Here is a 72,089-nt window from a genome sequence, read left to right on the forward strand (position 1 = left end):
AATAATATTGGAAAACCGAAGAAATGTTTCATGATTCGTCATTTTTAGGGTTCCGTAGCCAAATGGCAAAAAACGGAACCCTTATAGATTCGTCATGTCTGTCTGTCTGTCCGTCTGTCTGTCCGTCCGTATGGCACAGCCACTTTTCTCCGAAACTATAAGAACTATACTGTTGAAACTTGGTAAGTAGATGTATTCTGTGAACCGCATTAAGATTTTCACACAAAAATAGAAAAAAATAATAAATTTTTGGGGTTCCCCATACTTCGAACTGAAACTCAAAAAAATTTTTTTTTCATCAAACCCATACGTGTGGGATATCTATGGATAGGTCTTCAAAAATGATATTGAGGTTTCTAATATCATTTTTTCTAAACTGAATAGTTTGCGCGAGAGACACTTCCAAAGTGGTAAAATGTGTGTCCCCCCCTGTAACTTCTAAAATAAGAGAATGATAAAACTAAAAAAAATATATGATGTACATTACCATGTAAACTTCCACCGAAAATTGGTGTGAACGAGATCTAGTAAGTAGTTTTTTTTTATACGTCATAAATCGCCTAAATACGAAACCCTTCATGGGCGAGTCCGACTCGCACTTGGCCGCTTTTTTAAAAGTGACAAAAACATGTTTATGTCATGTTCAGCGTAAAATCCACCCATTAAGAGGAATCCAACCACTCGTGTATGCTAAACACTAATTTATCAAGTGAATTTAATGTAATAAGAGGAATCCAGTGAAAGTAGATTTTAATTTACCTAAAATATTGCACACTGATTGATTTTGACGGAGTAATTGTTAGGAACATGTTTATTTGTTCCGCACTTACCCTTGTAATTTTGGAATACCTACAATATTTACTCTTAAGTGTACTTGTTTGTCGCTGCTTAATTTATTGTACTATTGTAAATTAAATTTGATGAATGCTGTTTTAAAACCTTCTGTAGTAAAATTATTATTTTAATGTTAACATCTTAAATTAAATCTCAATTTCGTTGAAATACAATTAAAAGGAACATTTTAATGTTATTGCATTGGGCCTACCAAATATAGAAGCGTCATTCGACACCAGAACCAAAAATCCGTTCTTTCAAAGTGAATCATGTAATTGTTCCCCCTTCAAGCAATTAAGTCACGAAAACGGCCAATATGAGTATCAACCCTAATCGAAAACTCGCAAACAATACAGCTTTTAACACAGTTATTATTCAAGCTCCCTCGCGATTTGTTAGAAAATTTATTTTATAGCTTTTTGGAATGTGATTTTTGTAACACGGATACCCCAATAAAGTGACTGGGATCAACAATGGTAAGCAGCGGCAAAAAAATATGTAGTGTATGTATGTTACGGGTTGGTATGCGGGGTGACGTAGGCGCCGCGCGCGTGTGTTGGTGCTTCTGCAGAGATGAGTTGATGTTGCAAATGTATAAAAAGAGAAGCGTCGATTTCGAAATCAACACAACGATTTGAAATTCTCTAAGGAGTGAACATACGGAGCGTGCTGTGAACAAGTTTCCGCATCGTGCACAGTTGCACACGAGAGTACGGCAGTGAATAAGTGATCTTTGAAAGAACTGTAACGTGTCGTGTTATATTTACAAGGACTCTTGGAGTTTCAAGGATGCTCCGTTTAGTGGTAAATTAGATGTTTTAGTATAAATTAAGATATTTAATTAAATACAGTCAATAATATATATAAGCTTAGTTTAAATTACTATAATTACGAATTTAGTTTACTATTATAAATTATTATTATTATTTTTTTAATCAGATAATAGTAAAATATCTGGGTGAGGGAGCTTCGCTCGGAAAACATAAAAAAAACTCGAAAATGCGCGTTTTCCCAGAGATAAGACCTAGCTAGATCGATTTTTCGCCCCCAAAATCCCCCATATAGCAAATTTCATCGAAATCGTTAGAGCCGTTTCCGAGATCCCCGATATATATATATATATATATATATATATAAACAAGAATTGCTCGTATAGAGGTATTAGATATATAGATATATACAAGGATCAATACAAGGGTTTTCATGTTATCTTTTTCTTTACAGTGTGTGGTTATAGTCAGCACAGTGGCCGTGGCTTCGCCAGTTAGCAGTAGCAATGGCAAATGGATTCCTGAGAAGTACGGAGAAGCCGGCAGGTAAATACCAATGTTTCTACCCTGTTTGAATATTCATCTATCATTTAACTAAGAAGGCTAGATGCTTAATAAGATGTTAAATTAGTGCTTACATATTTGGTAGTCATTAAATATCACGTTATTAATTTTGCAGTGCCTTAGGTCAGCATTGTCGTTTTAACGTAAATTTCTGTTGAGAACTTGTAGTTTGACAATATCTATAAAGTATTTTTAGTGGTATTGAGAATATTAATAATTAATAAGTATTTTTTATAAAAGTAAACTTCACCGAATATAACTCTGTTTATTAAAGTGTGAGAAATTTCGTACTCCAAGTCTAGTAAAATAAAAGAGTATTAACACTTACGTTTGTATATAGATTTAAGAAGTAAATAACTACCAAAATTACTCACGAAAGTTCTCTTTATAGCATGTTATTTAAACCATAAATCTACTATAATTGAATTCAAGCATAGCATTATTGTATCACAGGTACAACAGACCGAGAGACGAGGGTAAATACGTGCACATACCCTACCCTTACATACACATCGACAACCCGTACGACGGCGGCTACGGGCCGTATGCGCACCAATACGAGCCTTACGAAGGCGCAGAATCCGTCGACCAGTACAGACTAGTACTCCAGCCTGGCGATGACAATCCCTTCTATAAGGAAGGCTACTATAGGAACAACGGAATTAAGATCATTAGCCAGAATCACAACTACCATGAAGACAAATACGATTTTGAGTAAGTAAACGTGAATTCATCATCTTCCTCGCGTTTGTCCCGGCATTTTGCCACGGCTCATGGGAGCCTGGGGTCCGCTTGGCAACTTATCCCAGGAATTGGCGTAGGCACTAGTTTTTACGAAAGCGACTGCCATCTGACCTTCCAACCCAGAGGGTAACCCAGGCTTTATTGAGATTAGTCCGGTTTCCTCACGATGTTTTCCTTCACCGAAAAGCGACTGGTAAATATCAAATGATACTTCGTACACAATTTCCGAAAAACTCATTGGTACGAGGCTGGGTTTGAATCCGCGACCTCCGGATTCCAAGTCGCACGCTCTTACCGCCAGGCCACTAGCGCTTCGTAAGTCGTAAGTAAACGTGAATTGTTATAAATAATATGAATTAAATCCTCATTTTTCGTTTAAAAAGAATGTACTTGTACGTACCTACTTTTGTATGTATCTACCTATTGTCAATCATCAATATCAAGGCTCATTAAAAAAGGATAAATAAATCACTAATACAAAGACTTTTTTAAAACAAACACCAAACACCAACAAATCAATAAACATAAAATAAAAACGTCAATTTCGTCAATTCTACCGTTTTTTTCTTCATATTAAACATAAGAAATGTAAAATATAAAAATAACTATGGGCCTTCTTTGGTGTACTTAATTACAGATCAACGATACAGACATACTCGTACATGATTAATTAGTTTAACCGAAATGCTATAATTTGTAAAAAAAGTACATATCATAAATACATATTATAACAATGGATAAAGAAAGTTTTATTGCCGTTTCCATTCAAAATTAATTTCTAATTTTACTTTCAAATTGGGCATGTAACATGCAAGATTTATTTTACCGACAGAACGAACTTGGCCTTACTTACTGAATGTCAAGCTTATCATTGTCATTAGCATAGAAAAATAGCTCCGTGATATATTGTTACGATAAAGGTATTAATCAATTCGTTTAACAAAATTAGCTCGTTGAATATTTTACTGTTTAGCAGGACATGAATGACTGATTACTTGTTTTAATTTAGTCCGATTGAAGTTGCGAATCGGAAATGATATTTATCAATTATCATTATGTCATATAGACAATCTTGACATTTGTAAATCATAACTGCATTGAGTACGAGTACCTACAGATACTAAAATCATATATTCAAAGAATAGCCCTGACAGAGTATTCAAATTATTTTTTATACAATATATCTATTGTGCAAAATTATACAACGATAATAACCTATTTGGACTTTTGGAATTAAATTATGATGTAGTATTTGTTTACAAAAGTAATATTTAAAAAAAAATTACTCTATAAGACATAGACTTTATGTTAAAATCGCTTATTTAAGTATATTAAAAACATGAAAATGGATTTTTAAGTATAAAATTACGAATTAAACAGCAGATTATTGTATAATATCATGTGATAAAGTGTCCTCGTTGACTGTGACTGGCTTGTTATGCACATATACTTAGCGAAGGTGAAGTCGTCGCTTAACATTGTAAATTTGAGTCAAATGATGGTACGCATCATAATCCGACGGACGAAAGAATGATTAATACGTTTTGTATCGTTAAGTTACAATAAATTCACATTTAACAACCATTTAAAAAAGCTTATAAAAGTGGCCTTGACTTTAATTTTCATGAAATGATGATTTATAGCTTCCGATGTGTGTTTGGGATCGATAGCGTCATCAGTACTCGTATAACTGACTTTATACTTTTGTCTGCAGCTTTGAGACCGAGAACAAGATTCGCGCTGAAGAAAAAGCCATTCTGAAGAACCCGAACTCGATCGACGAAGGCATAGCCTCGGAAGGTTTCTACGAGTACATAGGCCCCGACGGTTTCATGTACCGCGTCGACTACACCGCCGACGAGAACGGCTTCAGGCCCAAAGTGAAGAGGTTAGAGACCCCTTACTCCGGCAAGTGGATACGAGAAAAAATTAACAACTACTAGACAAATCAATTCATACATGTATATACCAAAAACCAAATAAACGAATCACTCATAAATCAGTATTGTAAATAAGTAGGCAACAATTATTTCTTTAGTGCACGCCTGCGATTTATTTAACTATCTGCCATTTCATAGATCACGATCTGTTTCATGAACTTGACATTTAGATTTTCGTTTTGACCGACATTATTGAATCTTTTGAGATCCACCGCAGCGATATTTCCATATCAATCAAGTACTTTCGTAGGGAGTTAAGTACCAGATTCAAGTTAAAGTAAGTACAAAGGCTTCTTTAGTTCGGCGTTCCCTTTTATCAAGTTAGACTATTTTATTTATATTTAGATATAGATGACTAAAAATGTAAAAATATTATAATAATTGTGATAATAAATTATAATACTTAATTAAAGATGTTTTTTTATGTATGTTGTCCAAAAAAGCGACATAAAAAGTCAAAATCCCTTTTTTGAGATTTATCTTCTCTATAATCTCCTAATTATTCTAAATATGTGATTTGCAATATTATATTAACCTAACCCTACTAAAGTTAGAACAAAATTCGTGATAGAAGTTATTTCATGACTTTGGCAATAGTACATTATTGTCGAGGCGTGGAATGTATGCTAAATATGAATATTGTATGTAGGTTTAGTATTAATATTAAACAAACGACCTTGGATGTTCGTTTAATATGAAACCTGCAATTGACAGTCGTACTTTTCTCAAATATGGTGAATAAATAAAATGAAACTATGGTTGGCTATATAATAGAACTTAAGCCCACTTTTATATATGACCGTTTATACTTTTGAAAAAACGTCGTTTTAACAAAAGTGTGAAAATTTACAAGGTCTTAAGGATTTTAAGATACGCTACACAATCAATCTGCCAAACCGAGAATAAAACCGTAATCTGATTTTAATAAACTATTTAGGCCGGTAGTCCTGCTTCAGTTTGTCAAATTGGGGACATTCCTCGAAGCGCCGGCGTGGCACCTTCAGCAATAACCCGGCGCTTAAGGGCAATATTTGATCTGATAACGCGATAAAAAAAACACAAGCAGCCTCGAATATCAATAAAAATATTTCGAGCGAGCGTCGCCAAAAATAAACGAGAGTTCGCGGGTCTAGAGCGGAAGGATCGTAAAGTCATGCGTGTTAAGGCACTGCCGAAGGAATTTGTCGAAATTGTTTTGGCTCAAGCCTATGGAGGCTTTTATGGAGGCGCGGGGACGTTGACCGAGAGCGGTGCCAAGTGGCCGGCGCCGCTCTGCCCGCCTCAGACGCAGTGCGATCACAGCTGCACTGCGCACTCTTATCTCTCCTTCTCTAACGAAATTATTTATTATATCAACGATACATTCCCGTTTGGACGGCGGCCGGAACCCGTTGCGCTCCAGAATTTGTCTTCACAATTTTAAAACAACGCTTAACTCTAATTGATTTATCCGTCCAACTTGCGCAAATCTTACAATTAAATGCGAAACAAAATAAGCATTTTAAACATAAGAATGTAGCGACGTCATTGGTTTTTAATTCTATCGTTTTGCGGTTACTTATTTGCAGATTTAGTTTTGGTTTTGTCACAATAGTTTTGTTTGCAATAATTCAACAGTATATTATGAGCTCGACTGTATTTCTTGACCAGTGTCCCCAAATAAGGTCGATCGAACAGGCTTCTACGTAACCTAGAGTTCATGACTCTACCACCTTGACCGCGAGAATAGAGAAGTAAGGTGGTGGGCACAAAAGAAAACACATTAAAGAATACCTAACGGTTAACTTATAGTCGCATTCGCGCATTAAAGAATACCTAACGGTTAACTTATAGTCGCATTCGCGCCCCGTATATAACCCAATTATTTACTTATTTTTTCCTAAAGTACTACTCACGCTTGGCCAGTTCTAATTATTTTCTTGTTATGCAGAATATTTTTTTTTATTATCATAGGTACCAAAGTTAGAGGTTTGAAACTGTAACCGTTATAGAAACAAAAAAGCAATAAAATACGTTTTTTGTTTGGGGCAATACCGTAATTTATAATTTTATTTTTATTATTGTAATGTAAATGAACCGATATAATAAACAATTCAAGTTTATCAATGAATTTAAAAAAAACAATTATAATTAATTACCTACAATGAAAGTTATTTCTTTGTCTTTTTTTGTTAAGGAGAACAAACACAGAATATACCTACTTACCTACACATAAAGCCTATTACAGGAACGCAGGTTACTGTAAATAAATCGTCTTTTTATTTTACTTTAGGAATGCCTCACCTACTGAAAGTTTTGGGATTCAACTACTACTACTACACACATACACTAGTACTGCTAGTACCCAATAAACTGGCATATTATAAGAACTAAAATCGCATCGCCGTTAAATTTAAATACCCCGTACTATAGTTTGTTTTTTTTAGTATTAGAAAGAACTTGAAAGAAGATAAGCGATTTTGACATGTCTTTTAATTGAACAACACTTTTAAAAAATCAATAACTATTTATACTATTTATACTTATGAAAGCAGAAGACTATTATTAGGTGTTAAAGCACCTATTCAATTAACCTTTATTATGGGAGATAAATCGATTTGAACTTACGCAATTTTTTACGCGGATATTATGTTCTAGCTTGTTCAAATTACATACAACTTTACACGTATGGGTGAACAATTAAAAAATAGAACCGTATTTTTTTAATATAATTCCTGAAAACTACAGTGATACTATTTTTTGCACAATATTTGGCCATACTTCTGACTGGAATTCGTCTGCGTAGATTGATAAAAACTATATGGGCATTTCTATTTAAAGTTGTACCATGACTCAATTGACGAGTTGAAAATATATTTTGCATTATTTGGTACTTTTTCATGTAATTCTATGAGTAAATATATTCTAGTTTACCAAACACCAAAGAGAATCGTCATATTTTTAGGATAAACCAGTTAAAATTAATATTTAATAGGATGAGGGAGGTTTTTTGTGGTCCGTTTGGTTACAAATGGTTTTTGATGTAGTAAATAAACGACATACTTGAAGCAAATGTTTTTATGTTCAAAGCTTAGAACTTTTAATAAACAAACTAAAAACAATCATCATTGACCGATTAAGAACCAACATTTTTCATAAAAGGGAACTTTAGGTGGTTTGGTTACGAGGTGACCCCAAATCGTATCTTATTTTTAGGTTTATTAAATAGTTATTGGTATTACTGCCATGTGACGAATAACAATCATTAGAATTAACAAAACATGTAATTACTAATTATTGTCAAAAAAATTAAATATTTTAGCTTTTAAACATTAAATAAACAATAAAAATACTTTTGAAAACAAGGGGACATTTCCAAATGGACACCCATGTAACTTAATGGATAAAGTAAAGACGAGATCACAATAATCAAAAATTTACACAAATACTCAGTGAATAAAAAAAGGACTACAATATATGTACTAAAATCAGTAGATAGAGTTTTAAACATAAAAAAACTCAATATTACTTCATAAAATATTACTTATTACTTGCACATGAATTAAATAAGTACAGACAAAGTCACGGTAATAACTACATATACTCAATGTGCGTGCGACTTTACCGTGTCCGTTTGGTTACATTTTTCTAGTCCGGCTATATGTTACGCTTCAAATTGTTACCAAACGGACGTAACGATTTGTCTGGGCCAGAATTAAATATATTCAAAATAATACAAAACTAACCACAATATTCAACTTATTTATTTGACAAATAACTGTATGAGACATAGTTTTATTTAATATAAACAGTATTTCAGTTACTTAAGGTTTAAGCTGCATAAACTGTTGAACAAAACGGACAAAACATTGAGTAAAATTACATGTCAACTCCAGCCGGCCACGATGGTCGCGATTTTGACCGTTTCAAATCAAATTTAACGTTTAAATAAGCTTTATCTATGGTCACAGGTTTGCCAGGATAAAATAAAACCTAAAATGTTGGTAAAAAATATTTCGCTACTTGTCGAAAATTGCGTAACCAACCCGGACTATGTCCGATTCGCTAATTCGGGGGGACAACGGTTTTATTGAATTTAAACCCTATTATTGATGTTTTTAAAGCTGTTTTTCATCAATTACGCATTTTTCAACATTTAAACTATGCCAGGAATGCATTACTTGGTATTGCCTTCATAGAAAAAATATGTGTAAAAGTCCATCAAAAGTTGAAGTCGGTGAAGGGGACAGTACTACGGGGTGATTTTATCATATCTAAAAACCTGATTTTAAGTAAGAAAAAAGTGATTTATTGAGCATTAAACTTAATAAATGATGTGTCCATATAATATATTTCAATAAAAAACATCATTAGTCCAGTTAAAAAATTCGTCTTAAGAGTAAATCGCAAAAAATGCAAGGCGACATGCGAAAAACTCAAGGGTACAACTTTAAATAGAAATGCCCATATATGTCCTTCCCCGGGCCTAAAACTATCTCGAAACAATTTTAATCAAAATGGGTTCAGCATTTCAACGAGAACAGACAGACAGAGTTACTTTTGACAGTGTAGGGATTAGTGGGGATATCAGTAGGACTAGTTACTAATTATTTCTTTAGTTATTTAGACTAATTTGCTACTTTAAAAATATGCATTGATGACTACCTATTTCTACCTATTACTAGATACTTAAACATGTTTACAACAGACAATTTAACACAGCATGATCTTAGAAAGAACAAATGTATTATTTAGGATTTCTTTTTCGAACGATCATGAAGGAGGTGTGTCGCAACAGAATTTCTAAAACTTTCTTTATTTTTTTTTATATGAGCAGCTTCAGACAACCCTAGGTGTCCAATGTCGATATTACACAATTATAATTGGCCTGATGACAAATTTTGAACTCCCTTTTATTATTAACGGTACACTTGTCCTGGTTCCGAAAAACACAATATTTCAGCTATACTCATAACTTCATAAGATTTAACATAAATAATTGCATTTTTTATAGCTAGTTTATACCTCGCGCGAAAACGCCTCGCAAGCCATTTGTGACGTCATTAATTAGTTGGTGGTTACAGTTACGAATTTTCCCTTGAATCCGAATGATATTGTTCATTCAGCACCATACACCGCGGGATTTAATAACCCGAAAGATTTAAACCAACGATTTTAGAGCCTAATTAGAGTATATAAAGTTACATAACATATAGTCCAAAAACCCATAATTTAAGAGATATTAATTATTTAAAACAAATCACAAGTTAAAAAATCTCAATTCTAACACACCCTTATGCGTGACGTAGCCACCAACTAATTTTACACGCAGACGCACTAACTACATGGTTATTAGCCAGGTTCACTTAATTAAGTTTGGTATCTATCCTACAAAAAGGTTTCACTACCGAAATTTTGTTCTGTTCTCAATCTCGCGATTTGCAAACTATTTACCTTCACGATAACTGGCTGATACTCGGCTGATAGTTTGAAATTGATGTCAATAAAATGACATATTATTTCATATTATTATTGATTGTCACGCAAGATAAAATTTTAAAAATTTGACTGTAATTAAATAAAATTCGCCATGCCGCATTATCCTCCGGCTCATTTAGCGGATATTCACATTGTGTACGGATTTGGAAACCCGAAGAACTATGTGGTTCCGGCACGACGGACCCACTTCAGCCTAGAAGTTCGTAAATTGGCTAGACAAACAATACCCTGAGAGGTGGATTGGCCGTGGAAGCAACGTCCTATCCTCGCCCGCCCGGTCACCCGACTTAATGCCATTGGTTTTTTTTCTATGGGGAACTCTGAAAGATAAGGAATACTCAACACCAGTGAACTCTGGAGAAGAATTATTAATAAGAATTCGAACGGCTTCCGAAGAAATAAAGAACACTTTTGTAAACCTAAATAATGAAATCCGTTTAAAATTAAATCTTTTTGCTGAAAACGGTGGTACAAACTTCGAAAACCTAATTCATTAAATTAATAAAAAAGCGTAATTGTTTAACATAGTTGTTAGTATAAATCAACACATCGAGAATTTAAAATAGGTACTGATAAGCATGATCGATATTTTAACAAAAGTTCATTGATTTTAACAAAGTAATCATCCCTTTCCAGCTGTAGTATGAGTTAAAACAATAAGAGGCATGATTTCTTTCGGATATAATCATGGTTAATGGTTTTGGTTACGCCAGTCAAAGGAAAAGATTTTATCTCAAAGTTTCAACAATAATAACTGCATTGTACTGTTGTAGTAACTAATAAAGTTTTGATACAATTTGTGGTATTTTGAGGTGCCAATAAATTGAAATAATTTCAACGTAAACATCATTCTAGACATAGGTAACTTAACTTGACACTTCTTGTCATGGAACACAAGTCACTGCATTCGCCGTGCATCGGATGATATCGGAGTGATTCGTGAAATGTCATGCTCGCTCTCTGTTTCTCTACTTGAGATTAATTAAACTCGCTCACTCCCTTAAGTAAAGGTTTGTTCACAAAGAAGCGGTAAATTAATATGATTTAATTTGTACTGAAATAGTAGTTTAATTAAAACACATAATTGGACCCATGTTGACATAACATTATTTACTCGTAATGTCGTCAAAAATACGTGGTTTAAATCTTTCGGGTTATTAAATCCCGCGGTGTATATTATAATTAGGGATGATAAATACATCACAAACATTAATCACAATAACTCATTTTATACAAAAACTCACATACGGTTGCAATTTAAGATGAATTATTTAGATACATGCAGTAAAATCACTTCTGAGTGAAAATCACCGAGCGCCGGTTTTACTTCTTAATTTTTCATTTTTTCTGGTTACGACAGCCAACATGGCAATGATAGTTCCATTCAGCCAAATAATTAAAAAAGTTTTTTGGTGAAATATCGTATTATTTAGCATTTTATTTATTTAATTACAAATAAATATTTACTTTACATCGTGTAATTCATCAACTCGTTCTATTTCTCTGCCGCAACAGCAACTGTCGCCGACACCATCACCGACACCAGCGGCTACATCGGCTCCAGCGGCTAGCCAATCTCAACGTCAACAGAATATCAGGGCGATTCTCAGAGATGACGTTCGGTGCCTGACTTCGGTGCCGAATTTTATTTTTTACTTATTTGATACACGACTTCATTTCCTAAAATCTAGCCTTAATATAAAAAATATTGGTAGTGGAGGCCTCCATTAGAACCTTATAGTTTTTTTGATATTTGAGATTTAAAAAACACCGAAATCATGTGCAGGCACTGAAATCAATTTGCCTCACCGAATTCAAAAACGCTTACACAGAAATCACACTTCAATATTATATCTAAATTATATTATAATCTATTCATATTTTTCATTATTATTTGATGATAAGTGATGTATGGGGTTCTTCAAAAAAGGAGTGTACAGGTTTTTAAAAAAAGGTCGGCAACGCGCATGTAACACCTCTGGAGTTGCAGGCGTCCATAGGCTACGGTGACTGCTTACCATCAGGCGGCCCGTATGCTTGTTTGCCACCTATGTGGTATAAAAAAAATGTAGCGAGGCTAATGATATCGCATAACTTACATAAATTTAATAGATAGTACCTTTGTTTACTCGAGATTTTAAAATAACCAAGTTGCGGCTTATGAAACAACATCTCTAGAAGATATCCCACACTAATTGACTATCCTCATACAATAGGGCGAAGTACGTATGGTCCCGAAACGAGTTTTAGACATGTCGACCACAAATTCGCACATACTTAAGTGCCATGAAAAAGAAAATGTTTGTTTCACACAATCCAACGGCACACTCATCAAAAAGAAACTTATGTTACCTACACCCGATAAACAAGATACTTTTGAGTGGTGTTCAATGCTCAAAATTTTTTAATGCACTTATAAAACAATGTAAACAATACGGAAAACAAGTATTTTGCTAGACTTAAAAATATGTAGTATTTTTGAATGACAGAGTTTTAAAGCGTGTATTCCCTCAATTTAAAACTATTTAAAGTTGTTGACTAATGCTTAAAGATCTAATCACCTATTCATTATGATCTCCTGCACCGTCAAACACTTGAGCTAAATTATAACTCCGATATTTAGACATAAATACATCAGACATTGAGGATTGTTAAAACATTGGCTATGTTGAATTTGTGTTCATGGCGATGCTTTAGAAATATTGATCAGTACCTACCTACGTTCAGTGCCTTTGAAGCGATCTCGACATTCGAAGGCGACTTTATTTTTAATCCCTTGTTTTGTGGGTGCACCTTGCATAGTATGTAACTACACAAGTTATTTTAAACGAAGTGGGATCTAATTAACTACATTTATTTAAATTGGCTCAAGTTCAAGGTATCGTGGTGTAGGAGGGCCACAAGTGATACAGAGGACAAATTCACATAATATACTCCATTGGTTTGAAGAGAAATTAAGACAACAGCGGATAGAGAGAAAAAGAGATTGGGTCTACGATTTTCAACATACGTCTTGTGAAAAAAAAACTACTCATTGTAAACTAGTGATTTTGTTTACCTATACTATGATTTAATTTAAGTACATAGTTTTACGTTTATAAAACATATCTTGTACTTTTTAGGTGTGATAAGTTGGAAAATAAAGTACAACAAACTAGTTTACAAAGCAGGATTTGAATTCGGTGATCACTTTCTTGATATCGGTGGTCAAAAAATCCACTGAAACCAAGGAAATCAACACCAGTGATGTCAAAATTAATCGCTTTTTAGCAATTACAGAAATAGTATGAATGATACAGAGGAGATGTAATAATGATGGGTTTACGTACTTTCGAGGATTTCTTAATCACTTGCGTAACGATAAAGACACTAAAACTGTGGGAGAAAATTGCACCACCGATCTCAAAAAAACATAGAACCAAACCCACCGAATGACAGAGAAACATTTAAAAAACTACCTTAGTATACTGTGACTGCACCTCTACTTTATTCAACGGTTAAGGCACAACTAAAGCATACTTTGTTTGAGCCACTGAGTTCCTGGTCTACAACTTTGTAAGTGTACCGACATGGTTTGTAAATTACACCGAAATCAGTCAGTAGCCCGGGACACATCGTAAATTTGGTTTTATTCAATGTGTTGAGCTAACACATTATTTTGATTTATAGAATATGATCAGTTAACTAATACCTTATGCGTGAATACCGATAATAACTTCGATATAATTCCCCATCTTGAGTAATAATTTTTTGTTTCAAAAAATCTGGGCGCGGGACACGCCCAACGAACATCATTTTTCGCATTTGGATATTTTTTTCATGTATTATATAACTAACAAATAATTAGTTTGATAGTGTTCCAGACAGAATATATGCTGAAGATCATGCCTGAATTAATTCAGATTTATTAAACAGTAAATTCAATAACTTTTTGCCCCGGACACGTAAAAATGGCCCTCCTGAGAAATGCCCATCAAAGACTGTTTTGTTGTACAATGGCCAAGAGAAGATCCCAGAGCGCGAGAAATTAGCGTTTCTATTGGGGAGATGATTGCGCTTGTCCATCGTTGAAAACATCGGATTTATTGAATTAATGAAAAAAAATGAAACGAAAATACAATATGCCAAGCCGGAAATACTTTTCAGAGAATATAATACCTTATCTTTATGAAGAAACAAAATCTCAGATTCAAAAAGGAGTGCTCGCTGCCGACGCGATTTCGGTAACTACTGACTTGTGGACAAACACAAATAATCAGCAACGTTTTTTGAGTTTTACTGCCCACTGGGCAGATGATAACTTCAATTACTATCACGCGGTGCTACAAATGAAATATTTCCCCGAGTCTCATACTGTTCATAATATGAAAGAGTGTTTAGAAGAGATTCCGACAATGTGGGATATTAATCTCGAAAAAATTCACGCTATTGTGCGAGATAATGGAAGGAATGTAGTCAAGGCAATTGATGACTCTGTATTTACAGGAGTTCCGTGTTTTATACACACGTTGCAATTGGCGATAACAGCTACAATTAAAATGAACAGTGTAGCGGAAATCCTTAAAAAATGTAGGAGAATTGTCAGCTACTGGGCCTGCTCAAACAAAACTTCATGTCCTGTAAACAGAACTAGGGTTGCCACAGCATCAGCTCGTCCAAGATGTTCCTACGAGATGGAATTCTACGTACTACATGTTATCGCGCCTTGTCGAGCAAAAACGAGTAGTTACATCTTTATATCTGACTGAATCAAATGTCAATTTTGAAAATCTAACAAGTGTCGAATGGAACATACTTAAGAAATACATTACTCTGCTGAAACCATTTGAAGATGTTACGAAAATCGTTAGCTTTAACTTCTCTTCGATATCCGAAGTAATACCTCACACAAAGACACTGCAAAAGTATTTGTCAAATTACATGGACGAAAACGATCAGATAATGCAAGTGAAAGTGATGTTAGAAAATGAGATAAAGGCCAGGTTTGATAAACTGAGCTTCGAAAAAAATAAATTATTCGCACTCGCGACTTTGGTTGATCCCAGATATAAGATGCAATTTTTCGACGAAGAAAATATAGGCACTGTAATATATATTCCTCGAACGTTATTCCCATCTACTTGGGGTCGGCCCTCCTTGTCCTTCTTCTCCACTGTACACGATTCTGTGTGGTGTCTTTGTCGACGTTCATTTCTTTAAGGTCTTTTTTCGACCGTCGTCAACCAAGTGGAAGGTCGTCTTCCGCGTCCTTTCCACGTCATCGGCAACTGAAGGGCAAGCTTGACTATGTAGTCCTCAGGGCGTCTCTGTACGTGCCCGTATCATCGAAGGCGTTTTTCTTTTATTTTCTCAGCTATAGGTGCCACCATGAAGCTTCCTCTTATGTAACTATTTCTGATTTTATCCATCATTGCGACGCCACCTGACCAGCGCAACATACGCATCTCCGTGGTATGCAGTTTCTGAAGATGGTTCTTATTGGTTGCCCAACATGCAGATCCGTACAAAATCGTAGGTCTTATAGCAGTTTTGTACATTTTGCCCTTGATTTTGATTGGCATCTTTCTGTCGCACATTACGCCTGTCAGCTGCCGCCACTTTAGCCATCCCGATGTTGTTCTATGGGTGATATCGCCGTCTATCTTCCCGTCACTGGTTATCACAGAACCCAAGTATTTAAATTGGTCGACAGTTGGTAATTGCGTATCTCCGATGAGTAACTTCAAGTCATCCTTCTTCGTGTCAGCATCAAAAACGCAGGACATGTGCTCTGTTTTTGTTCGACTTATTCTTAGACCGTTTTCTTCAAAGGATTTTATATAGGCACTGTAAAACCGCAGTATTTGTATGAAGCTACGAAACATCAGAATAAAGATGAAAGTGAAGCCAACGAACGAAATCTAGATAGTTCTCAAACTAATAACAGTAACGGTGATGACTTAGAGTCAACGATCCACCCCAATTTTTGGCAATGTTGTCAAGAATTGGTGTCAAGAAAAATTCAAGACGCAGATGAAAATGATGGTAGACCTAGTGCGGCACACGAACTCCATTCCTACTGCGCCATCCCAGTCATTAAGCGTGATGAAGATCCGTTTGAGTGGTGGCGCCAAAACTGCTCAAGGCTCCCAGAAATGGCTCGTATTGCTAAAAAGTACGTGTATTGCCCAAGTAGCTCGGTCTATAGTGAGCGTCTTTTTTCGGAAGCTAGAAATATATACGAATCAAAAAGAAACCGTCTGCTTCCCGATCGAGCGGAGACGTTAACATTTCTTCACCATTATTTGCCTTTGGTACGAAATAAAGTACCTAACAACTATCTAGCCTAAACTATTTCTCTTTACCCAGTGTGGTATAATATGATTATTCAATATTGATATAAGATTGTTACCTACGAAAAAATATATAATGATTATTTGTTAAATTTGACTAACGTACTTAAAAGAGTTGAAATAAAAATCATTAAAATAAATATTAGGTTTTTTTTTCTTTCCTGTAGATGAGTGCCGACTATTCGGTTAATTTTGCCGACTAGTCGCCGACTACAAATGTGGCCGGATAGTCGGCTTTCCCGACTAGTCGGCGACTTGTAGGTACATCCCTACTAGGTATGTAATGTACTATTATATTTAATATGCTTCACCTACTTTTCCGCTCGAGTCTACTAAAATACACCGTAGGCGTTAATAACTCGAAAGATTTAAACCAACGATTTTAGAGCCTAATTAGAGTATATAAAGTTATATACCATATAGTCCAAAAACCCATAATTTAAGAGATATTAATTATTTAAAACAAATCACAAGTTAAAAAATCTCAATTCTAACAAAGGCGTGACGGAGCCACCTACCTATCTATCCTATAAATGGTTTCACTACCGGAATTTTGTTCTGTTCTCAATCGCGAGAGTGCAAACTATTTACCTTCACGATAACTGGCTGATAGCTTGAAATTGATGTCACTAAAAAGATTTGAACGATTTCATGTGATCTTTTTATTTGTTTTTAATTTAAAAATCTCTTATTTCTATTAAATGACATATTTCATAGAATTACTGATTATCACGCAAGATAAAATCTTAAATACCTATTTGATTGACTGTAATAAATAATATTCGCCATGCCGCATTATCCTCCGGCTCATTTAGCGGATATTCACTTTGTGTACGGATTTGGAAACTCGAAGAACTATGTGGTTCCAGCACGACGGACCCACTTCAGCCTAGCAGTTCGTAAATTGGCTAGACGAACAATCCCTGAGAGGTGGATTGGCCGTAGAAGCAACTTCCTAACCTGGCCCGCCCGGTCACCCGACTTAACGTCATTGGTTTTTTTTCTATGGGGAACTCTGAAAGATATCAACACCAGTGAACTCTGGTGGAGAAGAATTATTAATAAGAATTCGAACGGCTTGCGAAGAAATAAAGAACACTTTTGTAAACCTAAATAATGAAATCCGTTTAAGATTAAATCTTTGTGCTGAAAACGGTGGTACACACATCGAAAACCTAATTCATTAAATCAATAAAAATGCGTAATTGTTTAACAAAGTTGTTTATTTTACTTTACTCAGTATAAATCAACACATCGAGAATTTAAAATATGTACTGATTAGCATGGTCGATATTTTAACAAAGTAATCATCCCTTTCCAGCTGTAGTATGAGTTAAAACAATAAGGGGCATGATTTCTTTCGGATATACCTAATCATGGTTAATTGTTTTGGTTACGTCAGTCAAAGGAAAAGATATTATCGCAAAGATTCAATTTCAACAGTAATAACTGCACTGTAATGTTGTAGTAACTAATCAAGTTTTGATACAATATGTGGTATTTTGTGGTGCCAATAAATTGAAATAATTTCAACGTAAACATCATCCTAGACTAGACATAACTTGACACTTCTTGTCATGGAACACAAGTCACTGCATTCGCCGTGCATCGTATGATATCGGAGTGATCGTGAAATGTCATACTCGTTCTCTCTGTTTCTCTAATTGAGATTAATTAAACTCGCTCACTCTCTGAAGTAAAGGTTTGTTCACAAAGAAGCGGTAAATTAATATGATTTAGTTTGTACTGAAATAGTAGTTTAATTAAAACACATACCTAATTGGATCCATGTTGATATAACATTATTGACTCGTACTGTCGTCAAAAATAAGTGGTTTAAATTTTTCGGGTTATTAACGCCCGCGGTGTATAATTGAAAATACAAAATTCACAAAACAACATATACTTTAATATTGAGAAATTGTATCCAATCAAAAGTTGGAAGTAAAAGATAAAAACTAAAAAAAAAACATTTATACCGTCTACTTACTTCTCACGCAAGACTAATATAACTAAACCGGCCGTTAATAGTAAGGAACATAAAATATGTTTAATGTTTAAGATATTTACAGTAAAATAACTTCAGCACATATATTATCGCATATAAATGTTTAAAAACGTTCGATGCCAGTCGTTACAGAACTTTTATAAGCGTCGGTGATGAAAATTTACGGCGCCCCAAATACCATCAGGGAATAATCGTAAACGTTTATTTTATTTATTTAAATAAGTTCAGGTTCGATCACCGTATCGCCTGTAGCGAGACGTGAAATTGCTACTTCGTTACGCGACATGAAATACTACTTCTGAGATGTGATAAAAATGCAGGGCCTACAAGAGACGGATTAAAGTTGTGTGGTTCCGTGTTATTGTTTAATTAATTAATTCAAGTAATTTTATAGTGATTAATATACACCGACAATTCATGGAAATTTATACCTAAATTGCTGACAGCATTAATTTAGTACTAATACAATAACTTCCATTTATTTTTCAAACAACTTGTGTACGATGTCATCTCAATAGCCACAAATCGAGGAAAACTTTTCCCATACAATTTGTATGAAAATGAAAACCCCAAGGAAACTATTGATACTGGATAGGAATGGAATCGATTGGCATACCAAAATAGCATGTGAAAAATATTTTTTTTCATTTTCATACAATTTGTATGGGAAAAGATTTCCTCGATTTGTGGCTTTTCTAGCCGGAATTTTTTTTTGGTTCCATACAAGCTTTAGATCCTCAATAGGAATGGGATCTTTTGGCATCAAAAAAAAAGTTTGTCAAAAATGACCTTTTCTCGCACCCTGTATGTTTTTTTTTCAAAATCTGTAAAAGCCAATCTTCATTAATTTTAAATCGAGGGAAGGTCTTCTAAGACCGTTTTGTCGTAGCAGCACGGGATCTGGCCCACTGACCCAAAAAGAAAATCCACCCTGTAAATGAAAGTTTGTTTGTATGTATTTTTATTCGTGAACGGTAGTGTCCCATATTTTGGTCGCTTGTAATTAAATGTATAGGTACAATGAATTACCTCCTTTACTCTGTCCTTATTTATTGATTATAACTTAATTTCTTCGTTTTAGTAAGATTTTCCCTGTTTCTAGAAAATAAACATAGATTATCTAATGCAAGATATGGGCTCGTACCTGATTATTATGTAATAAGAAAATGTAGATCATCGGATTCATTAGTACTTTTGGTTCTTTTATATACAATTATTTACGTATTTTTATTTAGGAAAACCATTAGTGCAAGCATTGTAAATTCTGTGAATAAAATCATCATAATTATGTTCTCATATGAAAATTAAGACAAATTAAAAATTCTTAATACGTTTCACTAACGTTATATTAAATAGTTGGTTATCGGTTATGTTTCGATCCGTTTTGACCATCGTTGACATATGCCTCTATTACCCCGACCCATGATGAGTGACTCATTTTTGAGATACAATACATACACATAATATTACAATTAGCGCTACTTATTACGCAAACAAACATAGTTAATAAGTTAAGCATGTTTATTGACCTGCTATCGGCGCTGGCGCATGGCGCCATGAGACCGTATTAGCCTCTGCGTCACTCGACTCTTAACGGAAACATTCGTATTCAATTATTTCAACTAATTTTGATGACAAATAAATGTTATAAGTACATATTTCTTGAAAAAACATCAATATTTGTGTGAACTTTGATCAGAGACGTAAATACGAAAGAATTTATGAATTGATCCGAATAATAAACCCATTTTACTTTGGTGACTACTGCGCTTGAACTTTGATGACGTAATGTTGTCGTCAGAAATAGGATTTAAATAAACAAATAAAAGGAAACATGACTTAACTATGATGGAAAATAAAAATGGCAAGGAAAGGAGGAGAAATTTCCATCTTCGTTATCAATTTTAATTCTAATTTCGTTAGATTTTTTGTATCCTCGAAAAATAGTCATATTCATGAAACAATTTTAGAATTACAAACTATCATTAGTCAAGTTATTTTTAATTACGATTCCGATACCTTAAATTTATGTAAGTACCAAGTTCTAGTACGTACATGAAGTAATACAAAATAATTAGGAAAGCGGATAGCCCAAGAAAATTTTAATTCTAGATAGAAAACGACGTAGAAATGAAGTATAATCAATTGTCAATAAGCAGCTTTAAGATATCAAACATAGTACCTACCTACTCGTATTCACATATTGTTAGCGAAATTTTTGGATATATGGAAATGTTCCTTGATTCGTCATTCTTTAAAAAGTGACAAAAACATGTTTATGTCATGTTCAGCGTAAAATACACCCATTAAGAGGAATCCAACCACTCGTGTATGCTGAATCCAGTGAAAGTAGATTTTAAGAGGCCGGTGTCGATTTTAGTCGCAAAAATGTAAAATTGATAGATTTAGTCGATGAAATTGTACACCTTTTGTTACGTAATAGAAATAACAAGTACTGGTATCTATTAGCACGTCTTCTTATCTTGCATTTGTACAGATCATTTTTTTGAAAACTGACTCACTAAATTAGTAATAATTTTTTTTCTGATGGACGTTTAGGTAAACGCGCGTAAAGCACTGATTTAGTCGATCTTATTTGTAAATTTCGTAAAGTTTGGACTGCTAAAAATGGTAATTTTGTATTACACATATCCTTTACTCCAACTTACATAGACTATATTTTTGTTATATGATATTGAACAAGAGTAAATGAAAGTTAGACGAAATCAATTTTCACCAAAAATTACTTCAAAACAAGTGAACATTTTTCGTGAAAATAGACTTACGTCAACGTAATTATGATACTTAAACAATCTAAAACATTTCCTGAAACTGTTCTTATACATCATTTTTTATAATTTATAACTATAATTTTTTGATGAATTTTTAAAAACTGCCCCTTCTCGTCATATATTGCCGGTGACGCACGCTCGGGACCTTATTATTAAAAGGCAAGATGAGAAGACGTGTTAATAGAAACCAATACTTATTATTTAGATATTACGTAACAAACGGAGTACAATTTCAACGACTAAATCTATCAATTTTACATTTTGTCTCTAAAATCGTTAACGGAGCCTTAATTTACCTAAAATATTGCACACTGATTGATTTTGACGGAGTGATTGTTAGGAACATGTTTATTTGTTCCGCACTTACCCTTGTAATTTTGGAATACACTATTTACTCGTAAGTGTACTTGTTTGTCGCTGCTTACTTTATTGTACTATTGTAAATTAAATTTGACAAATGCTGTTTTAAAACCTTCTGTAGTAAAATATATTATTTCAATGTTAACATCTAAAGGAACATTTCAATGTTATTGCATTGGGCCTACCAAATATAGAAGCGTCATTCGACACGAGGACCAAAAATTCCGTTCTTTCAAAGAGAATCATGTAATTGTTGCCCCTTCAAGCAATTAAGTCACGAAAACGGCCAATACGAGTATCAACCCTAATTGAAAACTCGCAAACAATACAGCTTTTAACACAGTTATTATTCACGCCCTCTCGCGATTTGTTAGAAAATTTATTTTATAGCTTTTTGGAATGTGATTTTTGTAACACGGATACCCCAATAAAGTCGCTGGGATCAACAATGGTATGCAGCGGCAAAAAAATATGTAGTGTTAGTTACGGGTTGGTATGCGGGGTGACGTAGGCGCCGCGCGCGTGTGTTGGTGCTTCTGCAGAGATGAGTTGATGTTGCAAATATATAAAAAGCGAAGCGTCGATTTCGAAATCAACACAACGATTTGAAATTCTCTGAGGAGTGTACATACGGAGCGCGCTGTGAACAAGTTTCCGCATCGTGCACAGTTGCACACGAGAGTACGGCAGTGAATAAGTGATCTTTGAAAGAACTGTAACGTGTCGTGTTATATTTACAAGGACTCTTGGAGTTTCAAGGATGTTCCGTTTAGTGGTAAATTAAATGTTATAGTATAAATTAAGATATTTAATTAAATGCAGTCAATAATATATATAAGCTTAGTTTAAATTATTATAATTACGAATTTAGTTTACTATTATAAATTATTATTCACTTTATTTATTTCTGATCTTAGGTTAGGTTATTTTATAATATGGATATAAAAATAAAATACAAAAACACTTACAAAAACAATACAAAATACATATAAACACATTATAAAAAACCTAACCTAGGGTGCCGCCAGCAGCGGGGCAAGGCCCAAGCTACCGGTGGTCAGGGCTGCAGAGACAGGAACCGGCGGACTATCCGCGCCGTGTCCAAGATCACCGCCTTCTGCATCTGGCCCTTGATCCAACCACCTAGCGAGAGTCTCTCAAGATGTTGGTCGAGACTCTTCGCTATTAGACCGTTCGCTGAAACAACTATCGGAACAATGATCGTCGAATCAACATCCCACATGGCGGTTATCTCGTGAGCCAAGTCTAGGTACTTACTGGACTTGTCCTTCTCGGCTTTCACGAGATTCTCATCATGGGGGATGGTGATGTCAACGAGCACGGCCCGGCGTTGCGCTCGATCTATTATCACAATGTCAGGCTTATTGGCTACAATAGTCCTGTCAGTGATGATAGATCGATCCCAATAGAGCGTGGCACGACCATTCTCGAGAACTGGCGCAGGTGAATACTTGTAGTACGGTACTTCGCGGTCCACAAGGCCGTATAGGAGAGCAAGCTGCTGGTGAATAATCCTGGCTACGAGATTATGTCTGTGCAAGTACTCGCCGTTAGCAAGATGAGAACAACCGGAAATGATATGCCTGAGTGACTCTCCGGGACGGCGGCATGCCCGACAAATGTCGACCGTACCGTCCTTCAGGATATATTTCCGATAGTTGTTCGTCATCATTACTTCGTCCGCAATTGCACAGGCAAAACCCTCGGTTTCTCCGAAGAGGTCCCCGAATCGTAACCAGTTCACCGACGCGAGCAGGTCCACATCGGGTCCCGTGAGGGCCTTGTAGAACCGCCCGTGTAGCACCTTACTCTCCCATGCCGCCTTGCGATCCGCAGTACTTAGTACCACAGGTTTGCGCCAGTTCTCGTTTGCCAAGGAGAGCGGCGTGAGGTTCCTGTCTACTGCCACCACATCACGATGCATCCCACACTCGTTGTTAAGGAAATAATTCCTGAGATTGTACACCTCGCGGTTGTGGAGATCCTTGGCGTTTAGGAAGCCTCGGCCTCCACATTTCCGTGGAATGTACAATCTCATAACTGACGAGCGTGGGTGTAGCATGCGATGTGCGGTGAGCAGTGATCGGACTCTCCGATCCAGGGCATCCAACTCGGTCTGAGTCCACCTTAGTATGCCAAAGGAGTATGTGAGTAGGGGCATTACCCAGGCGTTGAAGGCGCGCACTTTGTTGCCTCCTGACAAAAGACTGTTAAGGACTTTTGTGAGCCGACTGAAAAAGCGCTCCTTCACCGACCGTCTAATACCCTCGTCCTCAAAACCCAACGACTGTGACATACCAAGGTATTTATAGGTTTCTGATTCAGAGATAGATCTGAAAGACATTGTCTCAGAAGGTTGTAAATTTGTTGAATTTACAACCCTCCCCCGCTGTACATGCATAACCGCACATTTATCGACACCAAACTCCATGTTGATGGCACTACTGAAGACTTCGGTGGTTAATTATTATTATTATTATTTTAAATCAGATAATAGTAAACATATACAAGGATCAATGCAAGGGTTTTCATGTTATCTTTTTCTTTACAGTGTGTGGTTATAGTCAGCACAGTGGCCGTGGCTTCGCCGGTTAGCAGTAGCAATGGCAAATGGATTCCTGAGAAGTACGGAGAAGCCGGCAGGTAAATACCAATGTTTCTTCCCTGTTTGAATATTCATCTAACATTTAACTGAGAAGGCTAGATGCTTAAGATGTTAAATTAGTGCTTACATATTTGGTGATCATTAAATATCACGTTATTAATTTTGCAGTGCCTTAGTAGCTTTGGCAATATCTATAAAGTATTTTAGTGGTATTGAGAATATTAGTAATTAATAAGTTTTTTTTAAAGTAAACTTCACCAAATTTAACTCTATTTATTTAGTTTGATAAATTTCGTACTCCGTCTCGTCAAAAAAAAACCACTTACGTTTGTATATAGATTTAAGAAATAAATAACTACCAAAAAAATACAGACGAAAGTTCTCTTTGTAGCATGTCATTCAATCCATCATAATTGAATTCAAGCATAGCATTATTGTATCACAGGTACAACAGACCGAGAGACGAGGGTAAATACGTCCACATACCCTACCCTTACATACACATCGACAACCCGTACGACGGCGGCTACGGGCCGTATGCGCACCAATACGAACCTTACGAAGGCGCAGAATCCGTCGACCAGTACAGACTAGTACTCCAGCCTGGCGATGACAATCCCTTCTATAAGGAAGGCTACTATAGGAACAACGGAATTAAGATCATAAGCCAGAATCACAACTACCATGAAGACAAATACGATTTTGAGTAAGTAAACGTGAATTGTTATAAATAATATGAATTAAACTATCATTTTTCGTTTAAAAAGAATGTATACCTACTTACGTACGTACCTATACTTCGTGTTTTTAGCATTAGAAATAAGGTAAACAATCTTGATGTGTCTTTTAATTGAAAAACACATTTTAAAAATAAGTAGTAAATATGTAATAATTATGAATCTAATACGATCTTCTATAGTCTTCTGCTTTCATAAGTAATAGTTATTGATTTCTAAAAAGTGTTTTTCAATTAAAAGATATGTCAAAATCGCTTACCTTCTTTCAAGTTCTTTCTAATGCTAAAAAAAAACGAACGAATAGTTTTGTATGTACCTATTGTCAATCATCAATATCAAGGCTCATTAAAAAAGGATAAATAAGTCACTAATACAACGACTACAAAGACTTGTTTAAAACAAACACGAAACTAGTGTCCGACCGAAGATTCGGTTTCGGTTTCGGCCAGTTTCGGCCGTAGTTTTGGTTTCGGCCAAAAAACGGCTGAACCTTTCGGCAGGGCCGAAACATACAAAATAGTACTTCGTACTATGAAACTAAACTATGTGACAAAGACCAAAAGTTGGGGAGCAAGTAGGACAACAATATTTATGTACCTATAGGTACAGAAATTGATTGCTTTTTAAGGTAACACAATTCCCCTAATGATGGCGCCACTGGACGGTCGACACAGTCTTAATATGTGTATCAAAGCGGCTTAAGAGCCAACAGGAGCTAAGATTTAAATATTTTAGGTAAATATACCCGTCTCGCTAACGGAAGCGGCTCCTAAAACTAGTGCGATAAGGACAAGGCGAAAAATCCTGCGTAAAAATCTCAAAAATCGAGGTTTCTTACTCGACTGGTTCCTCCTCCAAAACTTAACCAATCGTAACCAAATTTGGAAATCTAAATGATAATGACATTATCTGTGTCGAACCGTTTTGCTTTTTTGACTAATTGATATCAGTTTTGAATAGCACGCCTCTCATTGCGGCATAGTCAATTAGGCCATTTTGGCCATTTTTGAAGGGCCCTAGCGCCTTAAAAAATAAAAATATCAAAAAAATCAAAACGGTCCAACACAGATATTGGCAATATTAATCTGTGTTGAAAAAATCATTGCTCTAGCTTCAAAACCCACGGAGGAAACAGTCGAGTACGTTTGTATGGAGAAATGATCACTCCTGTTGGCTCTTAATGAAATTTTTTCAACGATTTTAATAAATCTGCAAATGTTTCGGTTTCGGTTTCGGCCGAAACTAGAGTCAAAGCCGAAGCTTCGGTTTCGGTTTTGGCAAAAAAACATGTTTCGGTCGGACACTACACGAAACATCAACAAATCAATAAACATAAAAACGGCATTTTTAAAATCTCGTCAATTCTACCGTTCTTTTTTTCATATTAAACATAAGAAATATAAAAATAACGACGGGCATTCTTTGGTGTACTTAATTACAGATCAACGATACAGACATAAGTACTCGTACATGATTAATTAGTTTGACCATTTCGGTATAATTTGTAAAAAAGTACATATCACAAATACATATTATAACAATGGATAAAGAAAGTTTTATTGCCGTCTCCATTTAAAATTAATTACTAATTTTACTTTCAAATTGGGCATGTAACATGCAAGATTTATTTTAAGTACCGACAGAACGAACTTGGCCTTACTTACTGAATGTCAAGCTTATCAATGTCATTAGCATAGAAAAATAGCTCAGTGATATATCGTTACGATAAAGGTATTAATCAACTCGTTTTACAAAATTAGCTCGTTGAATATTTTACTGTTTAGCAGGACATGAATGACTGATTACTTGTTTTAATTTAGTCCGATTGAAGTTGCGAATCGGAAATGATATTTATCAATTATCATTATGTAATATAGACAATCTTGACATTTGTAAATCATAACTGCATTGAGTACGAGTACCACAGACAAGACATCCTCTAGACTGAGCATAGTAACGCTACCCCCTCTGCCACTATATACGGTAGTTTTACTCCATCTTCGAGTCAAAGTGTCAGAATCCCGTGCCGTTCAAAGACACGGACCAATCACGGCACGGGATTCGCTCGCCTCGTCCCCCCGCACCCCCGTATTTTTGGCAGCATTGGTTTCATGAAATAATTGCTCTAAACCCCGTCTAGAGGATTCCCAGTCTATGACGAGCCCGAGGAGTAGCCTTGACAGAGTATTCATATTATTTTTTATATCTATTGTGCAAAATTATATAACGATAAAAACCTGTTTGGACGTTTGGAATTCAATTATGACGTAGTATTTGTTTACAAAAGTAATATTTAAAAATGGACTCTATAAGACACACAGTTTATGTTAAAGTCGCTTATTAAAATAATGAAAATGAATTTTAAAAATGTAAAATTACGAATTAAACAGCAAATTATTATATAATATCTTCTGATAAAGTGTCCTCGTTGACTGGCTTATTATGCACATATACTACTTAGCGAAGGTGAAGTCGTCGCTTAACATTGCAAATTTGAGTCAAATGATGGTACGCATCATAATCCGACGGACGAAAGAATGATTAATACGTTTTATATCGTAAAGTTACAATAAATTCACATTTAACAACCATTTAAAAAAGCTTATAAAAGCGGCCTTGACTTTAATTTTCATGAAATGATGATTTATAGCTTCCGATGTGTGTTTGGGATCGAGAGCGTCATCAGTACTCGTATAACTTTATACTTTTGTCTGCAGTTTTGAGACCGAGAACAAGATTCGCGCTGAAGAAAAAGCCATTCTGAAGAACCCGAACTCGATCGACGAAGGCATAGCTTCGGAAGGTTTCTACGAGTACATAGGGCCCGACGGTTTCATGTACCGCGTCGACTACACCGCCGACGAGAACGGCTTCAGGCCCAAAGTGAAGAGGTTAGAGACCCCCTACTCCGGCAAGTGGATACGAGAAAAAATTAACAACTACTAGACAAATCAATTCATACATGTATATACCAAAAACCAAACAAACGAATCACTCATAAATCAGTATTGTAAATAAGTAGGCAACAATTATTTCTTTAGTGCACGCCTGCGATTTATTTAACTATCTGCCATTTCATAGATCACGATCTGTTTCATGAACTTGACATTAAGATTTTGGTTTTGCCCGACATTATTGAATCTTTTGAGATCCACCGCAGCGATATTTCCATATCAATCAAGTACTTTCGTAGCGAGTTAAGTACCAGATTCAAGTTAAAGTAAGTACAAAAGCTTCTTTAGTTCGGCGTTCCCTTTTATCAAGTTAGACTATTTTATTTATATTTAGATATAGATGCCTAAAAATGTAAATATGTTATATTAATTGTGATAATAAATTATAATACGTAATTAAAGATGTTTTTGTTTTGTTTTATGGATGTTGTCCAAAAAAGAGACATAAAAATTCAAAATCCCTTTTTTGTTTTGAGATTTATCTTCTCTTATAATCTCCTAATTATTCTAAATATGTGGTTTGCAATATTTTTTTCGTCTTTGACGATATTTCTAACCCTACTCAAGTTAGAACAAAATTCGTGATAGAAGTTATTTCATAACTTTGGCAATAGTACATTATTGTCGAGGCGTGGAATGTATGCTAAATATGAATATTGTATGTAGGTTTAGTATTAATATTAAACAAACGACCTTGGATGTTCGTTTAATTTGAAACCTGCAATTGGCAGTCGTACTTTTCTCAAATATGGTGAATAAATAAAATGAAACTATGGTTGGCTATATAATAGAACTTAAGCCCACTTTTATATATGACCGTTTATACTTTTGAAAAAACGTCGTTTTAACAAAAGTGTGAAAATTTACAAGGTCTTAAGGATTTTAAGATACGCTACACAACCAATCTGCCAAACCGAGAATAAAACCGTAATCTGATTTTAATAAACTATTTAGGCCGGTAGTCCTGCTTCAGTTTGTCAAATTGGGGACATTCCTCGAAGCGCCGGCGTGGCACCTTCAGCAATAACCCGGCGCTTAAGGGCAATATTTGATCTGATAACGCGATAAAAAAATACCAAGCAGCCTCGAAAATCAATAAAAATATTTCGAGCGAGCGTCGCCAAAAATAAACGAGAGTTCGCGGGTCTAGAGCGGAAGAATCGTACAGTCATGCGTGTTAAGGCACTGCCGAAGGAATTTGTCGAAATTGTTTTGGCTCAAGCCTGTGGAGGCTTTTATGGAGGCGCGGGGACGTTGACCGAGAGCGGTGCCAAGTGGCCGGCGCCGCTCTGCCCGCCTCAGACGCAGTGCGATCACAGCTGCACTGCGCACTCTTATCTTTCCTTCTCTAACGAAATTATTTATTATACCAACGATACATTCCCGTTTGGACGGCGGCCGGAACCCGTTGCGCTCCAGAATTTGTCTTCACAATTTTAAAACAACGCTTAACTCTAATTGATTTATCCTTCCAACTTGCGCAAATCTTACAATTAAATGCGAAACAAAATAAGCATTTTAAACATAAGAATGTAGCGACGTCATTGGTTTTTAATTCTATCGTTTTGCGGTTACTTATTTGCAGATTTAGTTTTGGTTTTGTCACAATAGTTTTGTTTGCAATAATTCAACAGTATATTATGAGCTCGACTGTATTTCTTGACCAGTATCCCCAAATAAGGTCGATCGAACAGACATGAGGTATCAAGGACGTTCAAGTCTTCTACGTAAGCTAGAGTTCATGACTCTGCCACCTTGACCGCGAGCATACAGAAGTAAGGTAGGGGCACAAAAGAACTAACGGTTAACTTATAGTCGCATTCGCGCCCCGTATTATAACCCAATTTTTTACTTATTTTTTCCTAATGTACAACTCACGCTTGGCCAGTTCTAATTATTTTATTGTTATGCAGGATATTTTTTTTTATTATCATAGGTACCAAAGTTAGAGGTTTGAAACTGTAACCGTTATAGGAACAAAAAAGCAATAAATTAATAAAATAATATAAAAGTTTCTTGTTTGGGGCAATACCGTAATTTATAATTTTATTATTATTATTGTAATGTAAATGAACCGATATAATAAACAATTCAAGTTTATCAGTGAATTAAAAAAAAACAATTATAATTAATTACCTACAATGAAAGTTATTTCTTTGTCTTTTTTTGTTAAGGAGAACAAACACAGAATATACCTACACATAAAGCCTATTACAGGAACGCAGTTCACTGTAAAAAAATCGTCTTTTTATTTTACTTTAGGAAAGCCTCACCTACTGTTACATGAAAGTTTTGGGATTCAACTACTACTACTACACACATACACTAGTACTGCTAGTACCCAATAAACCGGCATATTATAAGAACTAAAATCGCATCGCCGTTAAATTTAAATACCCCGTACTATAGTTCGTTTTTTTTAGTATTAGAAAGAACTTGAAAGAAGATAAGCGATTTTGATATGTCTTTTAATTGAAAAACACTTTTAAAAAATCAATAACTATTACTTATGAAAGCAGAAGACTATAAAAGATCGTATTAGATTCACAATTGTTACTTATCGTAACTTATTTTTAAAATGTGTTTTTCAATTACAAGACACATCAAGATTGTTTACCTTATTTCTAATGGTAAAAAAAACGAAGTATATCAGTAGGTATCCTAAGTAAGTTACACTGAACTGGCCCAGATATACAATTCATTTTAACTTGTGCATGACAGAAGACCCATGGCCAGCAATCCGACGATAGCTACAGGGCGGTAATGATAATGTCTATTATTATTAGGTGTTAAATCACCTATTCAATTAACCTTTATTATGGGAGATATTAAGTAAATCGATTTGACCTTACGCAATTTTTTACGCGGGTATTATGTTCTGGCTTGTCCAAATTACATACAACTTTACACGTATGGGTAAACAATTAAAAAATTGAACCATAAAAATTTGTTGAATAAATGTAGTACCTATAAGTATATATGTTATATTTTACAAAACATAGTTATGTAAGTATTCTAAAATAGAACATAAAAAAGCTTCGAATCGAAATAAACTTTGTCGCTGTCGATAGTTTCACGACGTATCACCAGGGAATTTGTTTAGCCACAATAATAATTTGTGACTGTTTTTAACGCGCAACAATTTCCTTTGTATAATACCTTAACGTCATAAGATTTGCTGCATAGATTATTTACTTACTTTGATAAGGCGAAATTTTAATTATTGTTTGATCGTTATTTACTTTATATTAAGTATGCTTCACATACTTTTCCGGTCGAGTCTACTAAAATATAATTGAAAATACAAAATTCATGAAACAACATATACTTTTTAAATAGTTAATGCAATATAATATTTAAAGAATATTGAGAAATTATATCCAATCAAAAGTTGTAAGTAAAAGTTAAAAACTTAAAAAAGAAAACATTTATACCTTACGTTACGCCGTCTACTTACTTCTCACGCAAGACTATTATATAAGTAACTAAACCGGTCGTAAATAGTAAGGAAGGAAAACCGAAAAGCTTTTTTAAATAGGTAATTAGGTACATATTATAAGTTTTACATCTATGTATAAGTAGGTGCTTTGCCAATGATACCTACAAGTATTTAGGTAAGCACTTTTTATATCCCAATAAAATATGTTTAATGTTTAAGATATTTACAGTAAAATAACTTCAGCACATGTATTTTTGCATATAAATGTTTAAAAACGTTCGATGGCAGTCGTTACAGAACTTTTATAAGCGTCCGTGATGAAAATTTACGGCGCCCCAAATACCATCAGGGAATAATCGTAAACGTTTATTTTATTTATTTAAATAAGTTCAGGTTCGATTACCGTATCGCTTGTAGCGAGACGTGAAATTGCTACTTCGTTACGCGACATGAAATACTACTTCTGAGATGTGATAAAAATGCGGGGCCTACAAGAGACGGATTAAAGTTGTGTGGTTCCGTGTTTCTTTGCATGTATTATGCTTAAACTTATAAAGTTAGTTTATAGGTACATTTCTTTCAAAAAATATCTAGAAAATGTGCCCCTATAGAAACTTTTAGACAAAATAGGACTGGTTGACGTTGGTACGCGTAGAAAAAACTACTTAACTGTTTGATTAAATTAATTCGAAGCATTCTTTAGCTACTCGTAACTTACGAGTACTATCAATATTATTTGAATGTAAAACTTAATATGGTAAGTATGTACCTATTTTAATTGCATCTTTTTAAGTTTATTGGTAACCATTGTTCGAACGAATTTTAAGTATCAAATAAAACGCGAAATATTTATTCGTTTCTGTACTAATGGATATCGATACGATTTAGGAAGTCAAAAAGATAAAAATCAACAGAAATTTGTATTAAGTTAATACCCTCATTTTATTTATATTAACTTTGTCGAAGCATCAGTGGGCGTTCAATTATGCCGATAATGACTTCTGATTTGGGCAACATTTTAAAAGCTCTTAATAAGGTTTTTCATAGCTGTATATAACTTTTATTGACTACTTAACGTTGTATGAATATGATTAAATATCAAAAAATTACATAAAATAAATTTCATCAATTTACCTATTTTTTACATGATTATTGAGGATATGGAATGTTTGTGTAACATTACAAATTAAAACATATTTAAAACCGAGTCTATCACGAATTTTGACACCTTTATTTTCGGCGTACAAAATAAATTCGCGATAAACCCGATTTTAAATAGGTAGGTATGTTATACTATTTACTACTTATTTTACTGTGGGTTTCGGTGGGTTTGTGTAAGATTTTCCCACATGCATTTATTTTAAAATTGCAATAAATAGAAATAGGTATGTACGATAAGGTTTTCAAGTAAATAAAATAATCTAGTGACCCGTTTGACCCGACTACGTACTTTTAACTTTTAAAAACTGATTCATACTGCTAGACCTCTCAACAAATATAAATTAGACCTTCAATCGTCATACCAATCACTTACAGGCTACGTTTAACTCTGCGATAGTAATCTAATAAGTAACTAACAACGAAAGCCCCAAAATGGAGCACGCAATACTTAGCGGCATTGCTGTGGCCGATTTAAGCTGTTACTCCAAAAGTTTCGCAGCGTGTTGCAATTAGGGCCAATTTTTATTTATTTATCTTACTATTTTATTTATTTATTTATTTTATTTATTTTATTTATTTTATTTATTTTATTTATTTTATTTATTTTATTTATTTTATTTATTTTATTTATTTTATTTATTTTATTTATTTTATTTATTTTATTTATTTTATTTATTTTATTTATTTTATTTATTTTATTTATTTTATTTATTTTATTTATTTTATTTATTTTATTTATTTTATTTATTTTTGAAGCGCTGGTGGCCTAGCGGTAAGAGCGTGCGACTTGCAATCCGGAGGTCGCGGGTTCGAACCCCGGCTCGTACCAATAAGTTTTTCGGAACTTATGTACGAAATATCATTTGATATTTACCAGTCGCTTTTCGGTGAAGGAAAACATCGTGAGGAAACCGGACTAATCCCAATACGGGCCTAGTTTACCCTCTGGGTTGGAAGGTTTGATGGCAGTCGCTTTCGTAAAAACTAGTGCCCACGCCAATTACTTGGATTAGTTGCCAAGCGGACCCCAGGCTCCCATGAGCCGTGGCAAAATGCCGGGACAACGCGAGGAAGATGATGACTATTTTATTTATTTGACGACCGGTCTGGCCTACTGGGTAGTGACCCTGCCTGTGAAGCCGCGGTCCTAGGTTCGAATTCCAGTAAGGGCATTTATTTGTGTGATGAGCACAGATATTTGTTCCTGAGTCATGGTTGCAAGCCTTCTTGAGCTTAGTCAATTTGTGTAAAAAAAATCATTTGTTTCATCCGGTTTCGGAAAGAATTTGATGAATAGTACTTAGATCGTTTCCTATTCTGCCCATGTTCTAAAAAAATCTTCCGTGGAGTTACGAAAACGTACCTACGCCATTTGCATAGCGCAACGGAAAATTAGTTACATTTTTTTTGTCCCAAATTGGGATTTCGTGTTTATTTTGCCCAAAATGAGAAGCACATTAAACTAACCAAATTTCATATCTGACTTTAAAAAAATACAATAAAATACAAATCGGCCCATTGACGAACCTGTGTAAATGTGACTTGCTTCGACAGATCCGATAAATAGATATAATCAGGGGTCACACTTTAACTGGTCACTCTGATGAATTTTGCTTTGTAAGCGATGATAAAATAGCCACGGTCTCGGCCGGAAGAAGGGCGGGCGCCGGCGCCTCCCACACAAAATAATGATACAGAGAATCTGCTCCATATTAGGAGTTACAGTATAAAATTGATATTTATGAATTGTTAGAAAAAGTTTATTTATTTTTCAGATCAGATCAGCTCGATGGTGCCATAATACATATTGCATTGTCACCAAACTTATTACCGTCATTATAGCCAACTTTGCCTGCTTTTTTTGAAAAAACTCGAATTTCTCAAAACATATATATCACATCATATGACTTTCTTTTGCTCAGCACGTCCATAGTGATCAAACGCATCAGTTTCATTGAAGAAAAAAAATTTAAATCGTGTTTTTACCCACTTATTTGGCGTTTTAGAGGGCGGGCAAAGATATCCGGGGTTTGGGACAACATTGCCCACGTCAATTTGGTGTTCAAATACAGCTCGTATGATGATGTTGTCTAAGGATCATCATATGTCCTGAAAATGTAGGTATGTTTGTAATGAGAATTATCTCAAACTAAATAAAGTACACTAACACTACAGACAATACAGTAGGTATTAAGTTTATTTAAATATTTAGTCAAATACATGTGTTGTATGGATGACCCTTCAGATGTACTTTTCACTTAGAAATAAAATTAGCTAAATAAGTACCTACTTAGAAGTACTTAAAGAAGTTTGAAAACATGTTTAAGTTTCAACTACAAAACAATTAGATGTTATTTATTTATTGCCCTAACTTGAAGTTTTAATTGGATTCTTCTTACTTTATCTTAATCCACAGAAAAAATAAAACTTTTCTGTGGTCTTAATCAGCGATGCGTAAGGCGTGTTTACACATTGATTATGGTTTAGTGCAAGTTCATTTCTTACTTGTCTTGCGTTTAGTAGCAAAATGTATGATTTTGCACTTCACACTAATCAATGTGTAAGTAAACATGCCCTTAGATAGAGTTGATGATGATGATAGTCGGTAGTAGTTCTCCGTCCACTTATAATTTGTTTAATTTCAGCGCATGACTTTGGCTCAGGTAGGGTAAGGCGCCGATCGTGTTATAGACAATGATTTATAACTCAAGATAGGTTATAGGCGTTCCAAAATTGAAGCGCTTAACTTGTGACAAATTGGACAAGTTGCCTTTAGAGGCGGCTGGACAAGCGATAAATGTGCACGTGTAGCGAGCTCCCGCACACCGAAAGAGAAAGAGACGACCTTATGTTTAACAACGAGTGTGACAAAGATGGATGGAATGAGAAAATTATTCCAAAATAACAGATTTCTTCGTAGGCACAAATAAATATGGAAGTATTTTTTGTGCGCCTCAAGTATGAGATCTATGGTGGTATAATAATATCATTGGTTATACATATATAGACATTTAATGGGGTCGATCCTCTGCATTATTTGCGATGTGCTACTTGCTTAATTGGCTGCCCACCAACTCCGCCAAAAAGAAACCGCGCGGGAACAAACGTGATGAAGCTAAAAGGGGGAATCTATAAAATTTTCGGTAGTATTTTTTTGTAAATAATTTTAGACGTGCTTTCAGTTGTAGCTTTTATTAACAAGCGTCGTGTGTAATTTTTGAGTAAAATTGCTGAACTAACGTCGATGGTGGGCTGAAAATCGGCCTCCATAGAAATATAATCTTAAGTTAAACTTAACCGCTACTACTAGCTTATAAATTGTATAATAATTAGAAATTGTTATTATTGAGCAATGTCACGCCTTTTTGGAGAAATCACATTATAAACATACATATCATAGGCTAGTTTACTGTCCAGTCATCCTGCTTTTGTAACAATTTTGTACTAAATGACAGATCAGTTGGACGAATTGGGGTAATCCAGTTGTCATTCTAGAATCATTTTTAGGGTTCCGTAGCCAAATGGCAAAAAACGGAACCCTTATGGATTCGTCATGTCTGTCTGTCTGTCTGTCTGTCTGTCTGTCCGTCTGTCCGTCTGTCCGTCCGTATGTCACAGCCACTTTTTTCCGAAACTATAAGCACTATACTGTTGAAACTTGGTAAGTAGATGTATTCTGTAAACCGCATTAAGATTCTCACACAAAAATAGAAAAAAACAATAAATTTTGGGGGTTCCCCATACTTAGAACTGAAACTCAAAAAATTTTTTTTCATCAAACCCATACGTGTGGGGTATCTATGGATAGGTCTTCAAAAATGATATTGAGGTTTCTAATATCATTTTTTTCTAAACTGAATAGTTTGCGCGAGAGACACTTCCAAAGTGGTAAAATGTGTGTCCCCCCACTGTAACTTCTAAAATAAGAGAATGATAAAACTAAAAAAAATATATGATGTACATTACCATGCAAACTTCCACCGAAAATTGGTTTGGACGAGATCTAGTAAGTAGTTTTTTTTTAATACGTCAAAATCCCCTAAATACGGAACCCTTCATGGGCGAGTCCGACTCGCACTTGGCCGCTTTTTTAAATAATAATGCGAAGATCAATACTCACATTAATATATAGTTAAATACTTACCCAGCGCCCCTCTAGACGCAAGGGAGCCCATCACGCTCGCCGCGTTGCCACATTGAACGGAAATGGACAACCTCTGCATCAGGAACGACCCGGAGCGAGGGTCATGACCACTCTTCCGCAAGCGTCTGTTCACTTATCCAATAAATATCTTGACCTCAATACACCAACAGTCAGTGATTTCCACGGACAGGTATGCTTTTATTAGTTTTAAATAAACATATGCTGAATAATTTTACACAACATCTCCGTATCCTCGCAAAAAGTTAAATGTTTATCGCATCTATTATAAAAGCGGTCACAACTAGATTCCTTCACTTTAACCACATTGAAAAACATAAAACTTTGTCCGCCATCCTGGACCATTTCCAAATAAGGTGACTGCCGGTGACATCCGCCTGGGGCAACAGTATCCTGCCAATTTTATTTTCTTTTTATTAAACCTTTTACGACAATGTTATAAAGTTCAATATCCTTTGTTTTATCAGTAAAAAGATTGGCCGTCGGCAAACTGCACGCTTCCGCAGTAACTAGGATCCGAGTTTTATGGCAAATGGATTGAATTCGCTTGGTGATTATCGGAGTTTGTTAAAAAAAATGGGTCCATCGAGATTGCTTATCTACAGATACAATTTATACGATATAATATTCGGGATGCAATAGGTATGCTTGTTTGCCACCGACGTGGTAATAAAAAAAGGATCCGATAACTATATTATTTACTACTAAATTTAAAGTTGTAAGTAAACAACGTTTCCTGTAATTTTTATATGTATAAGGTTAGGTACCTATTTAGTTACTTATACTTTAAATTCAATACGTACATATTATTTTCATTTCAGCACTCAAATAAGGCTCTAAACTTTTTCTACTAATCTATCCCCCATACGTCCTCCCTCTTTTAGATTAACACTACTGGAAAATAAAACAGTTGGATACGGCATTTATACGTCCTTATTTTTCATAGCTACAGTGACCAAACATTTGGTTCAGTGCCACGGCGTTAGGGAAACAGTCAATAGTATCATTTATTTTTACTAGCTACAGCTCTACATACATAATATATTTCCTTGCGTCGTAAAAACGGTGGCGAGGGCTGCCGCCAATCCTTGAGATTTGGGGTAATCAAGATTTATAGATAGATTAGATAGCCTATAATACTCGAGTCTGTCCATTTTCATTAATTAACATGGCAATATTTAGTCTGTCATAACAATATTTCTACATGACAGAAACAAGGATTTACCATAGTTAATAAAACGAAGACCATATTTTCACACACGTAAAATTATAAAAAAATATTTGCCCTTGAATGTGGCAGTAAAACAGATACCTACTTGATACGACCGGCTTGCAATAATGGTCTGAGATGAACTTCATTGTTAACTTTTTAAGTTAGGTACTTAAACCAATCGGCATTCAATCAGTAGCTTCCTATAATGCTCCATTTAAAAATTCCACCCTGTACGCTAAAAAAATATGCTGTCGATAAATTGTATCAAGCTAAACTCCACAAACGTGGCATCGGTGAGATAAAATCACGAAATGCAAAAATAAAACGTTTCGACTGATTTTTAAATGGATTTCACTGATAGAGAGATATGTGTCCATTAAAATATTTTGAATAATATATACTTACCGCCAGAAAGTTCTATTTAAAAGCCATTAGTGCTGACGTGATTTTCAATAGAAAATAGTGGGAAATGCAGTTGTAATTCCAATGGTTTTTACTCGTACTCTTAATTTTTACAGCGTAGTGGTGCGAGCCAATTTTTGAAGGAAATTGGTATGTCATTTCTACGTATATACATAATATACGTTTTAGCGATGAAACACTGTTTTTGGTTTGCGAAAGTATGTCACTTTTAATTCATATGAGGCTCGTAGTATTGACTAGTGCAATAAATTGAGGATATCTAAAATTAAAACGGAAATCTTTTGTGCCTACGGAGTCTTCAATAGCATAAAAGTGTATACTTAATCTTTATGTTTAATGATCAAACGTTAATAAAACTGTCAGACATAGGTGATTAATTGGTTGTCGTGATTTTAGACATCGCGAATAGAGCTACCGTTCGTTCTATAGCTGGGGTAACCGAACTTTTGCTAAATATTTTTGCGCTTTCAAATTACATATTTAAACAAAGGCGCATGTTTTTACATGGAGCCATGAGAAAGTTTTTAAAACAGATTGTATCCCTATTAGGTTTCTGACTAACAGTTTATCAAGTACTTATTCATTAGGTATAATTGAATTATAATCGCCTGATTTTTAATCGAGATGAAGGCCGTGATATTATACCCATTGATAATTTTAACAAAAAATACACTCACGATTTGTAAAAGTTTTCATTTCCACAATGCCCGTATTGTCAACTCTTTTTTTATGTTTGTCTTTTTGTTTAATGAACGCATGAACTATAATGGTGACACAATGTTATACAAAAATCCACTAGGCTAGGATAACCATTGTATTCAGAAATATTATCTAAATTAGAAATATTCTAATCATACACTGAATGGAATCAGTATAAATACTGCTACTAAGATACAGGGTGGCCAACTTAGAGGTATACAACTTTTTTTTGTCGCCATTTTATTTTGGCGGTAAATATGACAGTTATTGCATGAAAATTAGTTTGTGTAGATACGGCAAATTTATTATAGAGCGTTTTACGACGGAACAACGTGTATTAATCATTAAAAACAATAGAAAAATTAAAAATAACGTTTCCCGGTCGATTAATTTCGAGAAACGGTGACATTGACTGGCCCCCAAGATCGCCTGATTTAACAACTCCTGACTTTTTTCTGTGGGGCTATCTAAAGGGACGTGTCTATGCTAATAGGCCAACGAACCATCAGCAATTAAAACAAAATATTCGAAACACTGTCGCTGAGATAACGCCAGAAATGTGTGAAAAAGTGATGAAAAACGCGATGAAAAGGGTTCGCATCTGCCATGCTGCTAGAGGTGGACATTTGTCTGACATTATTTTGCATGTGTAATTGCTGACCCTACATATTATATTTAACAAGGAATACTTAATATTTTTTATGTTTTATAGAATAAAATTTCAAAAATAAAGTGTATACCTCTTATTTGGCCACCCTGTACTAACTTATCGAAAATGTTTCCTTTTTGAGACCTTTAAATATTATATTATTAAATTAATTTTCATTAAATTAATTTAATGACTGATCGTTCGAATCATTTCAGCTTTCGTACAATAAATAGCCTTCACTAGAAATCCAAAATCCACTACAATTTCCTAAAGTGCATTAATAAAACTAAACAGTACGAGTGTGTCGCCCAAACCCCTAAAACTACAATCGTAAAGCCCGTTCCCGTCTTGCGCGCAGATACCTAACGTATGCTAAAAAATGCAAACAGGAAAATTTAATGGTTCGTGAAGTAAGCCAGCTACCGAGCACCCGGAATTGCTCTCCATATTCCTCTTAAGGTACTACTATTGGTTGAACTCGATGGAGACTTTAAATTTCGTCCAGAGTCCAGTTTCGTCGTCGGAGGTACATCCCCTACTTAATATTAAAATTGCGAAAAAAATCAATTTCAATTTCAATTTCTTTATTCATAACATAAGTTACATGTCAATTTTATTATACATATTTACATCTTATATTAACAATAATAAGAATCTCATTTCAATAATCACATATAACATTGTTTGGATTCATAAATTCATCGAATGAGTAGAACGCCTTATCTATTAAGTATTCCTTTAGCTTTCTAATAAACATATTGTCTGATAATTCTGCTGACTTCAATTATTTGGCAAACGATTATAAATTGTAGGACCTATGTACCACACACATTGTTCAGACATTGCTCAGAATCTGTGGAAATTAACCCAGTAAGATGAAATTTGATGGTATGGAGATTGTTTGGCTACGGGACAAATGATAGTTTTTATCACGGAAATCATGATTGTGCGTAGACAAAGTTGCGGGTACAAGCTAGTTATATTATAGTTAAGGTCACGAAAATGTAAATTTACATAGCACCTATATACATTTATTTACTTTCATCCATTATAAATAGGTAATAGCGTGTATTCAAATGTACATTGCCTTGCCTTACTACTACATGATGTCTACTTAGTAGGTACATATATGTTGATAAAATGTTTAGGTAAGTTATACATACTACATAGTGCCTTAGGCAGCTCCAATGCTGCAAGTTTTTCTATGTAAAAAAAATTAAGGAGAAAAAGTTCACATTCATTACATTGCTCAAAATGACGCATTTTTTGTATGATATATGATAAAGCGAACTGAATTGTGTATCAAAGAAATGCACGCTGAGACCAATAGTAACACCGCAGAAGGAAAGGGGACTCTTATGTGGATTTCCTTAATATTACTTACTATCACTTATTATTCTAAGCTATTGACTTGAACACGAAAATTGCGTTTCGTTTTGTTTATGTTAGGGAGAAGATGGCAACGCACGGAGATAACCAACAAGCTATATTATAAGCAATAAGGTAAATTTTCCTGTGTACTTCGTAAATATGATAACGTGTGTCATAAATCTTTAACAGGAATGGGGTGAATGTTATTAAATCTCCGGCAAACATCATCGATGAAACGGCGGAGCTGATACGGTGCGTACACTGAAGATATTTGTCTATCTATAGGTACTTCCCTCTTGAAGGTTGAATTTAGAAGCCCCCTACTTGGCGACTCTTGATTTAATTTTTTTATGGGTGAACAAAACGTGTTCAAAACAGTTTAGGTAGGTATGATTTTTTACATAATATTTCTTGACAATGAAATTACTGAAATCGTATTGATAATATAAATTTTCACACATTAATATGTTTACTTATTTGAAAAATGTACAAGTAACTTACTGTGGGACTGGAACGATTTACCTAAAGGATGACTCACGTTAGACCGGGCCGTGTCCGGGCCGGAGCTTCCGGAGCTTCGTTTTTTATGGAAAGCATCACGTGATCACCTGTCATCTGTCATAGAAAAGTAAGCGCCGGAAGCTCCGGCCCGGACACGGCTCGGTCGGCCCGGTCTAACGTGAGTCATCCTTTAATTTCATTTCATTTAAAGATTTTAAGTGTTTCACTCTTTCATTTAATTGTTCTTATTTCTATAGGGTCTGATGTAATGTCCTGTATTGCAAAATACTGCGTTTATTTAATATGACTATAATAAGAAAGTAAAATGTTTGCTACACACACTGAACACACTGAACTGAACACTGAACTGTTTATATTTTTTTTATTCATTCAGCCTTTGTAAAGAAGACTATATGGAGGCAACTCTCAAAACAAGGAAGAGTTTGCCATTTATTTCAAGTGTATCTCTAACGGAGATAAAATTACGTAACTAGAAGCATCTATTTTCGTAAACAAAATACGAAACAAGGTACGTTTTAACATTCCTTTCCTCGGACATGCCGAGTGTCACTTCAGTATTTAATTAAACGAAAGCAGAGAGAAACTGAGAAGGTTGGGTAATTTGTCAAAATTAATTAAAAAGAAAACGAACGGACCGAAGAATTATTGACTTCAACCAGATGACATGGCGGCGTCTGTGTTAATGCTGCCTCTGTTTGAGTCCGGAAAGATTGTTTTGCGAACAATTTTGTAGGTCAAATTTGTACGCAATATTTTCCTCTTTGTAAAGAGCTTAACACCAAAATATAAACCTAATTGCCACCGAGGGGTCGTGTGTTATAAACTTTTAATTCTTATTGTTAAGACCCACGTATTGCGGTGAATGAAAGTTGATACGTTACTATTAGTACCTAAGTATATTTAATAGTACCTAAGTAGCATTGTGTTGGGGGAAATATTCTAGAATTGGCTAAAACTCTTCTGTGATACTTTATTTAATTGTGCTGTTGAATACTACAGATGATAATTTTTTGATGGCTATTGTAGCGTCTACGTAATAAACATCATTTACAGTATGGTAAAGAAATTGGAAAGTAAGGTAAATGAAAAAAAAAAATAGCTGGTTATATCTTAGATACATCAATATGAATTTAAATGATTATGTATCGGTAAGGGTTACTAGTTTTTAGTGTTCCGTACAAAACCTTGTTCACGGAACACTTATGGGATCACTTCGGTCGTGTAAATCGGTTAAATGTATTTATTTCTGTTTTTAGCCTTGGCTTCCCTGTTCCATTTTAATTTTCCATTATCTTGCATATGTACCTATAGAATTCGCGTATTTTTTTGACTTGCCATTTTCCGAATTCAGTATAATAACGGACCCTCGTAAGATACATGAATAGTTCTCACAATGAAAGCGTCGTAACAAGCTTACTGTAGAGTTAGCAGCATAAAGAGCGGTCGAGAATGGGCCCCTTCCCGGATGCGGTCTTTACCGACAAAAGACCGAATTGCGGGAGTGATTGAATTATGTCCCACCTTTTCCGCCCTTGGGCTAGGCTGTGATGTATTTATGCAAATCTGATCCGCGATTAACCGTTATTGGAGATTGTGCAGAAGTTACAATACTTACAATAATATACATATATTTCTTTTCGTTTATTTGGATATCAAAAAACCTCCAATTATTTGCAACTAAAAACTTTAAGATAATGACTAAAGATAAACTTGTACATGGAGATGGACAATCTACTATGATTTAACATGAAGTCATGAACATCATCTAGTGCCAGCTCTACTGAATAAGTATATATGTACCTATAGGTACCTATAATGTCGCTGTGTAAGTGTAATTAATTAACTAAGGCGCCTGAGCAATATTCCAATATTGCATAGTCGCACATTTAAACTAAATCGACAGTATCATAGACATTTATCATAGACAGTAAGATAGATAACAGTTGCAAGAAAGTAAATCACTCGATTACCTGGGGACTTCCTTCGGAAAACGAATGATTACTTTTCCGCCATACGAGAGTTCGAGGGTGGATCTCAGCTTCTCAAGTAAAAAACGGCGACGTTGAGGAACTATTTCGATATTTAACATTATTGCTCTGTGTGGATTTTTACCCAGAGACGGTTGCGGGGAAGTTTGTCAATTGTTTCCATACTTAATTAAATTGCAGACTTGCCTGCAACTGATACAGGTCGAAGTTAAATTAATTACACATATTTGAATTCGGTCTTAGTACTCGAATTCGGACTTATACTTTTATTAAAAAAAAAACAAGGTTTTATTAAAAATACCAAAAGATGACGATAAATTATCTGCTTGCTACTCACTTGTTTTAATTTTTTGCTGAAATATTTATTTTATTTAACCAACTACGCCAGTAAGTTGTTATTAATGGTTCCTCTACACGTTGGCCCAATCTAGTGGTCCAATATGATGGGCCAACGTGTAGAGAGGGTAGTGGTGTCGGTTGGCTTATGGCGCGACGAATGGCGATGGGATGGCCGCGATGTCGGTTTTTCGGCACACATCAAAGGTAGTGGGCCAGCGATGGCAGTACGCATCTACACGTAGCCCAATCCACAGTGCGCGCTCGAACGCGGTCGAGTGTGGACGTTCATAATTCATAATTTATAATTCATAATTCATAATTCATAATTTATTTATTGCATCCATGGTTGTTAGTACGTCCACGTTTGCGCTCAGTATCAATTTACGGGTTTTTTTTTATTAAAAATGACGAGTACGTGGCCTCATTATGGAAGTAATGAAGGAATAGGAAATTTACGCAAACAGTACATTTACAATTTAAATAAATAAATATAACAATACATACTAATAGTTAAATAAATGAATATTAGATACATATCTAACTATACATAGTAAGTACCTACACTGCACAATTTGCACAGCTATGTTGGTAAGCTAGTAACAAAATTATAATATGATCTAAAATAATTTAAGCAAATTGTATGAAAAACATGAAATTAAAAAAGACATTTAATTAATTTAATTCTTTAAAAAAATCTAATACCTATTCATTTTTTTTCGGGAAGTATGTCTCATCAAAAAACTCCTGCAGCTTCTACGCCACTTATTTTAATTACTTGAAGAAAATATTGGTACGTGGCGTAGGTATAGATAAATTGCAGCAAACGGCTAATGCTTCCACGTCCATCTTGGAAACCGGATAGATTACAACTGAATGTCGCCATCGTGTAGTTGCGTTCCAACCATCGCATGGCCATCTCGCTGGCCCAGCGCTGGGCCATCGTGTAGAGGAGCCATAATACAGGTCAAGTATTTTAGTTATTACTTAACTGGTATCTCTTTATTTAGTTTATTTCACATGAAACCTTAACTTAAACTAAATAGGTACAGATTTAAAAGAACATTTTACTTCTATTTGTAGTGATTCGGGAAAGATCGTTCTTTTCAGTAACAAATATTTTACTGAGTCGTAATAAAACTTCAGTTACAGTTTAGAGCGGGTTTCCTGTTTGTAAATAAAAAATCTGAGTGTTTCAAAGGCTCGCTGCCTTTTAAAGACAAAAAGCCCAAAATCCTAAATAAAAGAAAGGGAAACGAACTCGTCAGCGATGGCTCGACCCCGAGCCAATTGAATTTCAAAGCTGACAAGCGTCTACCACAAAATTTATTCAAAGAATAAATCTGAAAATTTGTAGATCTGAAGGCATAAAGGCGAAGTGGCGCCGACGCGTCGACACAAAGGAATTTCTAAATTTCACGGCTTCCGCCTCGGTTGTTTGTATTTATATGAGAGGCGGGGCAAGAAATGACAAACGAGTGCAGGCCTGCAGGGTAGTGACGACAAGTGCGGCCGCGCCGGGCCGGGTTGCTTACCGGCGGACCGCAACGCAGTGTCGACTAAAGTAGTTGACATGAACCCTTTCCTTGTTATTATGGACAAACATTTTCAGTATGTTTTCTGTTGAATATGTTTGACTTTGATATTAGATAATTTTCTTAATAGTTTTAGAATAATTTCAACTACCTAATCCCCATGTCAATGACAAGTACAAGTACATTATCAAGTAAGTAGAAATGTAAAATTGTTTAAAAACGTAAATAAAACGCCTTTCGTTTCTGTAGTGGTCACTTTTAAAATGAGTGTACCTGTGTACAGCGGTAAATCTTTGAAAACATACGCTATGCTAAATTTGCTACTAACGTTTTTCGATAGAAAATCGGTCGGTACTTACCGTGGGTCATTTTTGTCAGATGTCATCAAAAATCAACGTTGGATAATCATAAAACTTAATCTATTTAAAATTAGTTTATTAGCTATCGACTGTATGAACCTAGTACTTATAAAGTACAAATAAAGTATTCTCTACCACCTACCTATAATACTGATAATTTTGACAAACTAAACTTAATGTAATTGTTTAAGTACCTATTGTTAATAGTCTGAGCTATCAATATAGTTAGGCATTACCGTAATAACACCAACATCCACACCACCACACCAACACACCATCAACCTGTCCATAATTTCGCTGAGGCATTAAAATAAAAACATATCAGATCTTATTATAAAACTTGTATTTAAAAATTGTTTGTAAATTACCTAAAACAAAATGTATTCGAGCTAATAATGTTTTATTCGCGATACTTAAAGAGTTTCGCAATAAAAGCATAGTAAAGTTTATGTGGGAAGACATGTTGCTCTGAGTAAAGTGCAAGGCGCGAGAGTGCAGCGAATAGTTACCAGATGTGAGAGGGTATATTCTCAGAATACTCTGCTTATAAATTGCACTTTACTAGCATGCAGTTTCTAAAGTCACTTGTTATTGAAGAATCAGATACTTAGCCATATTTTATAAAACCTAAAAACATAAAATACTTAGGTACCTACCTAAAACGTTTTAGGCTTGATAAAAGCCTAGTATGCACCTACCTAATTACGTTCAATTTGAGAATAAATTTGTTTTCTGGCAATATATACGAAATAGAAAGAATCAAATTAATGTTATCATTAGGAATTTACTACCTACATGTACTGACTGATTTTATATATTTGATAAAGAAATTACGTTCAACGAGTAATTTAGTTCAACAAAATGTTCTTGATTAGGTGATTGAATCGGCAGACGACAGGCATGCAGAAATAAAGGATTAGAAGACGAATTTATTGGACTAACAGTAAAGCTAGACGTGCTTGCTAGCTGAATGTATTAATTTACTTTCTGGATAAATTTCAGTAATGGTTATATTCATATTGTAGATGCTCCATTTTAATACAGTACCTAATTTACCTATTATGTGCCAAAATGTGTAACGATTTGTCAAAAAAATGCAGGTAAATTTATTCAAGCTCCTAGTGTAATACCTAATATCTGAGCTTTAAAATGCCTTTAAAGTTTTCACTTCTGTCGGCACTCCCGGAGTGCAACCCGTTGTTTTTTTTAAATATCTGCATATAAAACCTATCTAAAGCTTTATATATTACAGTAGCTAAATTAGTTCATTCAACTTCATAGCTTAGTTGCGAATAACCCCCCGTACAGTGTACGAATTTAAAGCGCCTAGAGGCGGCACGCGGCAACAGCACAGCTGTGATACAATAATGTTTAGCTCTAAAACACGACTTGTTCTGCCGTCGCGCCTTTTCAGAATGTGTTATTTTCATTATTGGTTAATTTAAATGTATTCAAGTAACTTAAAAAAGTTATATTAGTGCGAGATTAACCCCTCATTTCCCACGATATGACGTCACCCATAAGCGTTCTGACGCAAATTTGAGCCATAATGTTTCATGTTTGATACATAATGCTTACCTACTTAACTATGGTTACTCGCCAGTTTATAATTTTAATGAATAAGATTGCCTTTAATCGTAGTAAAGAAACTGACAGTTTCCATATGTTTATTTTAACAGTTCCATGGGCAACCACCAATATGACTCTCTTGCTTGTTATTTAGTTCACAGTGACACGCAATCTGTTTTGCTAACCCTTTTGTATTCCACTTCCATATTCCATACAGTACCAAGTTCAATAAACAAGTTGTGATTTTTTCTAATAGTTAATTAAAAGTTAAAAAGAGGACTGCAGCTCACCCCGATGTGTTTAATAATGAAATGCAAAAATGTTTTAGCCCGTGACTATTTAAAAAGTGGTTCGTTTGCGGGGTTCTCTGGATCCCCCTTTCGAAAGCTGGAAATGACACCGGGTCCGGTAACCGCAGCCTACCTACCCGTACAAGGTGGTTAAGTTCCATTCTTACATACATTTTTTTTATTTAGCAATGAACTTTGAGCTGTTGAAAAGGAATAATTAATAGTTATAGCACTAACATTAACAACCCTTGCTCTCAAGTGTATCTCGGTCAACTCAATTAGGTACTGAATATGTATTTAAGACAATATCAAATGTAATTTCTAAAAAGGTTTCCATTAGAACAGGGTATGAGTACTGTAATTTAGTGTAGGTTAGGTATGTTAGTGAAATAGTGAAATTAACAAACTAAGAAATCATTTTAGTTAATTACTCGATATTCATGAAGCCCTAAATTGAAATTCCCCTTCTAATGTGTTTGAATTAGTAACGAAGAGGTTTTCTGTTATCAATAGGTTGCGTGAGAAAACTAAGTTCAAAGCATAATTTTAAATTAATTTAAACCAGTGTTGACCTGTACACTTGGAGACAAAATAATTAGGTAGATGATAAAGTTTTATAATTTTATTAGGTCGTGGGTGTTTGAATTAGTAACGAAGAGGTTTTCTGTTATCAATAGGTTGCGTGAGAAAACTAAGTTCAAAGCATAATTTTAAATTAATTTAAACCAGTGTTGACCTGTACACTTGGAGACAAAATAATTAGGTAGATGATAAAGTTTTATAATTTTATTAGGTCGTGGGTCGATAATCGATATACACTGCAAGCACGCGGTTCATTGTTTTTTTTTTTCATAAGTGGGATTTTATGATGCTGGCCAAACCAAATTTGGTCTTGAAGACTCTGATGTACCTACTAGTGACAGTAGATCGCGAAATATTAAATGTAAGTAACTTAGATAATACAATTAGGACTGCTTTAAACATATCACTCTGCAAATATTTTTTATGAAGATAAATTGTCTATTTTCTTTTATTTCTTATGTAAATTGATGGAAACGAATAATGAATTCTGAATCCGAAAATATGGCGCGTAAAGTAAAAGTATCTAATCCCTTTTCGCTATCAAAGCTCACCCCCTAGCCGATTGGCATAAATAGAAAATGGGAATGTAAATTTCCGGTGTGCTTTTACTCTGCGGCGAGTGAAACATGGTGAAACAAAGTCTATTTTCCTTTGCGAGTTTCATGGGTCAATCGAGTGAGAGCTTTGGCAAGTTTGTCTAGCTCTTATTTAGAGTTTTATAACAGTTATAAAAGAGTGGTTTCAAATAGCAAGGGAATGTGCACCGTATGAAAATATTTGCATAATATTTACTTATTCGACGAAAACTTTTTTCGAGGGTATAATATTATGATTAATTTAATCGATATTATTAGATTGGTCTCAGTCGTGGAAGTGACATATCTAGATGATAATAATTGAGATATAAACAATTGCCTGTGTTAATCTTTTTCTTTGGTTAATTATTTACCTATAGAAAGCTAAGGTGACAGCCGGTGCTTATAATTTATATTTTGGCTTTAATTATTCATAACATAAGAGTAAGATAATGTGCGAACAATATTTTTGTCTGTTTTAACATTCCGCGAATTCTTTAAGTTAATCATAAGTTTTATTTCAATAACAATACGTGCTAGATAATTAAAAAAAGAAAATCTTGGTTAATCACAGACATATGTACCAGAATAACTATATTATACTGGTAGTACATTACATTTGCCATGAAATAAAGAAGTAAAAAAATATGGCAACAGGGATTTACTTAGTGAACCTGAAATTAGTTATGAAATTATCACACAACGATGATTATGTAATCAGTCCAAATTATTAATTTATTAAATTTTAACTTTACGGGTATTTTTCTAGTGTACACTTTTGTTGCACCGCAGTGCACACAAAGGGTTCGTCGCCGGCTCTGCGTTTCAATAAATCAGAAGAAATGACGCCGCGCGCGTTAAGCAGTCAGCGTCGCACTGGGTGGTCGGCAGACGCCTTCACGCTTATTTCACGGTGCGATGTACTACAAATAAAATTAAACTTGTAAACACGGATAGGATTGTAATACGGTGGCAAAATTGGATACCCTATGATTTTTGTAGAGCGCGGCTTATAAGTCTTAATAGTCTTATAACGCCGTTGCATGACATGTGAATGATAAGTTTTGAGGTAATCATTCAATTATCTGACTGACCTGACTACTACTGACTGACTGACGACTGGTCTGGCCTAGTGGGTAGTGACCCTGCCTTTGAAGCCGCGGTCCTGGGTTCGAATCCCGGTAAAGGCATTTATTTGTGTAAAGAGCACAGATATTTGTTCCTGAGTCTTGGGTGTTTTCTTTGTATTTATCTATGTGTATATTATATATATCGTTGTCTGAGTACCCACAACACAAGCCTTCTTGAGCTTACTGTGGGACTTAGTCAATCTGTGTAAGAATGTCCTATAATATTTATTTTTATTTATTTAATTATGGCGAAATTTAAAACAAGATTAAAATAGTTACGAAAAGTATTCGATAAAACGTCATATTAATTTCTTTATTGTATATTAAACTAGCTGTTGCCCGCGACTTCGTACGCGTGGATTTGTATATTGGTGGTTATAAATTCTACATTAGCTTAGAACAATATGCAGCAAAAGATAGCAGTAGGGACGGTTAATCATTTGTTAATTATTATACAACGCATGAGATTTGTCTTTCACAACCTGGCTACGAAGTTTCAAGCCCCTAACTGAATAAAATTGTTCTCGATAATCTCGATATAATCTCTCTCAACCCCAAGAAGATTTTCAAGTCTACTATTTAATAAAACCTACTACCTAACTACCTATTTACGAAGTTTGAAGTTCCTAGCTTTAAATAAAATTTGAACCCTCTACCAACTCTCAACCCCTGTTTAAACTTTTAGGGGTTGAATTTTTAAAAACGCTGAAATTACTTTTCTTGTATTGTAATAATATGCCTTTATACAACGATTCAAGCACTCCAATAAATATTTGGGTTCCATACAAATTTTCGACCTCCTTCACCACCTTGGGGGATGAATTATCAAAGACTCTGAAATTAGTTTTCTTTTCTCTTAAAAAAATACCTTTTTACGAAGCTTCAAGTTCCTAGCTTTAAATAAAATTATAACCTATACAATCTTTCAACCCCTTTTTAACCCTGTTATGGGATGAATTTTTAAAAACGCTGAAATAAGTTTTCTTGTGTTCTAATACTATGGCTTTATACAAAGATTTAAGTCTCGCACTCTCAAAAATATTTGATCTCCATACAAACTTTCAACCCCTTTTTCACCTCCACGGGGGATGAATTTTTAAAAACGTTGAATAGGTTTTTTGTTTTTTAATAAAATACCTTTTTACGAAGTTTCAAGTTCCTAGCTTTAAATAAAATTTGAACCCTATACAAATTTTCAACCCCTTTTGGACCCTTATAGGGTATGAATTTTTAAAAACGCTGAAATTCTTTTCTCGTATTCTAATAATATGTCATTATACAAAGATTCAAGTCCCGTACTTACAAAACATATTGACCTCCATACAAATTTTCAACCCCTTTTTCACCACCTTAAATGTTGAATTTTAAAAAACGCTAACATTAGTTTTCTTCTCTTTTAATGAAATAACTTTTTACGAAGTTACAAATTCGTAGCTTAAAATAAAATTTAAACCCTATACAATCTTTCAACCCCTTTTTAACCCTTTTAAGTGATGAATTTTTGGAAACGCTGAAATTACTTTTCTTGAGAATTAATAATATGGCTTTATACAAAGATTCAAGTCCCGCACTCTAAAAAATATTTGATCTCTGTACAAACTTTCAACCCCTTTTTCACCACCTCGGGGGATGAATTTTTAAAAACACTGAAATTTGTTTTGTTGTTTTTTAATTTAATACCTATTTGCGAAGTTTCAAGGTCCTAGCTTAAAATAAAATTTGCACCCCAAGACATAGTTTCATCCCCTTTTTTACCCCCTTAGGGGTTGAATTTCTTAAAACGTCCCAATTCCTTCTTTTTGCAATCGGCTTATGCCTTTCTCAAAAGTTTCAAAGCATTTGTAATGGATTCAAACTTTCAACCCCTTTTTAACCCTGTTAGGGGATTAATTTTTAAAAACGCTGAAATTACTTTTCCTGTCTTATAATAATATACCCATATACAAAGTTTAAAGTCACACACTCACAAAAATATTTGATCTCCATACAAACTTTCAACCCCTTTTTCACCACCTTGGGAGTTGAATTTTCGAAAACGCTGAAATTAGTTTTCTTACTTTTTAATATAATACATTTTCACAAAGTTTCAAATTTCTAGCTTAAAATAAATCTTGAACCCCATACAACCTTTCATCCCCTTTTCAACCCTTTTAAGGGATGAATTTTTAAAAACGCTGAAATTACTTTTCTTAAGTTTTAATAATATGGCTTTATACAAAGACTCAAGCCCCGCACTCTCAATAATATTTGATCTCCGTACAAACTTTCAACCCCTTTTTCACCACCTCGGGGGATGAATTTTTAAAAACGCTGAAATTACTTTTCTTGTTTTTTAATTTAATACCTTTTTGCAAAGTTTTTGCTTAAAATAAAATTTGCACCCCAAGACAAAGTTTCATCCCCTGTTTTACCCCCTTAGGGGTTGAATTTCCTAAAACGTCGCAATTACTTTTTTTTGTAATCGGCTATTATGCCTTTCTAAGAAGTTTCAAAGCATTTGTAATGAATTCAAACTTTCAACCCCTTTTTAACCCTGTTAGGGGATGAATTTTCAAAAACGCTGAAATTACTTTTTCTGTCTTATAATAATATACCCATATACAAAGTTTCAAGTCCCACACTCACAAAAATATTTGATCTCCATACAAACTTTCAACCCCTTTTTCACCACCTTGGGGGATGAATTTTCTAAAACGCTGAAATTAGTTTTCTTGTTTTTTAATATAATACATTTTCACAAAGTTTCAAATTCCTAGCTTAAACTAAAACTTGAACCCCATACAACCTTTCATCCCCTTTTTAACCCCCTTAGGGGTTGAATTTTTCGAAATCGCTTCTTATCTCTTATATACTTTACAAATGCAACCTAGTGTGCAAATTTCAACTTTCTAGCTTTTGTAGTTTCGGCTCTGCGTTGATGAATCAGTCAGTCAGTCAGTCGGTCAGTCAGTCAGTCAGGACACTTGCATTTATATATATAGATAAATAATGGGACACATTACCAATGATGACGGACACACATTAAATGTTACTATATGTACATGTAAAACAGCACACCAAGGGAAAATTATAAGTAAGTCTTTAACGACATATTGTCTTCTTCTAAATTAGAGAGGGACAGCTGTTGTGTGTCGCGCAAAAAAATGACAGCCGCTTGTTATTCCGAAGTTTTGTCAAAGGATATTTAATCTAAAATTATGGGCTTATATTATAATTAAAAGTATGTACACTTCCAGTGAATATGAATCATTTAATTTCGCAAGGAAAGTGCACACAAACGCGTAAAGCGTCAACGGACAGATCGATTTCGCTTTTCTCGACCACATGTCTCTTAGTATTTCCTTTAAATGCGTAATTTATCGCACTTTGCGCATTATCACAATAATCGTAGATTTACCGACCTGAGTAAGTACCTAATGCGATTACTTTAATGGTGAAATATTGAGAAATCGAGCTTTAGAAAAGGTTTAACCTAGTTTAACATCACACAGAAGATAAATGAGTGTTACTAAGAACACTGACAAATATGAATGTAATAGGTATACACAGTAGTTATATAGTGGAAAAAAAACATAGGTATATTAAAACGTGTCAAGTGGTGCTTCTAGAATACTAAGTTAACGTATACATTTAAATGTACTTACTTTAAATACCTAAATTATTTAAAAATGTAGCAGCAAAGACTAGAGCTAGCTTGAAACAAAAGACTGGCACTTACCGGGATTCCAGGCACTGTATCTAAAAATTAAGTTCTTACTTTCATCTGGTTAGTACGCATCCACCGGATTCTCAGTAGTTTATTCCACTGCGGATTTTTAATTTCTTTCTCTTCTTTTGAATTTAAATCCGGCGCTTCGTGAATACGAAATACGAATCACAGCGCAGCTTCATGAAATAGTTTCTGACTTTATTATTAAACCGCAATTTAAACATTCTTTGAATCGATGTGCATTTTATACGAGAAAAAGAATTTGTTGGTACAAAAAATTCGCAACACAGTTGCAGGCGAATTACTTTACGTAAATTGCAATGCGAATTTTGCATGCCTACGAAAGGATGTAAACAATTTCAACAGAAACACTTGACAGTAAATGAAGTGTGTAACAAGCTGGAGAACTCGTGGCCAAAACACAAATTGCGTTTTTCAGGTGAGCAGTAAACAGGAGCACAACAACTTAAACAATTTGCTGAGGCTCCACTCGAAAGTGTTAAGTGGATTTGAAAGTGTGAGGTAACGCGGGGCGGACGAGCGCAAATTGAGTCAAACAAACGAAACTCATCGACAAGATTCTATCGTGCAGAGTTTAAGAGCAATTTTTCTCTTAAAGCCAAACAAATGAGGCGCCATTAGATGGAGTGAGAGCGCTTAATCTATTTCTGACGAGTTCAGTGACGCCGACAAAGACAAATCGACATTAGCCTACCCACACGGCGCGAAGGCGTTCCACTTCTGTTTCAATTCCACTTTTATTTGCGGATTAACTTCTTATTAGTCATTGTGCTCGAAAGGGGCTCGAGCCTGCTATCACAAGCCTTATGAATGGCTCAATTATTTTGCCGACTCGACACGAATTCATCTAGAGAATTTAAGCTGTATCTGCGCTAAGCATTACTTATTGCCGTTCTTGGGGAATCCGTTTACGACCTATTTTTGTATTACGTTCATTATACTAAAGGATTAACATAAGTTTATGACGAATGTTGAGTCAACAAAAAATACATATCGTATTGTCAAACACGTGTCTTTAATAACTCCGGTACCACGGGTATTAATACACTGACAACATATTTATGCTCTCCTACTGTCGCGTATAATGGGTATCTATAAATTTTATGTCACTTTAGATTCATGAGGTACTGTCATGTAAATATTACTTAAATCATTTTGATATAGACAATTTGTGATTAACAAAGAATCTGGTCTATTTTTATATTATTATTATTTGTACACTTATACTAATTTGTTGGTTAACCCGTATAGGTGACATTAGACGGCATATCTTTACACTGACTTTTTGTCTGTTCTTATTAAATTGGCTTATGTTGATGAATAATGGCAAAACTGTATAATAATGATGTTATAAAATAATCTCTAGTAAGATTATAATACGATACAAAATGCATTGTATAATGAGGAAAATTTACGTCCGTTCCTTTTCGAACGAGGGCCAAAATAAATAAAAGGGAGAAACGAGCGCGCGTATTTCAGAACCGACAAGTTGAAGAATGTCGAAATGTGTCATCTGTCAGTCGGTATTTAAAACGATATTTTACTCTGAAAGTGGAGGCGCGTTTGTCGTGTATCTATAGTCGAGACAGCTGTCTTGCTCTAAAGATTACACATTTTTGAAACGCATAGAACATCGGCGTGTTTTATACCGTTCGCGCATTCCACGGAAAGTGCTGCGTAAATTTTAACAAATTCCTAAAACCTCTTTATAAATGGTGCGTTAAATAAGAAGCATTATAATGGGAAATGGTAAGAGCTTTGATGGTGTATTTACGTCCAAGTATAAAGGAAAGAAATATTTAGCTTTAGGACCAACTGAAAACATTTCAAATAGCTCACAAAATCCATAATTAGCATTTTGGAATACTTGCTTAATGGCTCCTCTACACGATGGGCCAGCGCCGGCCACTCCAGGGGACGCAGCCATGCGGTAGAATGAGATAGCAATATCACTTGCTCCCTCTAACGCATAAATGCGTCCCTTGGAGTGGCCGGCGCTAGCCCATCGTGTAGAGGAGCCATTAAATATTCGCAGGTACCTATAGTAGACACATTGATGTTAATGTGCGTGTTAATGTGTGTGCTTGACACTGTCCCAATAGCTTCCTCATTCAATCCTAATTCCAAGCAATAATTAAGGTAATATACAGAATGTCAAATACATTTTTGAAATAACTTGTCAAGCACGTTTACTTTATTTTATAAATTTTAATGAACGCTATTTAATAATGCAACGAGCTACATGCAAGATATCTAGTATGTTACCTTTATAGATGTGAGTCACAGTAATATGGTTTGTCCTCTTGGTTCGTTAAATCGCTGTTGTGCCTAGGCCCGTATGACAAGAATACGAAATTCGTAAGAATTGAACAGTTTAGTTAGGCAGTCGATGTACCTATCCATGAAAAATTTAACGAATGTTAATATTGGGTCAAATAATATTATATCTTTGACGTACCATGAGTCGTACGTTATGAATTCATTCATAAAATATCCATGCAATTTCGCAGCTCACTGTACAGTATACGTATCGTAAAAAAATTCATACCCTTTCCCAATGAAATAAAATAAGGTAGTAGGTGTACATAATTTTTATGTACATATATCTGAGAGACCGAGCAAGCTCAGGACAATGCTGCTGTGTGATCTCTGTAGGTAAGTTTTTCTTGATACCGCATTACGCTAATACGACTGTGTTTACAATACTTGCTCGTACAGTTATTACAGGCATTTGTTGTATATAAATACCGAAAAACTATTTCTAATCATCCAAATCATGGTACTTTGCCGTTTTCGAGGATCGAGCTATTTAAAGATTAAATCACAAATCGATTTGTTTTTGAAATGATATGAATTTCAAAGGCAGTAGGTAAGTAGGTACATTACATTTATTAATTTGTGCGCGTGAGATGCACGTACTGCTCGTCGTGTCATGTTTGTATCATATGAATAAAGCTAGGATCTTTAACTTCGAATAGTTTTTTTTTTATGTGTAGGTATACCATTGTTGAATTTATTAATATAAATTACTAAAAGACATAGACAGGAATATAAAACTAAAACTAACTACAATTAAAATAACTAAAACTAAAAATTAAAAGTACCTATCAAAATTTGGTGCCCTTGCCTTGGGAGGGTGCCCAATACGCAGGCAGCGTTCCCGCGCTGGATTGCGATTGCAATTCTCTGCGCGAGAAAGCTGCCCGCGCGGGAGTCGCCCGTTGCCTCCCTCAGCCGTTTCCGTAGGTATAGCTTTACAATCGACCACAAATACTATCATGATATGTATGTACAACAGCCTTGTAGAAAAGCTTAAGGTTACGGTCTACTGAATTACGGTCTACGGTCATTTTGTCATTTTAATCACAAGGATCTTCGTAGGTCGCGGGTTCAAACGGCTCGTACCAATGAGTTTTCCGGAACTTATGTACAAAATATAATTTGATATTTACCAGTTGCTTTTCGATGAAGGAAAACATCGTGAGGAAACCGAACTAATCCCAATAAAGCCTAGTTTCCCCTCCGGGTTGGAAGTCAGATGGCAGACTCATTCGTAAAAACTAGTACCTACATTAATTCTTGGGATTAGTTGTCAAGCGAACCCCAGGCTCCCATGAGCCGTGGCAAAATGCAGGGATAACGCGAGGAAGAAGAAAAATCACAAGGAGCTTCGTAATTATTTGATTACTAGTAAATACTTAGTATTAATTAACGTATCTGACGTACCTATCAACGTAAATGTCACAATTTGTACTAAGGACAATTGCAGCATTGCAACGTTACATTTTGTTCTTTTCAGCTTGTAGTTCAGCAGTAGTCCTGAAGGCCGTAGCTAAGCAATAACGTCTGGTTCCGAGTCCGACATGCAATGGCCGCTGCAAGGTGGCACAGCGCGAATCGTGACTTCTGCTAGTTATAGAGCTTGTTAGAAAAATAAAAGCGAGTTGATAAAATAGGTTACAAGTCTGGCAATTTAGCGCGATAACAGTATTTCTTGCATAAGCTAATGAACACTGAGCACCGTTTACAATCAATGTATTTTGTATGTATAAGTACTTGTACATTTTAGCACATAATAAATAATAGTACTAGGTACAGAAGAATCACTCTCTAACAAAACGCATCTGTTACGGACAGATATAGCCGCTAGGTGGCGACAGCGCCACGCGCGGCTTAATGGCTAGCCACCAAAATTGGTGTGGAACGGATGTACTTTTAGCTACCTGTAGCAAAGCGACGAAATCGCGGAGTGAGCCACGCCTGATTTTAGTCTTGTAAGTACTTATTTTTTTTTTTATTAGGTTTTCATAAGAATCTTGATAATGTTGTAAAAGTTTAATTTCAGATCCCTACAACTTATCTCTACAAGTGATATTTTAGGCCTAGAAATCAAACGTTTTTTAACTAAAGCTTATTGTGAACACATCAGGGGCGTGCACTCGGAGGCTCGTCGAAGCTTTCTCAATTGGGTAAGTTATGGTAGGCCAAGCTCTGGTCCGCTATACGACGAAATGGTTAGAACTAAGAAATGTTTTAAGAGTAAACTTAAGTTCCAACAGAATAACGAGGAACAAACAAGAATGGACAAACTCGTTAATTCTCATAAAGAAAAGAATTTCAAAACATTTTGGAAAGAAACGAACAAGTTGAAGCCTAAGGCGAGTCTCCCGGTGTGCGTGGGTGGCTGTGATAACCATAAAGACATAGCCAACATGTTTCAAAATCATTTTAGGATAAAGCCGAGACTGACCAGCGATGTGCAGGGTCTTGATGCTGCTGCAGACGTTGCGAGTCACCCTGTTCTTATTACAGCTAAGGATGTTGCCTCTGTAATTAATAAAATGACTCGGGGAAAATCTCCAGGGTACGACGGGTTAAGTATCGAGCACCTGCAACACGCTGGCCACCACATCCATCGGCTGTTGGCTATGCTTTTTACCCTTGGTTTGAGACACTCCTACTTGCCAGACGAGTTTTTGAAAACGGTTGTTGTACCGATAATAAAAAATAGAACCGGCGATGTGTCTGACATTAACAATTATAGGCCAATCTCTTTGGCCACAATTGCAGCGAAGGTTCTTGACGGTGTGCTTGAACGTCACCTCAGTAGACATGCAGTCTTAGATGATAGACAATTTGGTTTTCGTGCGGGTCTGTCTACTGAGAGTGCTATTTTGGTTCTGAAGCACACCGTCAGGTACTACACTGACAGGAAGACCCCCGTGTGCGCTGCTTTTCTCGATCTTTCGAAAGCATTCGACCTAGTGTCGTATGAAAAACTATGGGAGAAGTTGCAGAAGGCGGGTCTTCCTCAAGAACTGATAAGGCTGTTAAAATATTGGTACACCAATCAGTATAACTTTGTGAGGTGGGGGATGTCGGTCTCGGAAGGTTATAGAGCTCAATGCGGAGTCAGGCAAGGGGGACTTACATCTCCACTACTGTTCAACATTTATGTTAATCAGCTGATTGTCGAGCTCAGCAGCACTATGGTTGGCTGTTCGATCGGTGGCAAAATGATAAACAACATAAGTTACGCCGACGACATGGTGCTGTTGAGCCCGTCGATCAGTGCTATGAATAAATTGTTGAAGGTGTGTGACACGTATGCGGAGTCTCCCGGGCTCATCTATAATATTAAAAAAAGCGAGATACTCATCTTTCGAGCTGGTAATAAGACCCTACCAATAGTTGAGCCGGTGACACTCGGCGGTGTTGCCTTGAACAGAGTGTCCAGTTTTAAATACCTGGGACATGTAATTACCGAGACTCTAAAGGACGATGCGGATATTGAAAGGGAACGCAGGGCACTGGCAGTAAGAGCTAATATGTTGATTCGCAGGTTTGCGCGTTGTACAGTGGAGGTCAAGAAAACATTGTTCATGTCGTATTGCCAATCATTCTACACGTGCAGCCTGTGGATCAATTATACGAAGCGCGCTTACAGTGCTCTGCGTGTCCAGTTCAATAACGGCTTCAGGATGCTGTTGGGGCTACCACGCTTTTGCAGTGCGTCAGGCATGTTTGCGCAAGCACGACTGGACGATTTTCATGCCATAATGAGGAAAAGAATCGCCTCTCAAATGTATCGCCTGCGGGGTAGCACCAACAGCTTGCTGGTAGATATAGCTGAGAGATGGGACTGTCCGTTTTATAGTCACTGGGCGTCTGCTCATCGTCCTGTGTACCAAGACCCCAAATGATGATTTTTTGAAACTGTGAGACCTAGGTTAAGATCTACTAACACTAGTAATGTAAGTCTGTAAATATGTAACTAAAATCTATGGGCAAACTGGCCTGAAATAAAGAATTTTATTATTATTTATTTTCTTTATTTACTTGAACTCTCTAGGCTAGGTGATTTATAATATGAATATAAAAGTAAAATATAAAAACACTTACAAAACAATAAAAAATACATATAAACACATTATAAAAAACCTAATCTAGGGTGCCGCCAGCAGCGGGGCAAGGCCCAAGCTGCCGGTGGTCAGGGCCGCAGAGAGAGGAACCGGCGGACTATCCGCGCCGTGTCCAAGATCACCGCCTTCTGCATCTGGCCCTTGACCCAACCACCTAGCGAGAGTCTCTCAAGATGTTGGTCGAGACTCTTCGCTATTAGACCGTTCGCTGAAACAACTATCGGGACAATGATCGTCGAATCAACATCCCACATGGCGGTTATCTCGTGAGCCAAGTCTAGGTACTTACTGGACTTGTCCTTCTCGGCTTTCACGAGATTCTCATCATGGGGGATGGTGATGTCAACGAGCACGGCCCGGCGTTGCGCTCGATCTATTATCACAATGTCAGGCTTATTGGCTACAATAGTCCTGTCAGTGATGATAGATCGATCCCAATAGAGCGTGGCACGACCATTCTCGAGAACAGGCGCAGGTAAGTACTTGTAGTACGGTACTTCGCGGTCCACAAGGCCGTATAGAAGAGCAAGCTGCTGGTGAATAATCCTGGCTACGAGATTATGTCTGTGCAAGTACTCGCCGTTAGCAAGATGAGAGCAACCGGAAATGATATGCCTGAGTGACTCTCCGGGACGGCGGCATGCCCGACAAATGTCGACCGTACCGTCCTTCAGGATATATTTCCGATAGTTGTTCGTCATCATTACTTCGTCCGCAATTGCACAGGCAAAACCCTCGGTTTCTCCGAAGAGGTCCCCGAATCGTAACCAGTTCACCGACGCGAGCAGGTCCACATCGGGTCCCGTGAGGGCCTTGTAGAACCGCCCGTGTAGCACCTTACTCTCCCATGCCGCCTTGCGATCCGCAGTACTTAGTACCACAGGTTTGCGCCAGTTCTCGTTTGCCAAGGAGAGCGGCGTGAGGTTCCTGTCTGCTGCCACCACATCACGATGCATCCCACACTCGTTATTAAGGAAATAATTCCTGAGATTGTACACCTCGCGGTTGTGGAGATCCTTGGCGTTTAGGAAGCCTCGGCCTCCACATTTCCGTGGGATGTACAATCTCATGACTGACGAGCGTGGGTGTAGCATACGATGTGCGGTGAGCAATGATCGGACCCTCCGATCCAGGGCGTCCAGCTCGGTCTGAGTCCACCTTAGTATGCCAAAGGAGTATGTGAGTAGGGGCATTACCCAGGCGTTGAAGGCGCGCACTTTGTTGCCTCCTGACAAAAGACTGTTAAGGACTTTTGTGAGCCGACTAAAAAAGCGCTCCTTCACCGACCGTCTAATACCCTCGTCCTCAATACCCAACGACTGTGACATACCGAGGTATTTATAGGTTTCTGATTCAGAGATAGATCTGAAAGACATTGTCTCAGAAGGTTGTAAATTTGTTGAATTTACAACCCTCCCCCGCTGTACATGCATAACCGCACATTTATCGACACCAAACTCCATGTTGATGGCACTACTGAAGACTTCGGTGGTTTTCAGTAGCTCCTTCAAGTCTTGGTTATTTGGTGCAAATAATTTGAGGTCATCCATGTACAGAAGGTGAGAAATGACTTCACCCTCTCTCCGAAGCCGACAACCTAGTCCCAAATCCTTCAACAGGGTGCTGAGGGGATTCAAAGCTAGGCAGAACCACAGGGGACTCAGACTGTCGCCCTGAAATATTCCTCGCTCAATCCTTATGAAATCCTGCGGGCCAGGGCGGTCATCCCCGCCTCCTGGTTGACGAAGGACTGTGGTCCACTGCCTCATACACGCACTTAGAAAGGCTCTCAAAGATGCATCAACTTTATACAGCTCTAAGACCCTCCCCAGCCATGAATGAGGCACCGAATCATAGGCCTTCTTATAGTCAATCCAAGCGGCTGAGAGGGCCTCCTTGTTCCGCCGGATTTGCTGGCAAATGGTCATGTCTATGAGGAGGAGCTCTTTAGTACCACGGGACCCAACCCTACATCCATTTTGAGCGGGGGCCAAAATATTGTTAGCGACAATGTGCGCGTTGATTTTTGTCCTCAAAATGGATGTAAGGAGCTTATAGAGTGTAGATAAGCACGTGATGGGTCTGTAATTCTTTGCTTCCGTGGTACTACCGGACTTATAGAGCAGGAAGGTAACACCAGTTGTTAAGGAAGGTGGGAGAGAACCAAGCTCGAGGGCTTGTTGAAATTGTGCTGCCAAGCACGAGTGCGAACATCGAAACCATTTTAGCCAGAAGTTGTGCAATCCATCCGGCCCAGGACTTTTCCAGTTCTGGGCCGTGCGGATGGCACAACTTACGTCATCGGGGGTGATAGTGACTACCCCCATAGGTTCGATGGACTCGCATTCACGCTCGACAACATTCATCCAACTCCCCTCGGTGTGTCCAACAGGCACCGACCAGATGCTACGCCAGAAGTCAGTCATGACAGTAGGATCCGGCGGCCTCGTGTCGGACTCACGAAGGTTGGTTTCCTCCCACTTTCGGTACACCTTCCTTTGGTCACTCTGGAAAAGACGATTCTGCTGGAATCGATCCACACGCTCTCTGTAGCGGCGAATACGGTTTGCCCATGCATAGACTTTCTGCTTAAGAAAGTCGATGCGCTCCGTGATATTGGCAATATAGTCGCGGGGCTCAATACCCGTCCCCACGAACGCCTGATTCACAAAGCGCATTACTCGGGGGCGGTTGTTGCCCCCCCTAAAGCAGATCAGCTTTGCAATAAGAGTCCTAAAAGAGCTGATACGTCGCTCGATCCGTATTTGCCATGCGGGGGCACCTCCGTCGGTCCTAGGTGCACGTTCAGAGTCCGGAAACTTGACTCGTGCAACACGGCACGCCGCGATGGCTCCGCAATACATGATCGCGTGCGTATCATCTAAATCTTTACTAGTCCGTAGATATGGCTCTAGTAAAGCGTTTAGGGCTCCCATTAGCGCTAGATTGCGTCTATTCATAGGCAAACGTGGTAATCGTGGCCTAGTGTTGGGAGTGGAGCGATACTGCGTAATCGCCTCATCCAGAGTCCTCCTCAATTGCTCATTGGCTGTACTACTCACACTCTGCGCGATCTCCTCCTCGCCGGCGTTGAGATCCATCCGCGGTGCCCCCGGTGCCTGGTCGGGTGTCGTCGTTATTTATTTTATTATTATTGTAGTCAAATCGAGAACAATGCGTACCTACGACTACACATACATATACATACTTATTCGTAATTTGTATTAAATGTAAAACGTCCTCCAGATCGCAGATCCAGATTTATCTCGTAATATTTATTTATAGTGTCTTAAAATATTAATTTTGATAAACAATATTAAAATAGGAATACAACGCGGAAATGCCGCCAGCGTCCTTGGCACAATGCCTCAAGGGCCTATTTTAGATTCAGCTAGTTATTATTTTAGTTTAGTATTTGTATTGTAGTACCTCTGTATATTTAATTATGTAAATAATGGTTTTTATATTAAAAATATGAGGCTTCATAAATGAGCTTTTAAATACCTAATAACTAAAGTAAATATGCGTTTCTCTTTACGGTACGCTAATAGTTACACAAATTTTAATTACATTAACATAACACAAGGTACTTATACATGAAATATCCCTTAATGCGCACAAATCAGGTACTTAATTAGAATGTGGGAGTAATTGATACCACTCGAGGCAATTAACATAATAATTATTAGTGTCATCCACCAACCTAAACACGATTATTAATGACGTTTAACCGATTCTAATGTAGTTAATATTTATATTGAGGTGGTTGTTTATTTCATTTAATTACACAACTGTTTTCCAATCAAAATAGTATAAAGAACGTGACACTTTTTAGTTACTTTGGCGTTGTCTTTAATGTTTTTTATTATTATTATTATTTTGTATGGTACTAGGAAAGCATAAACACTTTATGTTTGACTCGCCGTGAAATATATGTTATTGCATTTACATTTTTGCAAACTTAAGTGTAGGTTTGAAAAGTATGGCTTCTACCGACCTACCTCCTTGCGCCTATTCGTACCTAGTACCCAGTCATATATGATTTTTAATTTTATTATTTAGATTACAAATTTATATAAGTACTTACTTACAATAGGTAGTTCTTGGGTACTAAATAAAATATTACTTTGGTTATAACTCCAATATATTTTTTATGCATATACACATTTTAACGTTAAAGTCTTTGTCCAATAATCAAGCTTCGCATCAAAGTTTGTAAATAATAGCTTTGTAACTTTTCGGACAATCCGTGGACAGATTATTCTAAGTTAGCCTTATAAGTTAATTAGGGCGGTAACGATTTAAAACAACTTAGGAAGTTAAATTTCAGAGTTCAGTTATCAACAGAGGTCTGACAAGGGTTGAACAGCAGCCTTACGTCCATAACTTTCAAAGATACTTAACAAACTTTTAAGTTTAAAAAAGCTAAGGATCTTAATTAAAAGTAATAAAGGACCGTCAAATTATACGTATGATTGAGAGAAAGTTCTCGAGTTTATGGCCAGCGGGCTTAGCACGGGCGTATCATATTGCACGTGGTATGATACGTTGTCTTCTAACGTTATTGGTAAATTTGTCATATCGCTGAGCATGGCCCCGAGCTACGATAAGCCTACCACGTCGATATTGAATAAAGTTATCGACTATCATACGATAGTGACCACGACTGTCTATGCGTAGAGCTTATGAAAAATCTATTCAATGGCTGCCCTTATTCATATGTCGGACGTGTGTCGGACATAGTTTGAACATGAATAGTCAATTTTATTACTACACTTCCAAATTGAAAAGTGTTTAAATGAGTGACAGCTTTATACAAATTGACCTACATTATAACATGCACGGATAATCGTGTTTGACAATTGAGTCAATTGACAATAATTTGACATTGACAAGCATCGCGTACGCGCGTGATCAGTGAAAATATCAGAATACAAACCAAGTTGAAGAAAAATACTGATTTTCTGTGAAATCTAAAGAAAATGCCACGCATAATGTAAGTTTCTCTAAAAACCAATAATTTATTTACAGAAAAAGTTATAATTCGTTTGATCATAACTGATTTTGTCATGAATATGTTTTTCAGTCGATGCATTAACGCAGAAGAAAATGCTAGCAAAATATATAACTCAGCATCCCCTGTTCGCCTACAGGGAGTACAGGGAGGACCATGAGCCTCTCGGAAGCCAGAGATAAGTGCAGTGCTGCATACAAGTTCTATGAGAGCACGATCCGTACAGATCAGTGGCAGCAGGCATGGAAGTCGGTAAGTACTATGCTAATAATTAATACAGATCAACCTCATCTCAAACTAAGCAAAGTTTGTAGTATGGACACAAGAAACATCCATAACTTAGCATTACTTAAAACATTCAGTGCCAGCGCGAGCTACGCGCTACGAGTGTAGCCGATAACACGGGAAAAACCGTATGTAGCAAAAAGCGCCTACGAACAGTGAACTCCCCTAGTGAGTCGCTGGCAGTTAATGTGTTAATGTTTGTTGTTTATCTTGTTGATATTAGCCCAAATCCAGTTTCTAACTACCGTTGCAGGTAGGGTCATCAAGTCATCACTGAATACAATTTAGCTGTTAAATGTGTCAATTATCTATAAATTCTATTTTTATTGTCAGACTTGTCGTTAATTGAGCTGCAAAGTTAGAAAAATCAATGTGGCAGCAACCCAGGCTCCGCTAGCAGTGAGCGGTAACTCAACCAATTACCGGGAGAACTGGCTTGTCTAAAATGGATCCAGAAGAATCAAGGATTGGAGATGTAAGTACACCTTTCTTAAACTAAAATCATGAAGAGTTTATTGTGCCATTTAAAACTATTGACACTGATCTTCTACTATGACTATGTTCTACTAAGTGACAAAAGTTTGTTAAAAACTGTTCTATGACTACTATAATTGCATGAAGTTGTCATGGCAACAATGGATGTTGTAAAAGTTGATCCAACTGTAGATTAATTACCTAACTAGAAAGTTCTAGTTTGTTATACTTGTTTTTGGTAAACTAGAGTTAACAACATTGAAAGATACACTACTAAACTACCAATTGACATTTTTTTCACACTGCAGAAAAAGGTCATAATGATTGTAACAACAATTAAAAACTTTGGAACCCGTAGACCTCACTTTCAAAATTGTTTTTTTTTACCCTGTCTGAATATTGTAGAAGCTGGTTTTGTATGTAAGAATTCAAGTGTATTGACAAAAGAAAAACACCACCACACTTTGTGCCATGAATCTAAGACATAAGGATAAAATATTATTAATATTTAATTTTTATGTACAGTCTAACTGCACAGGTAAAAAGGCATTCGACTGCAGTTTCCAAACCGGCTTTACCTGTGCAGTTGAACTGTACAGTGTACATGCTAAACTGCGCAGGCATAGCCTAGTGTGTATTGCCAGCAGTTTAATTGAAAGATTTAAGTAGGTACTCTTATTTTAAATGTTTTCATTTGCAATACCCTAAGTGGTTTGATTGTATACGTGACAATGGGAAGAATTATGATTTTAGCAGCCTATGTATGTAGGTATGTATGTATGTGTGTGGGTATGTTTGTGTCGTGTATTACCCTAGCATAAAAGCTTAACTACTGAGACAAATATTGTTGAATAAGATGTTCATTGGTATGTTTTTATGCCGCAGGTGGCATAGACTACACTTTAATATATAATAGGTACTCTTTAATAAAATAATAATAACAAAAATGCTTTAAATAACGGATTAATAGTTACTGGAACAAAATTTAATTTATTTTCAGTCGAAACGAAATCGGACCAATGAAACTATAAAATCCCCCTGACTTAAAAACGACAGCTTTCTAAAAATGACTTTAATTTCTTATAATTTGCAAATGAACCTCTGTACTAGCCTGCGCCACTATAGAATCATGACCTCATCTAATCTATTTGTTTCTGTTTCAGTCATAACATATTGGAGGACACTCAAGTTATCGAGGACACGATAGAAATTAACTAAAATCTGCAGCCTCAATTATTTAATGACTTATTTAGAAAAGGGATAGTCATAATATTTAGCTATAGAACGAGAGAGTGCGGCAAAAAAAGTTCTGACTTTCTGCCTGGAACACACTTCTCAGCAGGCACGTCCATGCATTTCGAAGTCAATAGTAAAAGTGTTTATTTGTTAAGCATATGTAGGTGAAACTATTACAGTGGTATTTAAAAGGTTTTTTCTAACAAACCTTTAAGTTGCAATGTATCAAGTACATATTACAAGATAAATTAGACCCCACGTCTCTTTATTCGATTGAGCTAAAACTTAATATACATTATTTAAGTTGGGTGATAACTGATAACGCAATATTATGGTACCACCGAATATCTGATGATGGACGCAGGATGTGGTCAAAGAAACTCTTTGATATATATAAAGCAACCTAATTTGTGTTTGGGTTTATTAGAAATTGTTTTTATGAGTAGGTATTAATTGCCTGTTAAGGCCCCAGTACACAATGCGCCATTCTGGGGGACGCATTTATGCGTTAGAGGGAGCAAGTGATATTGCTATCTCATTCTACCGCATGGCTGCGTCCCTTGGTTTGGCCGGCGATGGCCCATTGTGTACAGGGGCCTTTATAGTCGGCAATAAAAACTTTTATCAAAAATATCATTTTTATTTGACAAGATATGTACTTACCACCTTATTCATAAAACTTTACGGACCTGATTTAGTTAAATAATTTTGTATCCCTTTCTTTCAAATACATAAGGGAGCCGGTCTACCTAGCTTTATTTGACGTTCATAAGCGCATTGTAATTATGCCTACTTGAATAAACTATCTTTTATCTTATCTTTATCTAAGTCAAAATGACAGATAAAGACAAACGATTCATAGCTAATTCAGGGCAGTAACACTTTTATGAATAATGCCACTAGGCTAAGCGTATTATGAGACGCAGGCGACGCAGTTCATGCAGCGCAGCACAGAGCAGATTTTGTAAAGTATGGAACGTCCTTACTCTGGAGTGTGCGTACCTAAAGGACGTTCTATACTTTACAAAAATCGCTCTGTGCTGCGCTGCGTGACCTACGTCGCCTGCGTCTCAGCATACGCTTAAGTTTCCGTCACACAGGCGCGTTTCCCGGGCGGGGAGTGAGCGTTTTATATGTAAAAGCGGCGCGCCCCGCTAACGCCCCGCCCGGAAAACGCGCCTGTGTGACGAAGCCTTTAGCCTTACGGCTTGGCCATGACATTGCTCGACTGGCTTCGGCTAAGGGGACAAACATAGGTTGTAGCGAGACACAGCGATCGGACCTTTCGTTCCCATCTAGCCTTCCCTGCCTTAGCCGGAGCCAGTCGCGCAATGTGGCCAACGCGTTAGTATTTTTATAGTTTACCCCGCGACATCATTAGTAGTTTGTTTCAGTTCTTATAAATTGAAATAGATGTCATACACTAAAGATAAAGTGATCAAGTCCACCGGTGGCCAAGGCTGGAAACGAGGCAGGGTACGCGGCTAACGTCCCAAATTCTCTTATGTAAGTACATATATATGTTTTGACGACCGGTCTGGTCTAATGGGTAGTCACCCTGCCTGTGAAGCCGCGGTCCTGGTTCGAATCCCGGTAAGGGCATTAATTTGTGTGATGAGCACAGATATTTGTTCCCGAGTCATGGATGTTTTCTATGTATTTAAGTATTTGTATATTATATATATTAGTCTAAGAGCTAGCCACGGAAATAGGTACTTATGCAATTTATAGAGCAACGAAATCCCTCTAGTTAGTGGGCCATACTATCATTATTAATTAATCCAGCATGGCAGCAGTTCAGCGGTGGGTGTGTGAGTGGATGGGCAACAAAGGGGTTGTAAAATGATATCATAGCTAATTATATATTTAATTCAAATATAACAATGCCAGGCGTTTTATTTGGGGGAATAGTAGTGTCAGGTGATGAAAGTACACAAACCACTTGAGCGCCTGCAGGAAGACCATGAGCAAATTGCACCTGACTCACAATTGCTTCACGCATAGTTGTATATGTCTTCTACTTTTTCTTAACACATACCTAGGCGTAATCGAACAGAGTAGTACTATTATTTATTCTGTGACAGAGTACAAAAAGTACGATTGCGAAAAGTACGAGTGGATTATATACGTAAAGCAAAAACGCCTGGCATTGTTATATTTGAATTAAATACATAATTAGCTATAATATCACACCAAACACAGAGCTCTATAAATTGCACACCTTCAATTGATTTTACAACTCCGTTGTTGCCCAACCACTCTCACACCCACCGCTGAACTGCTGCCAGGCGACCGGATTAATTAATAATGATAGTATGGCACACTAACTAGAGGGATTACGTTGCTCTATAAATTGCATAAGTACCTATTTCCGTGGCTAACTCTCCGGTTATATCGTTGTCTGAGTACTCTGAGTGTGTCTGAGACCAAAACACTTTTTCCCTTTTCAGGTCATTACTATGTATACCTATACATTACGGCCCTCGCTCCGAGCCGTTCCTGGTGCAAAAGCTGCCCATAGTAATCCAGCGTTGAAAAGTTGCTAGCATCATGGGCACTTTCGCACCGGGGACGACAATTAATGATTTGTTTGTATACCATAATTTAATGTGAAAATAAACTTGGTTTATCTTTTTGGCAATAGTTGTGTTATTTACCCATTTATAATATTCTCTCCAGCAGCACAGAGCCGATATTGTTAAGAGCCCATCAACGTGCACACTAGCGCCACTGCTAAATAATCGTGATTATTTAAATTTAACGTCAGGTATTTAAAAAAGGGGGCCGCTACGTACTGTATTTTGTATTTGGGGCATTATCTATGAAAAGGGACCTTATTGTCGATGGCGCTTACATCGCGCGGCATTATATTTATATCGGAGCATCTTTAATAATGACGTAAGCGCCATCGACAATAAGGTCCCTTTTCATAGATTCCGTCACATTTAAGTACCTCTTGAATACATCAAACTAGTTTTTATGTTGCTGGATTCTTCAATCTATGCGTCCAAAGTTAAAACGGCCGTTTTTGTTTTAAGTTCATAGATCGGCGAATCCAGCAACATAAAACTAGTTTAATGTATTCAAAAGTTACTTTAATACTATGTAGATACAATACGTAGCGGCCCCCTTTAAAAAAATCTTTCGTTAAATTTAAATTATCACGATTATTTAGCAGTGGCGCTAGTGTGCACGTTGACGGGCTCTTAACTTACCTAGTAAACATAGAAGACTGACAACAGTGCCAACGCCGCGAGAATATTGACATTGTTGTTAATGAATTTAACATAGTTTTTTAAAATTTAACATTAATTATTAGAGTATTAAACTCTGTCTGACCGTAGTTATAGTTACTAAAGTAGGTAGACTTATAGCATAATAGAGCATTTAGGAATATTCTTATTTAACCTTTTGACCGCCACAGACTAACTAGATGCGTCTTTAAATAAGAACGTGCTTAAAATGCTTTAATTATACTATAGTGTATATATATGAAAGTCGGATTAAATACGTTTAGAAGCTATAAGTAGTAACAGTGACAGATTTTGTACGCTAAAATGAAAAATAAGAATAAGCGACACCTACATGCGGGGAATGCTGTTTTGTATGAAGATTGACCATAGAAAAATAGGTAAATAGATTAGGTAGGTATTTGTGTGATAGTAAAACATAGTTGGTTATAGGCGAAATAAGTATTTATTAAGCTGGCTCGCACGCGCACATTCTCAAGAGCCCATCAACGTGCACACTAGCGCCACTGCTAAATAATCATGATTATTTCAATTTAACGAAAGATATTTAAAAAAAGGGGGCCGCTACGTACTGTATCTTGTATTAAAGTACCTTGTGAATATATCAAACTAGTTTCTATGTTGCTGAATTCGTCAATCTATAAACTCAAAACAAAAACGGCCGTTTTAACTTGGACGCATAGATTGACGAATCCAGCAACATAGAAACTAGTTTGATGTACGAGTATGCAAAAGGTACTTTAATACAAGATACAATGCGTAGCGGCCCCCTTTTTTAAATATATTTCGTTAAATTGAAATAATCACGATTACTTAGCAGTGGCGCTAGTGTGCAGGTTGATGGGCTCTTAACAACAGCCGGTTTTGTGCATGATGCTTAGGAAGTCCTCGGGGAGCGCCTTCCTTAATTTCCCCCTGTATCCACGAGAAGTTTTCTGGAAGAAAAATAAGGAAATAAGTAACAGCAGGTTCATGTGGCAGCTATGAATGAAATATTTTCACATGAGTGCAGGCTATTTGCACCCAAAATATAGCTACTAGTAACTAATCGACGGGAACGACCATTTCGGGGAATAATATCCATTGGTTTTTATATATATTATCCGCTAGTTTTTATATATATGTATTATCCATTGGAGTCTCGTGAAGAGCAATATGAACGCTTACTGATGCACACCAAAAATATGAAAGTTAAGATTTGTCCTAGACTCGAGGTTGCTGCTTGCTGCGCATTCCGCTAGTCATCAAGCAATAGGCCTGTATTTTTTTTTTAATAAAAATATGACTAAGTATGTTTGTCAACAATGCAGCACATTAGAACTAGAACTGGATGCCTTAGTTAAACCTTAAATGCATTCCCAGATTATGATATGATATGATTTATTTATCTCACAATATACAATTTCACTTAAAATTACACATGGTAGATTTTCAGGAATTTATATTGTGATTGTCAGTTTTTTTCACATAATGAATAATTGAATATGAAGAATAACAGTATGTATCCTAGACCCAGTAACTACTTAACATAACTA

General features: G+C 36.0%; 2 protein-coding genes across 4 annotated transcripts; both read left to right on the forward strand.

Annotated features, from left to right (window-relative positions):
* The first annotated feature begins 1,452 nt into the window (after window positions 1-1,452).
* LOC134647291 (uncharacterized) lies at window positions 1,453-28,203 on the forward strand. Of its 3 annotated transcripts, none has more exons than XM_063501577.1 (4): window positions 1,453-1,638; window positions 24,395-24,486; window positions 24,894-25,154; window positions 27,903-28,203. In XM_063501577.1, the coding sequence occupies exons 1-4, from the start codon at window positions 1,624-1,626 to the stop codon at window positions 28,129-28,131; spliced, it is 597 nt and encodes a 198-aa protein (XP_063357647.1). In that variant the 5' UTR covers window positions 1,453-1,623; the 3' UTR covers window positions 28,132-28,203. The 3 variants fall into 3 exon arrangements, with proteins under 3 accessions (XP_063357647.1, XP_063357646.1, XP_063357645.1); XM_063501576.1 differs by lacking the exon at window positions 1,453-1,638 and adding an exon at window positions 22,417-22,597; XM_063501575.1 differs by lacking the exon at window positions 1,453-1,638 and having other exon boundaries at window positions 24,374-24,486.
* On the forward strand, window positions 2,038-5,165 carry LOC134647292 (uncharacterized). The gene is made up of 3 exons (XM_063501579.1): window positions 2,038-2,150; window positions 2,622-2,882; window positions 4,627-5,165. Exons 1-3 carry the CDS (start codon window positions 2,038-2,040, stop codon window positions 4,853-4,855), a joined length of 603 nt encoding a protein of 200 aa, XP_063357649.1. The 3' UTR covers window positions 4,856-5,165.
* Window positions 28,204-72,089: the final 43,886 nt, after the last annotated feature.

This window comes from Cydia amplana, chromosome 4, assembly GCF_948474715.1.
Source record: "Cydia amplana chromosome 4, ilCydAmpl1.1, whole genome shotgun sequence".
Classification (NCBI taxonomy): Eukaryota; Metazoa; Arthropoda; class Insecta; order Lepidoptera; family Tortricidae; genus Cydia; species Cydia amplana.

What these genes read in the sequence shown, in the direction of transcription:
- LOC134647292 (XM_063501579.1), top strand. Translation starts at nt 2,038, where the DNA reads ATGTTATCTTTTTCTTTACAGTGTGTGGTTATAGTCAGCACAGTGGCC. An exon ending in AAGTACGGAGAAGCCGGCAG is followed by an intron (nt 2,151 to 2,621) that starts GTAAATACCAAT and finishes ATTGTATCACAG; the next exon opens with GTACAACAGACCGAGAGACG. An exon ending in GAAGACAAATACGATTTTGA is followed by an intron (nt 2,883 to 4,626) that starts GTAAGTAAACGT and finishes TTTTGTCTGCAG; the next exon opens with CTTTGAGACCGAGAACAAGA.
- LOC134647291 (XM_063501575.1), top strand. Translation starts at nt 24,374, where the DNA reads ATGTTATCTTTTTCTTTACAGTGTGTGGTTATAGTCAGCACAGTGGCC. An exon ending in AAGTACGGAGAAGCCGGCAG is followed by an intron (nt 24,487 to 24,893) that starts GTAAATACCAAT and finishes ATTGTATCACAG; the next exon opens with GTACAACAGACCGAGAGACG. An exon ending in GAAGACAAATACGATTTTGA is followed by an intron (nt 25,155 to 27,902) that starts GTAAGTAAACGT and finishes TTTTGTCTGCAG; the next exon opens with TTTTGAGACCGAGAACAAGA.